The sequence below is a fragment of the Vigna angularis genome, chromosome 7, assembly GCF_016808095.1.
Source record: "Vigna angularis cultivar LongXiaoDou No.4 chromosome 7, ASM1680809v1, whole genome shotgun sequence".
NCBI lineage: Eukaryota > Viridiplantae > Streptophyta > Magnoliopsida > Fabales > Fabaceae > Vigna > Vigna angularis.
The window spans coordinates 1,633,399-1,697,787 of record NC_068976.1 but is presented as its reverse complement, the minus strand read 5'-3'; the positions used below and the strand labels follow the sequence as shown (position 1 = coordinate 1,697,787).

General features: G+C 33.0%; 2 protein-coding genes across 3 annotated transcripts; one reads left to right on the top strand and one right to left on the bottom strand.

Annotated features, from left to right (window-relative positions):
- Positions 1 to 16,849: 16,849 nt before the first annotated feature.
- LOC108336305 (thylakoid lumenal 29 kDa protein, chloroplastic) lies at positions 16,850 to 21,972 on the top strand. 2 transcript variants are annotated; one of them, XM_017572712.2, is made up of 11 exons: positions 16,850 to 17,061; positions 17,296 to 17,400; positions 18,998 to 19,082; positions 19,170 to 19,204; positions 19,352 to 19,417; positions 19,509 to 19,549; positions 19,971 to 20,101; positions 20,283 to 20,389; positions 20,537 to 20,674; positions 21,498 to 21,632; positions 21,754 to 21,972. In XM_017572712.2, exons 1-11 carry the CDS (start codon positions 16,972 to 16,974, stop codon positions 21,862 to 21,864), a joined length of 1,044 nt encoding a protein of 347 aa, XP_017428201.1. In that variant the 5' UTR covers positions 16,850 to 16,971; the 3' UTR covers positions 21,865 to 21,972. The 2 variants fall into 2 exon arrangements, with proteins under 2 accessions (XP_017428201.1, XP_017428202.1); XM_017572713.2 differs by lacking the exon at positions 16,850 to 17,061 and having other exon boundaries at positions 18,981 to 19,082.
- A 3,377-nt stretch (positions 21,973 to 25,349) lies between these two features.
- LOC108338731 (cytochrome c oxidase subunit 6b-1) lies at positions 25,350 to 30,707 on the bottom strand. Its single transcript, XM_017575793.2, has 5 exons — positions 30,551 to 30,707; positions 29,152 to 29,424; positions 28,968 to 29,050; positions 28,789 to 28,870; positions 25,350 to 25,780 (listed from the first exon to the last, which is right to left on the bottom strand). Exons 1-5 carry the CDS (start codon positions 30,590 to 30,592, stop codon positions 25,727 to 25,729), a joined length of 534 nt encoding a protein of 177 aa, XP_017431282.1. The 5' UTR covers positions 30,593 to 30,707; the 3' UTR covers positions 25,350 to 25,726.
- Positions 30,708 to 64,389: the final 33,682 nt, after the last annotated feature.

Below are 64,389 nucleotides of genomic sequence, written 5' to 3'. Positions count from 1 at the left end.
CTGAACTTTTCTCCAAAGTCAAATGGTACGTCCTTTTGTAGTAAGTTGGAGAGAGGATTAAATATCTTGTTAAAGTCTTGGATAAACCTCCTTTAAAATTATGCATGCCCAAGAGGGGTAAGGTAACAGTGAAATAATATTAATTTTTGCAGGATCTACAAATATACCTTTCATATAAATAACGTAACCTAAGATTATTCCTTAATCTACCATAAAATGACACTTTTCAAATTCAAAACAAGATTAGTTTCCTCTAACTCTCCAAAACTCTCACAAGATTAGCTAAACAATTATAAAAAGACAAATAATCATGTTGAAATCATCCATAAAAATCTCAATATAATGTTCCAACAAATATGTAAAAATACTCAATATACATCGCTAAAATGTTCCAAGAGCATTGCAAAGGCCAAACGACATCTTTCGATAAGCATATGTACCAAAAGCACAAGTAAAAGTAGTCTTATGTTGATCCTCAAAGGCTATACAAATTTGAAAATACCCAAAGAATCCTTCTAAAAAGAAATAATGTGTCTTACCTGCTAAACGATCTAGCATCTGATCCATAAATGGCAAAGGAAAATGGTCATTTCGAGTAACTTGATTTAGTCTTTTATAACCAATACAAACCCTCCAACTATTCTGAATACGAGAAGGAATCAACTCTTCCTTCTCATTCTTGACCACAGTGATCCCAAATTTCTTGGGGACCACGTGTACAAAGCTCACCCAAGTGTTGTCAGAGATAGGATATATAATACTTGCTTGTAACAACTTTATGACTTCTTTGTTAACAACCTCCGTCAACTGAAGATTTAGTCTTCTTTAAGGTTGTCTCATTGGCTTAGAATCCTCTTTAAAAAGTATTTTGTGCATGTAGAAAGAAGGGCTAATACCAAGAAAATTTTCCAAAGTTCAGCCTATTATTCTCTTGGCATCTTTAATAACCTGCAACAACTGTTATTCCTACTAATAACATTGTCGTTGACGCGATCAAATTAATATTATTAAACTATAACAACTTGTTAAGATTGTAGCCAACCAAATAGAATTAATTCGTCTCCAACAACATGAAATTGATTTCTAACAAATTAGTTCTTATAAAAACTATACAAAAGGGGTTAGTCAAATAAAATAATAGAAGTAATAAAGGAATATAAAAGATTAAAGAACAAAATAACAAAAGATAGAAAGAAATAAATTTATAAAATATTTAAAAAAGATAAAAATAATGATAAAGAAAATAGGTTGATTTCACTACTTTTTCGAAATAGGATTCATCATTGGTTATCTAAAGAATATTGTTAAATTAATTATTATTATCTTAGATTTTCAAATTAATCAATGTAAATTCTCATTTAATTTGTTGGTGTTCTCAATTTTCACCAAAGTACATTCTCAATTAAAAGCAAGAACTTTGTAGATTAATCATAGTAAATTTAACCAAAGTACATTCTTTATTAAATATTATAATTCTTAATCATGTTTATTCTTTTACCTCTTATATCAAGTAAAAAGCTAATTAACCAAAGTACATTCTTGAATAATTCTTGTTAAAGTTTTTACCACTAATCAAAGTACATTCTCAATTATTGGAAAAAACTCATTCAATCACATGAAAGTTTCTAACTTTAATCAAAGAAAATTCTCAATTAAAATTAAAAACCCTTGGACTCATATGAATGATATGTTATGTAGATTTAACACCATGCATACTTGCTATAATGTAAAAATCATTACTTTTACTTGATTAAGAAGCAAAAAGCATAGATAAAAACTAATCACAACAAGAATCAAAGAACAAACAAAATTATTCATCTAACCTCAGAATCTAGTTAAGAAATTACATCAGAATCAACCTTAGAGTCTTAGCATTCCATTGTGTTGAGATTGTTGATAGGGGAGCACTGGTTTAGCTGAACCCACAATCTCAGAGCTTCTGGTTTTTGATGATGATAACATAATTAATAATACAAGTAATAATAATTGGTAAGACCAAGTATCGTTTCCCTAGAGACTCACGACCTAAACATTCATATGGTTTCTTGATTAATTAGGACTTGTAAATGAAATCATTGTGTTTATATTATGCAAAATAAATATAAATGCAAGTGTTAATCAATTGGATTGAAAGATGCAAAGGTGATTGATATAAAATATGGAATGATTATGTTGTTGGGGTTTCCGACTTATCCTATCCACTCTCGTGTATTTATGAATTCATCTTCTTCATTAATGTTAATGTCACTTTCTAATTTATCTTAAACCCGATGTCTCGGTGAAGAAAGCCTACTCCTAATTACTAGTTCACAATGTCTTGTATCCCTAGCAAATAATCATGCATTACATTCGTACAAAAGCTTAAAGGCAACCAACCCTCCTATCCCTATGTCTAGGTAATATTGCTTTTGGGAGAATTTCCCCAGTTCTAGATTTTCTCATATGTGTCCATAGTAACAAAATCAATAATCATGCAATTGAATGAGTTAAACAAAGCATGCATAGAGTATAGAGGAAAAACCCTAACAATTAATGAAGTAAAGCATTTTATAATAAGAATCAATTCAATATATGAAAGTTTCAAAGGATTACATCGTTTCCCCAACAACAATGGAGGTTTAGTTCACCATAGTCATGGTGAAACTAGAGGAAAATAATGAAAAGAATGAAAGATAAAACCCTAAAAGTTGAAGATCGGAGCTTCCGCATCCAAAATCTTCCTCCGAGGGGTGAAAGGAGTGTATTTTCGCCTCTTTTTGTCCAAAGATATTAACCCTAGAACGTCCAAAACCTTAAATAGTTCATTAAAAATACAGAAAAATAGCCCAAGCCCACGTCGTCAGCGCTCAGTGCCCCAAAAGGGCGCTCAGTGGTAGTTGCGACACTCTTTTGACCCTCAACGGTGGCGCCCAAGCGTGAAACATTGCTTGCAAAACCAAACTGGCGCTCAGCGGTGGTGCCTAAGCGTGAAATAGTGCTTTCATAACTAAGGTGGCGCTCAACGGTGGCGCCCAGGCGTGAAACAGTTGTTGCACTTACAAAAGGAGAGAAAGTGCTCCAAGAAACAAGAAGTGACCATGGTGATCATCTCCTTGTGGATTCTTGAAGAGCAAGTTAACTACACTTACAAAGGCTGATCAAATCTGCACATCGGGTGTAACTGAGAGATCAAAGGCTACAATCTTGTGAAGATTGGATTGAGGTTCCCTGTTGTGATTACAAGAAGAAGAGCGTGTTGTGTTCTTGACTTTGAGGGTGACGCAAAGGGTGTAGACTGCAGGAGAGGGGATTCTTGCTGCTAGTTTGTTTTGTATATGCCTATATTTTGATTAGAGGGTTAAAGAGGTGTTTTATATTTTTGACGTGAGGTCGCTATAAAAACCTTGTTGTAAAAACCTTGATCATTATAGTGCATTGGCTTCTTGTGGTTGGAAGGACACTGGATGTAGGCTTGGCCGAACCAGTATGTAGACTGCAGGAGAGGGGATTTTTGCTGCTAGTTTGTTTTGTATATGCCTATATTTTGATTAGAGGGTTAAAGAGGTGTTTTATATTTTTGACGTGAGGTTGCTATAAAAACCTTGTTATAAAAACCTTGATCATTATAGTGCATTGGCTTCTTGTGGTTGGAAGGACACTAGATGTAGGCTTGGCCGAACCAGTATAAAAACTCAGCGTTTGATCTTTCTATCCCTACACTCTTTTATTTAGTCGATTTCTTACTGTACTTAATCGATTATATTTCCGCTGCATAAACAAATCTTTTTCCTTGCGTTTCAAGAAAGCTTTTAAAGGCATCCACTTTGCGAAAAAGATTTAAAGAAAACATTATTTTTATACTTCACCAATTCACCCCCCTTGGTGTGAGAAATTAAGCCATTCTATTTTCAACACATTGAATGTTGAAATAACATGAAAATAGAAGAAGAGAGGGTGGAGAACATGAGAGAAGAGAAAGAGGATGAAATTTGAACCCCCAAAAGGTTCATATGCTCTCCTAATGTGTTTCCCTAAGTCTCTTTATATAGAAATTGGATTGAGCTTTGTTTCAGGCTTTTCTGTTGTTGTAATCTTCTTAATGATAATGTAATCTCCTCCAATTATCTTCTAAATAATCCAATATGTCTAAGACATATTTGATTTTTGTGGAGATCTAAAAATATTTGAGAAGATATTTTCTAGATTAAAAACGATTTGACAAATATTATCTTTTGATATTTATTGATATAGTTCAATAAGGTAATAATTTAATAATATCAAATCAAATATCTTAAGATATATTTTCCCCAAATTATAATTAATCATAAAAATTTATCAATTATCAAAGCCCTTTAGTAGAAAAAATAGAGCAAACTGCAAAATCCAATTTTTGATGGTTGTTCCCTATTTTTAGCTTAGCCAAATTTCTTCATTTTTTCATGTTATGTTTGGATTAACTTCTTGTGGTCTTTATTATTTTCTATTCTTGGATTTATCTTTAAGGTGTCATGAAACTTTAACAAATTTATTTCCATACCTCAATGAGCTCAACTTAGTTGTAGCTGCACTAACACACATCAAAATATCAAAAAAACAATTATGCAACTAAAAAGCTATTTTTAACATGTTTTTATATCTCATGCTAAATAAACCCAGTTATAAGACATATTAATTAAAATATTCTATTAAAGTAAAAGTACCAATTAAGAATCCAATATTAAAGGCTAAACGACAGCATAAATATGCTCTCATCACCTGCTCATTAGTAACCAATGCAAATTTGTATAAATTATTAAATGCTTGTTGATGGATTAGCAATTGTACAAAATCGCACAAGTAATATAAAATGGTAAGACGAAATATCGTATCCCAGAAGACTATCGGTACTAGACAGTTGTGTGATAACTCGATTAATTAAGACTTAAATAAAACGAGATCATTGGTTTAAGATGCAAAGACAGAAAATTAAATATGAATGCAGTTTGATCAAAAGCAAAAGAGCACAGTGATAAACAGATGTTATTTAATATGAGATGTGTATGTTGTTGGGGTTAGATTTCACCAAGTTCCCTCTCATGTATGTAAGAATTCTTCTTTATGCATTAATGTTAACTTCACTCACTAAATCACCTAAACCCGATCCCTCGTCGAATAAGCCTGTCCTTAGTCACCAGTTCATGCAATTCCTAACATTCCTAGTAATTAAATATGAAGATCAAGAGCATAAAGACGACCAAGACTCATACCCTCGGCGAATATGAATTCAACAAGAACCTAAATTCTAAAGAACCTCCTCACACTCATGCAATTCATAAATCATGCGATGAATGAGTTAAATAAGGCATGTAATAAGCACAGATGAATTACTCTAACAATTAATGAAAAAGCACGTGTTATTAAGAATCTATTCAAATACATGAGAGTTCACAAGGTTACATCATCCCCCAACAACAAGTAGAGTTTAGTTCATCATAGACATGATGAAACTAGATGAATAATGGAAAAGCATGAGATAGAAAAACCCTAAAAGTAGAGGATGGAAGCTTTCGCAACCAAATCCGCCTTTAGAGAGTGGAAGAGTGTGCTGTTGTGCTGCTCTAGCCAGAGATAAAAAACCTAGGACGTTTGGCTCCTTTAAATAGAGCGATAACAGAACAGAAACAAAGCCTAGGCCCGAGTCAGTGGCGCTCAAGCGCCCTACTTAGGGCGCCCGGGTGACGAGAAGTGGTTTTCCACGCTCAAGCCTTTTAGAAGATGCCCAAGCTTCGAGCTTTCGACGCTCAAGTGCCCCAAAAGGGGCGCCCGGGCAGTGAACGGTGGCCTTCTGCGCCCAAGCCTCAGACATAACGGCCCAACTTCGTGCATCCGACGCTCAAGCGCCCAAAAAGGGGCGCCCGAGCGGTGAGCGACACTCTTCTGCGCTCAAGCCTCCAAAAAGGGCGCCCAAGCTTCGAGCACTCCTCCCTTCTAGTGCTTTTCCAAGCCTTTCTGGGCTCCATCTCCATGGCACTTCATCCCTACTTTCCATATTATCTCATTTTCTATCAAAACAAGGGGAATTAGTCATAAAATCATTAAATTCAACCTCAAATCTCTTATTCACACAACTTAACATAAAAACATGATTCCGAGCATGTTTCTAAGCAGAAAAGGGTGTATTTAGTATCAAAATTACATCACAGATAACGGTATTTTCAACCGTTATCACAACCCCAAACTTAGAACTTTGAGGACAAGCAAAACATATTGTAACTCAGCTTTTCAGAATAATCACTACAATGACTCAACCTTTTTCAAAAACTTTTTCTTTCAGACAAGCAATCACTTTTATCAACTCAACATACAAAAATTAGTCAAGATGTGCAAATGCCTTAATTCAATCAAAATCAATGTGATGCTCATATACTTCAACAGATGCTATCCTTAAGAGTGATCAATCAACCAATCAAAGATGCAATCAAAAATTCCAAGAACTACTCCTCACCATGCAAAGTGTTTCACTCATGCATTCAAAAGTGTGTAACTCATGCAATCAAAAGTATATCACTCAACTCACAAGTGTATAGTGAGGTGTTGGTGTTCTTTTCACTCTGCTATCACAATGTTACATAAATTAATTTTGCTTTTCATTTAACCGCAATCAAACATATTCACAAGCAAGTTGTCATCATAAGGGTTTTTCATGGCTTGTAACTTGGCTCGACTAAGAAGGGAATTGGTTTTTCTGGTCAGCAAAATCCTTGAGTTAAGAGAGACATTTATGATATCATCATTCAAGCCCAAACTCTCTTTCTTTTTCCCAACTTTCTATTGCATTGAGCTTTTCTTTTCTTTTGCTTTTCTTTTCATGTATTCACTGCTTAGCTCAATGCTTTTTCTTTTCCTTTTTTCAATCTTTCCAGCAACCCCAAACTTGAATCTTTGTCAATACCTCACAAATGTTCTCAACATAACTCAAGGTAGAGATTTTCACAAAGGGTTTTCAAAACATGCAAAAGGCTCAAGGTTCAAAGGTTAAAACAAATTGTTTTCTTTTCAGTGTACAAAAATCATGTGGAGGCTAAGAAAATAAGGGATAACAAAAGATGGCCTTGACATATGAAAACTATAAGCAAGTAGTTCAATCACAGAAAATTTAAGCAAAATCATTCATGCTTCCAAAGCAATAGCAATTATTCACAAAAACTCTGAAGCCCAAAACTCACACAGGTAGACTCTCAAGTCCCAGAATTCAGAAAAACACCCTGCTCAGTATCTCAATCACATTTTACCTCAAGCACTTGTTTCATACACTATGAGTCATCACCTGTATATTAGCAAATCATGCATCATCTCAACATCAATCAACACACCAGAGCATCACAAAGTAGTACTTATCATAAAACATAATAGTTAAACCAAAGCAGTGTAATTTATCCAAGCAGAGTACAATAACAAAACAAATAATTAAAAGGAAAAAAAATAATAAAAACAGAAACAAAATAAAGTCTAACAATTAACGAAATAAAAACAGAAAAATAAAAGAAATCCTGGTCTATAAAAGAGGTGGCATCCATCAGTAGATGCTCAGTACAACTCCACATTCATCATCAGAGTCCTCATCCTCCTTAACATCATCATCCTCATCCTCAGCATCCTCATCCATGGCTGAAGCTTCAGCTGCTTCAGCTCTACCACCCTCTTGTGTTGGTTCAGCGGGTCATGCCACTTAGGCTGCAAAGTCATCCTAAGACATGAATTGTCTCTTAGGGAATGTGGACGTCAGTGTCCTCAACAACGCCTGCTCGCCCTGTATACGGCAGCCAGTCTAGAATCAAGCAAAGAATAATACATGTCCCGCATCTGAAAAGGAGCGGCATCATGGACTGACTCCTCGGCTGGTGGTGGTGCTCTCATGTGTGTCCTGGGCTGCTGTAGTGGTGGTGCTGGCTGGCCTGGCTCATCCACTGCACAATAGTGAGTAAAGTAAGCTGCGTCCAACTCCTTTCTTGGACGCTCTGGTGGTGGGCTAGAAACATCAATACCAGCAGCCTCACAAAGATGGGTGACTAAGGAGGGATGTCCCAGGCACAACTTTGAATCTCATTGGCTATAACCTGCCCAATATTAATGTTGAGGCCCCTAAGAACACAGTAGAGGAAGATGGACCTCTAGACAATGATGTCCGATACATGGGAGCATGGCTGAATGTTGGCATGAGAAAATGTCATCCAATACTTTGCTAGAGGCATCAGATGGGGTCTAGTGATGTGAATGGGTGCCCTAGACCTATTCCTCTGAAAGTGCCCTCTAGGCACACATAAGGTCCGCTCCACGTCCTCATAGTCAACTCCTTCCAGCATGGACGTGGCAAATTGACATTGCTCCCCTTCCCACTCTACACCAAGAAAAGAGTCAATAGTGTCCGCATCAAAGGCAACCTTCTTACCTCTTACGTAGCTAAAGTACGTCTCATCCTCTCCTCCCAATGCTTTTGCATTTGTGTAGAACTCTTTGACAAAGTCTACATTGGCGGGAGAGGGGTAGGTTGCAAGGTGGCCCTAGTCTCTGTTGTTCAGCTCCCTTTCAAACTGAGGAGCCAAAGAAGGTATGTTGGTCACCTTCCTTTCCATTACCAATCTCCTTCCCTCTACAGCTGGGAAGTACCTCTCATGAAAAGGAGTTCTGAACTTGTTTTAGTAGAATTGTTTCTTCTCCTTCCTCTTTGTTCCCTTTTCTTTGGTACCAAGGGTCTTAATCCTTTTGCCTGAAGAAGATATCATTCCTGCACATAAAGATTCACAAAAACAATCCTAGAAATCATCAAGCATTAGTACCCAAAAATCACAAACTCTTATTATTCAGAAAGAGGGCAAAATAGAGAGCCCTCAACATCACCTTCACAGAACCGATCAGCCAGAAACAGAACAACCAGAAAATACACAAAATCTATCACTGTCGCTTGCCGCTTGGGTGCCCCTCAAAGGGCGCTTAAGCGGCGCGCGGTGCAGCCAAGCGTAACCTTGCTGTTTCTTTCCTTTTGCAAATCAATTTCAACCCAGTTCAGACCAAAATTTGCACAATTTAATCGGTCCATACAGTGGGAAATCAAGCATAGACAGTATAAAGCATAAAAAAATCAAACTTTCTCATCAACATTCTTCAAGAATTAACCTTTAAAATGCTCAATTCATAACATAACAAGAACTTACTTGGTTGAGGACACAGATACAGAGATTGAAGCTCAAATAGAGTGCACAAATATGAACCCTAGCAGCCACACAATAAAAAACCCCAAACTTTGATGATTGGAAAGTGCAAAGCAAGTGAGAAGTAGGGTTTTTAGTGGAAAAGTGAAGGGGAAAGTGAAGAGAGGACTTGGGAGAGGTTTTTAGGGAGGCTAAAGTGAGGAAAATTTGATAGAAGAGGCTTGGGTGAAACCTAGGGCGTGAAAAGAAGAAGTGGGTTGAAATCCGGCTTAAGCCCCAAAGTTAAAAGCTCATTCTGCACTCGCGCCGCCCGGGCGCCCCTTAGAGGGCGCTTAAGCGTCGGGCGGCACTTTTCCGCCTTTACTTTTTGGTTTATTTTGGGTATTCCTGGCCCTGGGTTCTTAGATTCAACTTAGAATTTTCCAGTTTCTTTTCCCTAGCCCTCACAATATCACTCAGATGAAACAATTAATCTCTCTTCACCCCTCAAACATTCAGTTATTATAGACTAAGCACACTGGAATCAAACAAACAGAAATAAAATTCAAAAATCCAAACAAAAGAACAGTAAACAAAATAAAAGTTTTTAAAACACTGGATTACCTCCCAGTAAGCGCTTCTTTAACGTCACTAGCTTGACCCAATAGGCTCATGTCACATCTTTGATCTTGGTGTTGTCTTTTCCTTCTCTACACTTCAGTAACTTCATGTTCACCTTTTTGATTCTCCTGGAAATTGGAGATTCAATCTCTATTAGTCCATCAGTCTTGAGTTCTTTCATAATCCACAGTTTTTTGTTGAATCTCACTAGAATGCCTGGTCTAAGTTCTTCATAATTCTCCAATGAGTCTTGATGAGCACTTTTTGCTTTGTTGTCTTTTTCTTCTTCCTTTACCTGTGACAAAAAATACTTTTTACCTTTCTTGCCTGACTTGGCAACTTTAGTACTGGTTTCTGGTGTATCTCCACAAGCAGCTTTGAGACTATTCTTCTTCACTTGGATTTGTTGCTCAACATTGAAGACATTGAAAATCACCTCCTCTTCTTGGTCTTTAAGTGCAATAGTTCCATCATCAACATTGATGATCACCTTGGTTGTTTTCATAAATGGCCTTCCAAGAATTATAGGGATCTCCAAATCTTCCTCCATCTCCATTACTACAAAGTCCACCAGGAATCTGAGATTGTCAGTTTGTACCATCACATCCTCCACCATACCATAGGGCTTTTTGGTGGATCCATCCGCCATAAACAGAGTCATCTTTGCAGGCTGGACTTCAAGACCACCAATCTTTTCAAAAATAGATAAGGGCATCAAATTGATACTGGACCCTAAATCAATTAGGGCTTTCCCTATTTTATGGCTCCTGATAGTGCATGGAATGATGAAACTTCCTGGGTCTTTAACTTTAGGAGGAGGTGCCTTCTACAAGATCACACTGCACTCTCCTTGTACCTCAATTGTTTCCTCCTCTAAATATTTCTTTCTTTTGAGGAGATTCTTCAAAAACTTAGTATATTCAGGAATCTGCTACAATGCCTCAGTCATAGGAATTTTAATCCTTAATTTTCTGAAAATTTCTTCAAAACACCCTAATTGCATCTCTTTTTCTTTTCTTGAACATTCTTTAGGGTGATGAAGATTTTTCTCTTTTCTCTCACTCTTTATTTTTTCTTTTCTCTCTTCTAACTCAACTTTCTCTTTTCTCTCAACTTTTTCTTTTCTCTCTTCTTTTTCTTCCCTCTCTTTTAACTCAACTCTCTCTTTTTTTCTCTTTCTCTTTCTCTTTTTCTTTTTTTCTCTCATTTTCTACACTCACAATAACCTTGCATTCTTCCATGGGGTTAACTTCAGTATTAGCCCAAAACTGTTGATAGGTATCTCTTCCAACTTCTTGGCTATTTGGCTAACCTGCATCTCCAGATTTCTGATAGCAACTTCAGTGCTCTTTTGGGTGGAAAGGGTTGCCTACATGAATTGTTGGAGAATCTCCTCAAGCTTTGTAGTTCTGTCAACTAGAGATGGTTGTTGTTGCCACTGTTTTTGTTACTGCTGTGATGGTCTATTGAATTGTCCACCAGTTTGCCCAAACTGACTTTGTCCCATGCTAGGATGAGATTTCCACCCTTGATTGTAATTGTTGGGACGAAACTGGTTGCCCATGTAATTAACTTCTTCATTGAGATTCTAAGGCACAACACATTGACCATTGATATGATCACCACCACATAGTTCACAAAGTTGTTGTTGAACTTGTAAGAACTTCTGGCACTCTTTTGGTGGCTGAGAAAGCTTCTTTGTCAAAACCTCTAATTGTTGAGTTATAATTTTATTTTGAGCAAGCACGACATAATAGGATTGTGACTGTAGATCTCCCTTAGGTTGTGATGGATCTCCTCTTTCATTGTGCATCTCATTGTCATTGGTAGCCATGTTTTCAATTAATTCATATGCTTCCTCTGTGGTCTTGCACTTGATATTGCCTCCAACTAAGGCATCCAGCATCAATTTGGTTTGTGAACCAAGACCTCCAAGGAAAAGAATGACTATTGTTGCTTCATCAAAACCATGAGTAGGTGTCTTTCTCAGCAAGCTCTTGTATCTATCCCATGCTTGCCCAAGGTTTCCTCCATGCCTTTCCTGAAAGAAGAGATTTCCTGCTTTCCTTTGTTGATCTTTGACTGTGGGAAGTATTTGTTTAAGAACTTTGCGACCACATCCTCCCACTCAGTCAGGCTATTTTCAGGAAAAGAGTTCAACCACAGTTTAGCATTGCCTCCTAGTGAGAAAGGAAACAAGCTCAATCTAATAACATCATCTGGCACTCCATTCAGCTTCACAGTATTACATATCTCATTAAAAGTTGTCATATGCTCATATGGACTTTCACTTGACAGTCCATTGAATTGGTTGCTTTTCACTAAATGGATCAACGCAGGCTTCATCTCCATACTTGCGGCATTGACCATCGGCTTTGCAATGCTGTTAAAATGGTGAGGGCCAACAACTGTTGCATAATCTGCCAAAGTACGCCTACCATCATTGTTGTCCATGCTTTCCTGATCGGATTGTAAGGCCTGTGAAATTATCTCTAGAGGAGGTTCTCTAGATAATCTGTTTCTTCTTGGCCTACTACTAGTTTCAAGTCCTCCAAGAAGAGGTTCATCACTTTTATTGCTCCTTGTCCTAACTGTATCCTGCATAAACTAGACACAAAACCCTAGAAAATATTGTTAGCACAAAAACAAAAATAGACGACACTAGACACAAATTAAAAATTAGACAAAAATTAAAATTAAAAATAAAAACAAAAATAAAGTCAAAGTTAATAAAGAATCACACGAATAGAATAGTTTAAACCGTGAGTCCCCGACAACGACGCCAAAAACTTGTTGATGGATTGGAAAGTGTACCAAATCGCACAAGTAATATAAAATGGTAAGACCAAGTATCGTATCCCAGAAGACTCTCGACAGTAGACAGTTGTGTGATAACTTGATTAATTAAGACTTAAATAAAACGAGATCATTGGTTTAAGATGCAAAAACAGAAAATTAAATATGAATGCAGTTTAATCAATAGCAAAAGAGCACAGTGATAAACGAATGTTGTTTAATATGAGATGAGTATGTTGTTGGGGTTAGATTTCACCAAGTTCCCTCTCATGTATGTAAGAATTCTTCTTTATGCATTAATGTTAACGTCACTCACTAAATCACCTAAACCCGATCCCTCGACGAATAAGTCTGTCTTAGTCACCAGTTCATGCAATTCCTAGTATTCCTAGTAATTAAATGTGAAGATCAAGAGCTTAAAGACGACCAAGACTCATACCCTCATCCCTGAGCAATATTACTCTTGGGAGAATTCAACAAGAACCTGAATTGTAAGGAACCTCCCGGCACTCATGCAATTCATAAATCATGCGATGAATGAGTTAAACAAAGCATGTAATAAACATAGATGAATTACTGTAACAATTAATGAAAAAGCATGTGTTATTAAGAATCAATTCAAATACATGAGAGTTCACAAGGTTACATCTTCCCCCAACAACAAATAGAGTTTAGTTCACCATAGACATGATGAAACTAGTTGAATAATGGAAAAGCATGAGATAGAAAAACCCTAAAAGTAGAGGATGGAAGCTTTCGCATCCAAATCCGCCTTTAGAGAGTGGAAGAGTGTACTGTTGTGCTGCTTCAGCCAGAGATACAGAACCTAGGACGTATGGGTCCTTTAAATACAGCGACAACAGAACAGAAACAAAGCCTAGGTCCAAGTCAGTGGCACTCAAGCGGCAAACTTAGGGCGCCCGGGCGGCGAGCGGTGGTCTTCCACGCTCAAGCCTTACAGAAGACGCCCAAGCTTCGAGCTTTCGGCGCTCAAGTGCCCTAAAAGGGGCGCCCAAGCGGTGAGCGGTGAGCGGTAAGCAGTGGTCTTCTACGCCCAAGCCTTAGAAATGAAGCCCAACCTTTGTGCATCCGGCGCTTAAGCACCAAAAAGGGGCGCCCGGGCGGTGAGCGTCACTCTTTTGCGCTCAAGCCTCTGAAAAGGGCGCCCAAGCTTCGAGCACTCCTCGCTTCTAGTGCTTTTCCAGGCCTTTCTGAGCTCCATCTCCATGGCACTTCATCCCTACTTTCCATATTATCTCATTTTCTATCAAAACAAGGGGAATTGGTCATAAAATCATTAAATTCAACCTCAACTCTCTTATTCACACAACTTAACAAAAAAACATGATTCCAAGCAAGTTCTAAGCAGAAAAAGGTGTATTTAGTATCAAAATTACATCACAGATAATGATATTTTCAACCGTTATCAATGCTCGACTTGAAAATTTTGTTACAACGTTTTTATAAAGTTAGATCTTGATAAAAAGACATTTGGTGACAAGAGCTTTTGTAGGGTTAAAGTAATGCACAAATGCAAGATTTGTAAAAGAAACATTTAGTAAGAATAAAGCAATAAACATAGTTATTTTTATACTGGTTCGCTCCATTGTGCTTCGTCCAGTCTCCTCTAGGACCTCTTAGAGGATTCAACTATAATCTTCAACAAGATTACAACTTAGTATTCTCACCACTCCTAATATTACCTATTCACTCTAAGTAACCCTTGTTACTCTAACTAGAACTAAGTTTCACTCGCTCTTGGTTGTGAAGTATTTTTTTTCCCACTCTTGGTATCCTTAGATACTCTTGGAATCTTCTTGATACATTGTTTAGTTGAGTTTTAGCCATTCCTAGTTTCCACTAGACAAACTTGTCTAGCTATCGTTTAACTCCACTAAATTAAGCGTTAAGTGTTTGAATTCTCTTCCGAATTTACAATCAACATATTGATTACAAGTCCTTAGACAATAACTCTCGCAAAGAGTTGTGTATACAATACAATTCAATCTAAAAGACTCACAAAGTTTTCTCTCTTCTTATAATAGTAAGCTTATGATTTTTTTAAGCTTAAGAGTATTTCTTTTATAGTTTCTATTTTTCTTTGCAAATATTTTCTTTTGTGTTTGTGTGCTTATTCTCTTGCTATTTTCTTCGATGTTCTTCAATATATAGACTCCAAGAAAATGTCTGTTGGATAACACTTTGCTTTTGATTTTCGGACCTTCTTAGGCAAGTTGTAGTAGCAACCGTTGCTTAAAGTCAACTTGTCAAAGTAAGTGTGCTTTTTCAATTCTTTAACAAAAATAGTTTGTACGTACTCTTTGGCGTGACTTTTGATAGAGAGAACATTCCGTGAATGTCTTCTTTGTCTCTAACGTCCACTTTTGATTTGTATTTCATAGAGCAGGTGGATGCTTGACATAGGTAATCTACACAAAGTAGAGTAGATATGCATGCAAACAAATATGTCCTTTTTCTTATCACTTTTGTTATTTTAAACGTTGAGTATTTAATGACCTTTAATGCTTGTTCAGAACAACAAAGTGTTTTTCATATTTTCTACCGTTCAGGAAGGATTTGATTGTTTAAGTATTTGATCAAGATATCATGTACTTTATGAAGTTTTCATCGTTGGAGGAAAAATATCATTTGGCACAATGTATTGTCTAGCCTATTTAAGGCTTTTACTGAAAATGCTTCTTCAAGTTATCTATGTTTTGTTTGACAACGCGTTTAGTAGGGTGTCTTTCAACATAAAATTTTGAATCACCATTTACAATTTGTAGTGTACCTTCCAAAAGAATCTTTTGTCATTTTATCCATCAAGATATATTGAGAGCTTGTTTTAGCATTGGTTAGCAATGTATAACATAAGTGTATTCAGTAAGATTCTTGTTGACGCATTAAATAGGAAAACCATTTAATAATGCGTCTGCTCAAGTATTGATGTGTTTACCAAAGGTTTTCTCAAGGTTTCTAGGTTTCGCAAAACTTTTTCATAAACCACTTTTATTTTAGCTATATTGCTTTTCCAAAGATGACACTTTGTCAAATGCTCATTTCTTTTAATGTTGTTTCTTAAACTTCAAAACATATGAGGATGTTTAAACAGTTTAGTCTTATAGACGATCTTGTCTTAATAATCTCTGTATTTTTTATGTTTAACAAATACACATCTAAACGATATGGTTCTCAATCAGTCAGTATAAAAGTGTATTTATATTTCAAAAACTTTTTTGAAAACTTTTTAATGTGAATTCAAATTGACCATTTTACTAGTTTATTTTCATTTTAAGATTTTTTTTCATATGCATACTTTCATAAGAACATATATCAAATAATCAAAACATATATAAACAAGAAATAAACAGGTATCCAAACACATGAAACATATTAACTTCATTACTATGAATGTGTATATGAAGACTTATAACAAATATATAAATTATTTAAAACTACTTTTGTAACAAATATACAAATTATTTAGAAGTACTCTTACTTATAAGAAATATACAAATTATTTAGCAATTACTCTTACTTATAATAAATATACAAATTATTTAACAATCATATCACAATTGGTTGTGGTTTGTTAAAATTGTAAAAAAGAATATTTTATTAATTTAGAGTTGTTCAGGATTTGATATCACTCGATCATTTATCAAAAGGTTACTTAAACTAAAGGAAAAAAAATCAAATTGATTTGATTTTGGTTTAATATAAATTTAAACCAAATTAAAACTAACATTTTACCATTTGATTTCAATTGATTTTTTGTTTTTGTTTTTATAAATGATTTTTGCAATTTTTAATAAATTATTAAATATTTTGTAATAAAAAATTATAACACACACATTATATTTTTTTAATAATATCATATTTTAATAAATTTAAATATATTGTAAATATACATAGTTAATTTAGTTATAATTAATCAATGATTTTAAATATATGATATAATGTTTAAATACAAAATATGGCTTAATTCCTTTAATAATTTTCAATCCAAAATCTAAATTAAATTTTCAGCTGAGTAAAGGAAAAAGTTGATTACAATCAGTTCATGAATTTTTTGAGATTGATTATCCTCTACTTTTTTATTGATTATATTTTAAGTTAATCTCTATTATTATTTTTTCTAGAAATAAAATGAAAACGGAGAAATACAAGTGTGAATCTAATGTACTTTTCGTATGATTTTACTACATTGTTGGTTTGGTTTGGAGGGATTTGAGGATTGGGTCACATACCAGATAGTCCAATGACTGCAGATTTCTCTGGATAACGCATATCACGTGTCGCCTTCTTCTTCACTCCACATAACTTCAAAGCTTCCATTTTTCTGGTTTTGCATCTCTCTCTCTCTCTTTCTCTAGAGACACCATACAAGATAGTTGTGGTGGCAGCAATGGGTGTCTCCTTCCTCTCAACTTGCCCTTCTCTGCTTTCACTCGTTGCTAATGATACACCACCCTCCACCAGATACCACCCGCGTTCAGTAAGTTTGCTCTTTGCTCTACCAGTGTTTCACAACACACAATGCAGTTGCAGTTATTGGTTTCCCAAGTTCATGGGTGCTTTTAAGTAGCATTGTTCATGAATTATGAGAAATGGGTTTGAAATTTTGCATTGAAATGACAAAGAAAACCTCAATTATTTTTAACTTCAACTCTTTCCTACTTATTGTATGTCAGTTATAACCGTTTTTTGCTTATGTTCAATGTGTTCTTAGGTTTCCATTTGTTGTAATAAAACCATAAGCGATGTTGTTGGTGAAGATCCGTTCCATTGGAGAAGGAGAGAGGTTCTTAAATGCGTTGGGGCAACCGTTGGCTTGGTAAGAATCATTTTACTGCAAGCTTTTGAGAAATTCAGTTGATCCATGTTTATTTTTTCAGTTTTATTTATTTTCTCTTAAGAGATCTAAGCATTTTTAATTTGATGAATATGCTTTACTCAGAAACAGAATCATTATTTGACAATGACGCAAGAGGGAAACTATTTAGTGCACGTTCTTAAAAAATGTAATGTATTTTACTTCAATGCACAAGGATTTTTTGAACAAACAATAATTGAATTCATTTGAAATTTAGTTATGCTTGCAAGTGTTATTAACTCAGTCAGGTATAAGCTATGATATCTGCATTTTGTTCTCTGTTTTTTTCTTTTTCCATATTCAAAGGTTTGCCAAATTTTCTTTGGTTGATGATGATGGGCTTTAAGATTACAGCAACAAAATTACCTAAAGTGACTCGGGGACTGGACAAACTTTCTTTATTTAATTTGCCACCCCCCCCCCCCCCCCCCAACATCTATTAATTTCTAATGGCTTAAAGATAAGTAAACATTTTATCCATTCAAAAAATTCATACCCATTGTATTGATGGATGACCTGAGAAGAAAGGACGGGGGTTGAATTGCGACATTTGCTTATGTGGAGAACGAGTCACTTAATGACAACTTAATAAAATTCAGATGTCATTTAGGTAGCTCATACATGCACTTGAGATGTTTAACAGAGAGAAAAACACCATTGATTAAGACTGATGTATTGCAAGTATCTCATCTTTGCAACGAGATACCTGATGTCAGAAAACAAGAATTAAATTTTGACAAACAACAAACAAAAACAACCAATCTAACCAAAAATGAGAGAGAAATGGAAGAAGGTGCATGCACAGGGACTTTTATACAAGTTAAATCTCTAAATACAAGTTCATCAGACAGGGCCTTTTCAACTGTCGTATGTAAAGTGGTTTTTGTGCAAAAAAATGCAGCAACTTATCAACACAAAATCATTAACTCTTGAGCAGATTTACATCTTAGTCATTCTCCTTTGCATTTTTTTTGTAATGTAATCTTCTATAGATAGGTCCAGCTACTGTCTTTGAAAAGATCCATGTTTCATTACATTTATTATTAAACAAAAGCTTATATAGCTTGAATTCTCTTTAAGGATTGTTGCTCAGGATTGCACTAGCTCATGTTGAACAAATGAACATCTCTTCTTCCCATAGTTTCCAGCATTTCATCTTCTATTATTTATAGATAATTTTCCATGATCTTGGACAACTAAGTCTCAGGACAAACCAAGAGATATTATCTAAAGTCATCAAGTGCTATGTGCGTGTTTTTGGGTTCCAAGTTTTATGCTTGTAATCTTCATAAATAGTTCAAATAGGAAGGCTAACATGTTGCACCGTTAGATTTGCCTCATGATTAACCCAAATTTTCTATGGTCAACATTCTGTGGTGCTTCATATTTATTGCCTCATTTTGGCTTTGTTTTCATATAGCATCATTCTTTTGAGTACCTAATGCAAATGTAACACTAGTTATTTACAGATATAGATGTTTACTGGAATACACTATAATGTCTTAGTGTATAAGATTGATGTGATGATGAGTTTCGGTCAGTTGTATCTGTTTTTTAGGAAATAATTGGAAGCTCTGGATCACTAGTTGCAATGGCTAATGCAGCTGACTTGATAGAGCGAAGACAGCGTTCTGAATTTCAGTGTATGATCCTTTAAGGACGTTCATATGAATATTCGACATGTCAAATTCAACTGATCTCTCTTATCTGAATTCTTTCTATTTTTACAGCTCAAGTCAAGGGAACACTTTATAATGCCATAAAGGTATAGTATGCTGACTAACATTTAATTGTAAAAATCTGCATGTTTGTAGACTGTACATTTATCAAACTCCGCTTTATTTTTGTCCAGATAATAGAACTCCTTATGTGATATGGGTATAGTCTAATTTGACCTAGGACTGCTTTTCAGGGAAATCCTGATATTATTCCATCCTTACTGAAACTGGCTCTAAATGATGCTTTGACTTATGAGAAGGTGAGAAAAACACACAAGTCTATATGTATGCACCATAGTTGCTTTCTATAATTTAAAATGAGTATTGATTGGCGTATGCTTAAGTTTGTAGGCAACAAAATCGGGTGGTCCAAATGGCTCTATACGGTTCAGGTACTTCTTTTTGGGTTTAACATTTATGAAAACTGTACCCTGTAACTAATAGAACCTAAATGTCTGTCTTGTTTGAGAAAATATTTTCTGTTCTCATTATAGGCTTTTACTTTGAATCCTGTGTACTGGGGTTCAACGAAAAAGTGAAAACAGAAAAAGAAAAGTTATTTTCACTGTTTTGTATACAATTTTCTGAAAAGTGAATAGAAATTTCTCAAAACAAATAACCGTAGGTGGATTCCTTAATTATTTTTGTAGAATGGTTTCTCTACCAAGTAAGGGGCACTGAGCTGGTTGTTATTGTCGTAGTACTGCATCTATTACTCCTACCTTTTTTGTATGCATCAGAAATTTTCACTTAATTCTACTTACTACTAATAATAATTTTTTCTCCTCTTTATTTTTCTAATTCTGCCTGAAGCTCAGAAATAAGTAGACCAGAAAATACAGGGCTTTCTCCTGCCTTAAATTTGTTAGAGGAAGCAAAAAAGGAAATAGACTCATATTCCAAAGGTGGACCCATTTCCTATGCAGATCTGATCAACTATGCAGGTTATACTTTTTATCATAACCTAGTTGACGCTTAATAGTCATTAACAATACTTGTTTTAGATGTATATTCTGTGTCTGTTAAATTTTTGACCATTTCATTTGAAGTTATATGTGATTCTGGTGGAAGAAGTTGTGGAGATTTTTCTACTTCCGCTGACTTTATTGACTTAATTGTTTACAGCACAAAGTGCTGTCAAGGCCACATTTTTAGCTGCTGCCATTCGCAAATGTGGTGGAAATGAGGAGAAAGGAAATATCCTGTACAATGCATACGGATCAAATGGGCAGGTTTGCATATTCTTTACTTGTAAACCAATTATAGTGTACTTAACAGTATCTTTAAGGTGGCAATCCACAAGTGTAGATTTATTCAATTGTATGCTTTATACTGTCATTACTTATTCGCTAATGCGTGCAACTTTTATTGTGGAGCAGTGGGGTTTGTTTGATAGGCAATTTGGTAGGCTTGATGCTCAAGACCCGGATCCAGAGGGTAGAGTTCCAATATGGGAGAAGGCAAGTGTGCAGGAAATGAAAGACAAGTTTTCTGCTGTCGGATTTGGTCCTCGCCAGGTAATTCACATATTTCATTGTTCTTTTTGCTAACTGAAAAGTAGAAAGACATACAATCAGAGAGCATGTGCACAGAGGAGAGATTGTGATCTTTGTTTCTATGCTGCTAGTGCAAAAGATTGTACACTAACCAACAAATTTTCCAGTTTCCTCTAGACATTGTGAAAGGCCTTCTGCTTGCACTAGCTATAGTCTTTTTCATATTTTGTCTAGTTATCCTTGCAAGTTGGAACTTCTTTCTTGTTCCCACTTTTTGTTTAACACTTCATAGATCCATTATGTTTTTACTTCAACTTAAAATTAAAAACCGAGAGAAAATATATTTTGGAGTCCTTAAAGGACCCTCTTATAGTCTTCTATTTATAATGATATAGAGCTGATACAATAGGAGATAAAAGATCAAAGGACTGTTCCTAGACTGATAGACACAGAACTAGGTACACTTGGAAGAGATTTCCCAGTTATACCCTTTTGTTGTGGTTATGGTGTTGTTGTTCTAGCTGTGCAAGCGATTACCATGATGAATCATCGGCTACGATATCATTTATGGTTTTTTTTTCTGTGAGGGAGTTATTAGAGATATTATATATATGTGACATTGAGTCTTATCCCATATAAGAAATTTGATGTTATTTTTAACTCAAAATCTTAAGACAATGAGTTCATGAGTATTTCATCTTATATGATGTATAACTTTGTCATCTTTACCTGACGTAGAATTTAGACTTACATTTAAATTATTCCCATCAAAATCCTATAATGCTTCTCATACCATAAAGCTGAAGTTGATAGTATTTATTAACTTCCTTCTGTGTTTGACCAGCTGGCTGTTTTGTCTGCGTTCTTGGGGCCTGAACAGAGTGCAACAGAAACTTTATTGGCTAGCGATCCTGATGTTGCTCCTTGGGTTCAGAAATACCAGAGGAGCCGTGAAACGGTCTCTCAGACAGATTATGAGGTGAGTTCATCTATGAATAGCTCTATCCATGAACAGCAATGAAGTTTCTGAAGCTCTTTTGTTTAGTTCGAAAAACTCTTGTTGTTTCCTTTGGTTTCTTTACTTTTTCATTTCTGTCCAGGTTGATTTGATAACTACTTTCACAAAACTTAGTACCTTGGGCCAGCAAATCAACTATGAGGCATATACATATCCTCGCGCAAAGATTGACATTACCAAACTCAAATTGTGAAAAGTATAATTGTACCATGTAATCTCTTTCCCCAGGACAAACCTTGAACTTCAAGTTTTGACTTGCTTCTGTTCTCTTGTTACTGGAAACTTTGAGCTTCCATCTAAATTATTCATGCGCATGTAGTGAGAGAAGTGTTCAAGAATCGATCAAATCGTTCCAAACCACTAAATTATCTAGAAAAACCAAAGATTGAAAGGAGAAGAATAAAACTACTAAAGAAAAATGGTATTAAAAAATTGATTTGGTATGCTCTTGGGTTTTTTTTGTTAAAACTTGTATTAAACTGCTAATATAAATGTTAACCTTATCATGAACAAATATTTGTGCTTTTTATATCTTTTCTCCAATCTCTTGGACAATCTTAGGAAATCCATAATTGGCGTGTGTTTTCTTAAAGGTCTAATCTCAAATGAAACTACGAATACTGTGTTAAATTTGCTTTTATTTTTATTTATAATTAGAAAGTACATTGTTATTTTTTATGTTTTAGAGTTATGTAAAGAAACTTATCAAAATATACCGCAAATATAAAACGATTATCTTTGTAGAAAAAAAAATTACCCATCAAGAAGCTCTAACAGTATCGATTAACAAAGATATTTAATGGCTCCGAAGTTGGTTTTAATCACAGCCTATTAATAATCATAATAATTTTTATATTAAAATAGAATTTTAAATTTATAACACTTAATAATAATAGGGTTAAATATGTTTTTAGTCTCTTAAATATAAAGAGGTTTTGGGTTTAGTCTCTCTTCTAAATTTTGGTTCATTTTGATCATTGTTCTAAAAAAAACGGTAATTTTTCATCCTCCATAATCAACACGTTAATTTTTTTTCTGACATGGTTAACAATGTGTCAAGTGGAAGGCCAATTCAAATTTTGTTTGACTATAGTTAAAATTAAAAGAAAAAACATTAAGTTGTAAGGTCAAAATTGGAATCTCATTTTTTTATTCGTTCAAGGGTTTTGCCTACAGTCTTTTCTTCTCTATCTTCAACCAACCATAGTTAACACTAGGTCGATATCCAACTATTACACTTACTTTCTTCTGTCAACACTCTTTTCCTTTCGTCTATCTTCAACTCAAATTGTAATATTTATCATATATTTTTCACTATCTCTCACTTTTTTTTTCCTTCCCCCCTCCCCAAACCTATTCCCCCAAAATTTGGGGTGGATTTCCTGAATATAAAAGAAACAAGGGTGAAAGAGTATAAGAGAATGTCAAACGTTTCAAAAACCGTGGAGGCCATGACTCCCAACTTTGATTGGATCACCTGCAACGCAAGCACATGCATCCACCCAATCAACCAAATCCATAATTCCTCGCCCCAAAAAAATAAACTTTTTAATATTGATATTACAAAATCCAACTTCAATCATTGCAATATATATATATATATATATATATATATATATATATATATATATATATATATATATTGAATGGAACTGTAGACAAGGAAAAAAGAACATGGCATAAACAGTTCAAATAATGAGTAGTGAGACTCAGCCTAGAGGTGGATAGATAGAGAAAGAATTTAATAGATATGGGTGAAAGATCCATATTAAACCAAAAGAAGGAAATTTGTGCTATACGGTCACCAAGTAATTAATAAATTCCAATCCTTTCATGGATGACAGTATAGTTAAACCAATATCTTTCTTTCAAAGACATTTGTGTCCAGTCAGGAATGGTGGGACTTTGTAATTACCTCAAAGCTTGAATTTGGATGGAGATGATAATATCTGCATCGGATCCTGAAAGAATAACTCTGGATATATATTGAAGATTCTAGCGCTAAAATGATCGCATAAATAAAATAAAAAGACTTAGACTTTTGGTATCTTTATTAAATAAAATATACCATTCATTAAAATAACTAAATACTCTGAATTCTCCTTGTTGTATAAGAACTGGAGATAACTTTTACTTTGATTAACACAAAGGTAACTCACTAAAATCAAATCAAAAAGTCACTGCTACGAATCCCACACTAAGAATAGAAACTCAATGTGATACAAATGGGCTTGCATTGAGACTTGGTCTATGAGAAGGACTTCAATAATTTAAATTGAAATGTATCAAATAAGGGGCTTTTTTTTGTTTAAAAACGCACCAGCAGAAAAAAAAAACAAAAAAAACTGCATTTTTTATGGAGGCGATATTTTTTTCTTTCTTATTCTATTTTTTTTTTCAAACACTTTTTTTAAGCATAAACTCTAAAGAGGTGACAATTTTATGAATCTTGCATCGAGTAGAATAGAAAGCTTAACATGACGTTTAAGTTTTGAGACACTTTTACTTAACGACAATGAAAATGATAAAGAGGCAGCCATTAAAGATGAAAAGGAAACTAACAATGAAAGGATTCTTGTATAAACTGGAAAGGAGAGGGAAAGAGTATTACTGAGTGTTGGCCATGACTGGTTGAAGATGGAGAAGAAAAGAGTGTTCCCAGAAGATGAACTCATGAGCAAAGAAGAAAAGGAATTCCAATTTTGACCCTATAATTTATGTTTTTTTTTAATTTTAATTATAATAAAAAATAAAATTAGAATTGACTTTACACGTGTCACACTATTAGTCACGTCAGAAAAAAAAAATTAACATAGTTAGTTATAAAAGACTAAAAATTACAGTTTACTTAAGAACAAGAATCAAAGTGAACCAAAGTTTGGAAGAAAGGCTAAACCAAAAACACTTGATAGTTGAGAGACTAAAAACATATTTAATCCATAATAATACTATTTTATAATGATAAGTGGAGTCAATAAATATTTCGTAACAACTTTCAAAAGTTAAATTTAAATCGAATGGTATAATATACGCCAACATTTCACTAATGTAAACTCACATTTGTAAAATAAAATATTTAGTTCACTACAGTGAATATAAATACAATTTACTTTTAATATGATAAGAAAAAGAAAAAAGAATGATCTAAAAAAATTAAGTTAATTTTATCTGAATTGTTAATGAATCAAGTAATTAAGTAAACCTTTCACATTTAGTATTTGTCATTTGTTTACATGTGTTTATTAAAATCAAACCCAAACTTAATTACTTATATCAATACTAATTGCAATAAATTGATTACTCAAAAATTAATTAATAAATGTTTGCGTTTTCTTTACAAATGACACTTTCACTCTACCTTTAACTGAGAAATATGAAAATGGCATTGTCATGTTCACTGACGTACAAATTTCCTTTTATCAATGTACAAGTTTAATGACTTTAAATCAATTTCCCCGTTTTACAACTTTGTAAATGACTTGAATTAAATACTACACTACCGTGTCAATTTATTAGTTAAATAGACAAAACTAGATTAATATTCAAAATGCAATTGTAAGAAAAGATAGGAAGAAGAAAGTTTAGTGGAGAGAGTAAAAATATATAATTATCTTACCTAAAGGGTAAAGAGTAAAGAGAAATTAACAAATAAAATATGAAAGCAATGCTCTCTCTAACTTTGCAAAACCTCATTTTTCCTGTTTTATTGGCCAAATTATACATCACTCCGTTTCCCTATCTATTCTCTCAACTAAATCTATTTTTCTCAAATAATTGTTATAACTAAGTGAGAAAATTGTCAAAATAAACGTTTTTTGTTCAATAGAAGGGGATGAAATTTATAGAAGACTACAGTACTGATAATCCAATTAAAAATGTAAAATTTATCTCTGGACATTTCTCCAGCCCTTCCTGAAAATAGTATAACTCGAGCTTAGTTCAAACATGGATCCAAAATTTCTTATTAATTCCCCAAATGTATGGGAGTTTATGTCTAACGATTTCAAATATAACACTGCACAACGAATTGAGCAGCCATTTCAAATATGCACCACCTACAGCGGGCCTGGGAATGTTCCGTTCTCCCTTTGTTCATTCCATCTGTCAATCTGATGCATAGACAAAGTTATGAAAACAGGTTGTTAGCACACCTCCACAATTTCAAGATTAGCAGTAGCAGGAATAAAGAAACTAATGAACAGTTTTTGGAATGTCTAAGCAAGCCATTAGCAAAAAACAAGAAATGAAACAAAAAATCAAACATTTATGTGTAAACTGCTATTGAAAATGAAAATACTAAGTATTACCCATGATAACTTTGAACTGAGGCCAAGTTCTAAATGTGAAATTTGGAATATGTTGTTTAACTGATAAGAAATATATTCATTAGAATGTGACATTTCCATGTTTGTTAAATCATTTAAAAAGTATTCCTGGGTATTATGATCCATTGGGAAGTTGTAACTTCCACTTTTATCATGTTCTACATTTCAATTCCCATGAGCAGGTTGGAAAATAACGAATATCAGAAGTTGTCTTCTACACATGTAGCTTCCATTTTTATTTAAATTATTTTAGATTTTGACAAGAGAATAGTCAAACGTAACCAAATGTTCCTGACATTGTCAAACTCGAGAGGATATAAGAGGATCAGAAAAGGGATGCCAAATCGTAACTTGAATACACAAGATTATAATCATAAACTTGTGCACGCATTAAAACTAATATAAATGATAAAAATAACTCAAGTCTAATGTAGTAAGATCTAAATCACAACTAAAATTTGGTCATATGTTCTTTATCGAATTTGAAGGAAAGACACGGCGAGCAAAATGGCAGAAGAACCAAAAAGAGCAGAAGAGCAAAACATAGAGAGAGCATAATAGTAGAATGATTGGAACAAAGGGCAAGCGCTACAAAAGCAGCTCCAGCGATGACAGTAGTGTGAGTTGCAATGCCAACAACGATGAAGCTAGCGGCATCAGGGAGTTGCGTGAGTTCTCTGATGGTTGTCTATGATGGCAGTGATTTTTTTTATCGGCAAACATTAGCTGTTAATATTTTATTAGTGGGAAAATTGAATCCACAACCTTTCCCACCTTCCTTTCCAAATCCATCAAATCAATCTTATAAATCATACACGGATAGTAAATTCTAACACAGATAGTAAGATCCTACAAATTTTATGAAATTGATATTCACACAGAAAATCATTATATTTCATTAAAATACAAAGAGAGAAAAATAGATTGAATTGGAATGAGACTAAATGGGGTAGGGATTTTTGTGTTTTAAAGAAGGAAGAGCGGCAGTCTAGATACATTTTAATCAAGGAAGAGCGGCAGTGGCAGTTTTTAGTGTGCATTGTCAATTTTCCTCACTTAAAGAAGAGAGAGTAATTGCTTTTTAATTTTTGAGCGTGCAGTTGTAGTTTTCTTCACTTACGATAAAGAGAGGGAATTACTGTTTTTTTTACTTTTTCAGTGCAGTAAAGGTTTTCAAAGATTTCAAAGAGTCAGTTTAATTTTTTGGGGCAGTTTACAGAGTCATTTACTAATTGGGCTAAAAGTATTTTAAACAAAATGGGCTAATGTTTTAAAATGGGTCCAATTCCAACCCACTAAAAAACCCTAGAGTTGTATACCACAACTCATGAAAGAGGTCAGCTTCAAGGTTGCGCCACCACCAGTACTGCTATAGTCGCCACTGAGGCAGCTCAGCCGCAAGGTCTATCGGCTTCTCAATCGCAATTTCTGCCGGCTTCTCCCTCACTATTGGGAGAGACCACATTGTGAGACTCGCTGTTTCCACATGTTGAAGAGCGATTTTGACTACCATGCTTATATAATAGTATTTATTTAAACATAGAGCAAGTTTGAGTTTTCTCACAATTTAGACAACATTAAATATAATAGTATTTATTTAAACAAACACTCCCTCGAGGTTAGCCCTCATCAATTTTGCTTATGTGGAATGGTTACAGGTCTGCAGGCCAATCATTATGTGAAAAGGGTCAACAAAACTAGCTCGTGATTGTTATGTTAACGGGTTCACCCTGAGCTGTCTTTTGCAAGCCACATGGGGGACAAGCCAGTCCATATTGCCATCCCTAATACTAAGTGAGGTCAACTACATGGACAAAATCATGACGTGATTTTTTTCTCATCATCTTTAGCTATAGGGTTATCTATCATGTGATTAGTCCCCTGATTAGAGCCAGAATAGGTCTTCACAAATGTTTGAACCACCTAAGTAAAGATTCTAATGTATTTCCTACAATACACTTTTCAAGACATTCATTCTCTCTCCTATCTTGTCAAGGATTTCCACTCATCCAACGGACACTCATCTACAATACGTTGAATTTATTCTCCTGTCATTGCTTTACATCAATTGTGGCTTTTCTATTCAAGGAGACGCTAATCATGGTAAACAACAAAATTGATTCTAATCATTTTAAAAAAATGAAGATCTTCATATGAAGAACATTATCAGGTGACTAAAGCATGGTTTATTGAGAAGGAATATAGTACATCTCCCAAGTTCTCAGTATGAATTCAAATGGTTAAGAAGCCATAATAATTAAAGGGATGAAGGAATAATAACGTATTAAAGATGGCATAGAGATGACATGAGTAGACAGAAATTAATTTACATCTAGAAGCTAAAACTGAAGGGCAAAGTATCATGCATCTATCAATATACAGGAACATTAACAACATCTTAAGAGCTTCCTCTAATCTCTTTATACACAAAAACAAGGAAGTCTTCCTCTCCATAAAGCATCCTTACATATTTAATAAGTTATTATTTTAGTCATTTTTTATAGATATCAACGTCTGTCCATCTTTCAATACCTTTTCAATTTAGCATTTAGTCAAATATCTTGAGAATAGCATAGAAAACAAAAGCAATGCTAAATTGTAGAATACCAGACAAAATTTATAAAAAATTATATTACTTGTAAAAATGTAACTATATTTCTATGCAAAGGAATATTAAAAGACCATAAACAGATAGAAATTTTATTCTATCAAAAGGAAGTGTAAATCTCGTTGGATAAAAAGACCCTAGCACTTAGTAGATAATAAACAATGTTCAATGGTAAAATACATACCCATTCACCAGGGCAAAGAGAACGATAATACTTAGCAAACTTGTCACATTCTGATGCACTTTCACCCTTTGCAGCTACACATCTGCACAAGAATTTGGTATATTAAAATAAAGTAACAGTGTTTGAGAAATGTGAACAATGAGCTAACTAGAAATAAAAGTCAACCATATATAACTCACCGATGATATTCAATGTATCGGGTAAAGCAATGCCTGGTTTGATTTGTAGTTGGAAAACGGAAATCTGCTGGAGCAGTTTCAAGCTGGAAAATAATAGCACAAATATTAAAACATTGAAGGAGTGCCAACCTTGCTTATCAGGAACTTGTGTACCAATTCTATAAAGTGATTCAGTAAATATCACCTTGATTTCAGGGGTCTCTTCAGCTGCGTCTTCATTGCCAGATTTATCCTCAACATTTCCACTACTTTGCTCTTCAGTGCTTTCTTCAGCAGCAGGAGGGCTTACTTCACTGCTCTCCTGAGCAACTGCAGGGGCAACAGGAGTTGTTTCTTCCACAATTTTCTCAACAACAGCTTCTACAGAACCAGCCTCCTGTGGGTTTTCAACTTCTTTGACTTCAACGGGTTTTTCAACTACAGCTGTTTTCTCCTGCTTGTCACTTACATGATATTCCTGCAAGCCAATAAAGCATGTCACTTCCTTATCTAACACTATGAAACAAAAAACCAACCATCAGAGTGTAAAAGAATGCTGATTGGAGGCATAAAATTTGTAAATTGAGCTGAGGAAATTGAGGGAAAAGATCATCAATACCAAACGGGAAAGTTAGAAGCTGGAAACGCATCTTACCTTAGCAATTCTACGGAGGTTTTAATGTTCATGACATGGAATTTACATAACCGATCTATCCAACAACATTTAATGCTGGTAATTTCATTATTTAGGCATATGCTATAGGAGTAAGCATACATACATACATACATATAAGTTGCAAAAGCCCCAATGTCATAATGTTGCTCATGTCAAATACTTTTGTCTTTATAGTTATACAAGCCATACAAAATAAAAGAAAAATTGAAGTAAAATGGAATGAAATGCCAACTTGGTTGATTCAAAATCCCAATTGCCACAAAGAAAACTCATTCCAACAGCACTTCTGTTTGGGCTTCTTTTTTATTCAAAATCATTCTGCGTAGAATTAATTTTGATAGAATTAAGATCTGCTCTTTCTCCGTTGGGAAGACTAATTCAGTATGTAGACACCCACTGAGCATATCTATAATAACAGTTCAAAAGTGATTTTACATTATCATACAAACAAAAAACGAATCCTTCTAAACTCATTTTAAAAATTCCCAAACATAAATAAATATTTTAAACCTCAATTGTTCCAATACAACACCAATTCTACCAAAATAAAAAACAATAGACCCAGGAATAACGTTATTCCGCCAACATAGAGACTTAATTCGGTGCCCATGATATAGATCAGGCTTACAATTATCAGTAGATATAAAAGCTGGAAAATGTAAGGGATTGTGTCAAGCTCAATTTTATATTTTTAATCCATACACTAGAAAGCACTTTAAAAAACACTACCACCAAAGGAAAAAAAAAAACGCAGCTGAAACCTAATCTAGATTTAGTTCGAGGAACTACAGATTGTGAGACAACAAAATCAAGGTCTGATTTGTAAATTCGATGGTTAATGAGATTAGCTGAACTCCATTGAAAAGGAAGATTCTGGAAGCGGAACTGAAAAGGGGAGAGAGATTAAAGAGAGATGAAGGAAGGATACCTCGGCGAGAGATTGAGATTTGTCGGCAGCAGTTTCCGCCATTGATGGTCACGAGGCGGCTACAACACAAGAGAGGATTCGAGTGTTGTAGGTCAAAACTCGAAAAGCTTAAACAGATTGAGATCGTGTTCGTGTTCGTGTTCGTGTTTGTATAAGGTTTTATGGTTAAAATATTCGGAAAAGTCAGGAAAAAAAAAATTAGTTAAAAAAACAATTACGATTAACAGTTATGCTGTAATGATAAATATACAAAAATAACTTTGTATGAATTCTTACATGTCTATTATATTCTTTGTTTTGAAATTGTATACAGCTATGCTTAATATACATGTACTTCTTTTTTTAATTTCTTATATTTCATGCTATTTTTTGTTTAAATTATTATAAGAAAAAAAAATAATAAAGAAGTGTGATAGGGAGAAAGTAAGGAAAAAAAAAAGAAGAAAAAAATGGTCAAAAGAGATTTCTCATCGGAGCATTAAAAGTTATAAAATAAGAAATGAAAAAATCATATGTGGAATCGAAAATTATTCTAATAATAACACATATCCATTTAATAGCAAAACTAACATAAGTTGTAATTGAGATTATGTAGGCAAAATTTAAGCAATGTAATTCATCTTAATGTATTTAGTTATTTCATAAAAGATCTAATTACAAGCAATTTGTACTGTATATTGATAATCACAATATAACAAAGTTGGATGAATAAATGAAGCACGAAAATCTTTTACTAGAATTGTTGGTCATTGAAGCTTACCTATAGTAGATTCTGGGATAATAAATAAATTAGAGAGTACATCACTCGAAATAGAATGAAGAAAAGAGTTGTAATCAATAAGAGGGTTGAAACAAGGTTGTAAGTAAGCATCCTTTATCTAAAAATAAATCCAAAGTATACTTTCTCTTACATAAATGGATGCCAAATTTAGTGCGAGCAACTTGGATAGTTTTTAAATTTTCAAGACCTTTGATATTAAATGTAGAATCAAGAGAAGAGGTAAAGTGATATCTTTCAAAAAGGTCATCAACAACTAAGATTATGTAATTGATATAAATAAGAAACGATTGTTAGAAGTGGACAACGGAATGATCACATGTGGACAAAAATCAAGATTGAAGTTAATTGGTTTACTTAATAAAATCGTGTCTTTTAAAAAGTTTTTCTTTTTATAAACTAATTTTATAACAAAAATCAATTAACAAAAATCAATTTTTTATAAATAATAATAATAAAGATAAAAAGTGTAGGAAAAGAGAGAATTGTACAAGTAATTTTATACTGATTCGGATCAAAAGACTCTGCGTCAAGTTGTTAATCTCTCTAAAGAGGGATTAACTGATCAATAATAAACAACCACAACTTACAATCACGGAGAATAAAGTTTCGGTTAGAAAGCTCCTTTCTTAAAGACACAAGAAATTAAAAACACCTCCTTTGACACATAAAGGATGAACAACACTTTCTTTGACACACAAAGAATGAACAATTATCATATCAACAACAACAACACTCAATCACTTAAGACACACTCAATGAAAGTTCTCGCTCTACCCACACTAGGTTTTTCAAAGTCTTTTTTTCACAAACATGGAGTGTTTCTCTAGCAGTCAGAACTTTAAATCTTTGAGTGAAAAGTTGTTATAGAAACTATGTTTAGCCAAAATATATAGACTCTTACTTTTGAAAATCAGGTCAAGAAACTTAAGAGTTAGGTCGCAACTATCGTTGATAATCGATTATCATAAGTGGTAATCAATTATTCCAGAAGTTATTATAAAAAACTTATTTTTAATTGGATAATTGATTATTAATAGTGATAATCAACGATCACAGAGGTTTTTATAAAAAATAAAACTTTTTTTGAATGTTCTGTTGCTTGGGTTTTGCCTATTGACTCTTGATATACTAATTTAAATAATGTACACGTATAAGGGCTACTTTTCTAACCGTACTATTTGGATGCAACAACCCGTGGCTAAGACTAAGTATTATTTAGATTGTAATCACTACTAACTACACAAAGTATTATTTTGAACGCAATTACTCATGGCTAAGACTGAGTATTGTTTGAAAAGAAATCATTCATAGCTAAACACTAAGGTTTACAAAGAATTTGGTCTAAAATATCATAAGCTCGCTAACTAGAAAAATGGGTACTATTTTACATTATCACTTTTATATTACTAATGAACAAGAATAATGTTCTTTCTTAAAACTGCAAGACTTGGAAGGTTAATATCTTATGGTCACTCTTGTAGCAAGACTTTCGTCGCCATCAACATTTCTTCTTCAAAGAGATCTTTTATACATAGAGCTTGAAAAGAGTAGTTACATATGTGGTTCTCTTCTTGAAGTAATATCTCAATAGCCAATAGGGGTAAACATGCCCTAGTTAGAAAGCTTTTTGCAAATTGGACAAATGCATGTGATTGTACAAGGCACATAATCTTTCCATAGTTCACTTTAGCTCGTGCAAGAGGGTTAATGGTGTGGAGTAGCTTTAGTGCTTCTTCTAAGAGATCTTTGATGTAGATGTGTGTACTTAAGGTCTTTCTTATTTAACATAAGGCAAATATAATTTATGCAAAAACAAAATAAGCATGCAAAATATTTCGTTAAAAATGTTAGCTTAAAGATATTGTTAGAAAAGTGATGCCTTATATCTTAGGCCAAGAGGAGGGTGAATTGGTTTTTGCTTTAAAAAATGTTCTTTTCAAAAACTTTGCAAAATCTTTGGTTTTCTTGAAATCAATAAAGCAAGTATAATGAATCAACAATAAAAGAGAAAGGAGAGAAAGATCAACACAAGAATATATATTGGTTCGGCCAAGCCTACATCCAGTCTTCCTTAAGCAATTTTCAAATCAATTTCTATTCCAAACATATCAATGCACTCTTTAAACACATGTTGTCATACCAACGTGTTTTAATTGATTATTCAACTAATGCAATCAATTATGACACAACTATTTTGCCTCTGTTAAACATATATTGAAATTTGGAGAAACCTAACATATTATATACAATATCTAATCAATTATTTCTACCAGAAATGTAATATGCAATATGTTTAAACTTATGATTCATTTTCAACCAATGAATACATGTATCAGGCATTTCAAGCACAAACACAATAATGATAAAACAATTGTTATGCCATTTGTTGTGCAAGAAACCATAAAAAAATTCTTTTGTTCATCATAAAAAACATAGATATATAGGTTGATAAAGCTCCCCCTATCAACATGTTTAACTCCAACTGTCTTAGACACTTTAGGCATAATAGCGTTTAGTTGTGCGTTTAGGTGTTTTGACCTAGAGATTTTTATTTCCTAAGAACCTAAGTGTTTTTCTAAGTTTTTCTATGTTGAAAATTCAGGCTCTAACTTTTGTGTATGTTTTTCTATGTTGGGGATTCAGGTTCTAAGTCTTATGTTTTCACCCTAAGTTGTTTTCCAATTATTTTCCCGTTTTAATGTTATTTGATTAAACTTCAAAACATGAGAGTGTTTAGAAACATAAACGATTTTTTCTTAATAACAAAGTCTCACTAAACCCAATTTAAGTGGTGGTTGTCACCACTTGAACCAAGATGAGACTAAGAGTAAAACACTCTCACAAGAGAAAATCTCACAAATGTACATAAAGGTGTCTCTCAATTTAACATTAATCAACCCTTTAGATGTGGTCTACGGGCTCCCTTAAATAGGCATGGTTAGGGACCTCTTAGAAAAAACAAAAAATGTTATGTTATAGAAACAAGGCAACCTAGGAAACCCATGCTCTCTTCCTTTCACTTGTGTAACAAAATTAACTATGTTAAGACGTGTTTCAACCTTTGACATCATAAGGACAATCCAAGTATAATGTGTTTGATCATCTACATTGGTTAAGAAAAATTTATGACCATGTATGGAAGTGGTAAAACAAGGGTCTCGTACATTCGTATGAGAATTACTTAAATGAAAAGACAACTTTCTTTATTTAGCATGATAACATGTATTATAAGCAAATGTATTATCACTCACTCTAGAAGAATAAGTTTGTTTCATGATTTGTAAACATTGATGGGCATGACCCAGTGAAAAAGCCATAATTCTATGGGTATCTTCTTACCAAGTTTAAGTAATGATCTGGTTTGGTTGGATTTGGGCCCACTCTAACCAATGTAGCACATCCCAAATTTAGCCGATACCACTAACACAAAAAAATGCTTATAACATATGTTATTTTAGGCTTTTGACGCTCATTAAAGATCCAACGTCAGAGTGGGAGACATTAAATTGACATATGTTGTCTCTAAACATACTGTTAGAATTAATGAACTTTGTTTCTCAACACCAAGAAGGGGGTGAATTGATGTTTTATAAAAACGTGCACTTTTTAAATCTTTTTCACAAATATAAATGATCTTGAAATATTTCTTGTGCAGTAAGCAAATATGTATGCAATGAAATTGGAAATGTAAAGAGATAAGGAGAGAAAATCAAACACACTTTTTATCCTGGTTCGGCCTCAATGCCTACATCCAGTCACCCTCTCAATCAACCTTAGATTGGAGAGTATTTCACTATAATGATCAAAGTATTACAGCCAAGGCTTTACAGAGCACACTCAAATGTAAACACCTTACAAAATCCCAATCAAATATAAAACATAATACACCTACAAACACAGAACCCCTTGTCCCTGTTGCAAAAATCCTTTGACAATCCTCTCTCAAAGTCAAGAACTCCCCACTCTTCTTGCTGACGCGTACGTCCAAGGAAACAACAAATCAAAGATTGCAAAATCTTTTCCTGATCAAAACAGATGCACTTTTAGTCGTGCTAATATGATCAGCCAATATAGTCCAATCAATTGTCTCTCAAGAATTCCTCAAGATTCTTCAAATTCTTTGCATTCTTGATTCTTGAAGCGTTTGTTCAACCGACAACACTTTTCTCACAAAGAATATCAGATATGAAAATTTGCAATTGATCAACAGTTGTTACAGAAAATCAAGCAATGAGTCAATATATAGTTTTCATCAGTTTTGATACACAATAATCGATTACTAGACTTATGTAATCGGTTACATTAAACAGATGTAACAGGATTACATGTTGAGATTGTTGATAGGGAGAGTACAAATTTAGTTGAACCCACAATCTCTATGATGTCTGTTTTTGATGATGACAACACATAGTTAATAAAAACACATGTATATGTACTGTGTTATATGTGTAATATGCTTAGATGTTTACTGTGAGATTTAAAACAAGCATAACTACGAAAATATTGTCTTGTTTATTGCATACTACTGTGTTGGAAATGTGATTATATATGAGTATTCATAATATGTGTTTTGAAATGGAAAAACCACATGCACCAAACATATCTGCATGACTTAACTGATTCGAATGATGGGTTAATCAATTAAGGTCATCAGACAGCTTAAGCTTTAAATTGTGGCAAAACAACAGGTTTTAAATCGATTACGTTAGTGGTTAAATCGATTAAAACTCGTGGGTTTGCACAAATCTTTTTAGAGTGTGCTATGATGGATTTTGAGAAGAAAAGTTTTCAAAAATATACTAAGTGTTAAAACTTAATCAATTACATGCATCTTGTATTCAATTAAGCTTGTTAAAGATTTGAAAACTATTTCATTACTTGACATAATGGTGACAATAGTCATATTTTTAAATATGTTGACAAAGCATTAATTGCAAATCGATTACATTAATTGTGCATTCAATTAATGACTTTGACTTCTGTTAATCTTTTATAATTGTGAGATGAAATTGATTAGATTAATAGCATAATCGATTTAAATGCGTCTGATTTGACTTATGCTATATATAGACGCATGATTTAAAATTCTACAAGAAGAAAAAGAAGAATTGATTTTAACACTTTCATATTTGTTTCAGATAAATGCTTTGAAATTTTACAAAAGAAAAAACGCTCCAAGAAACAAGAACTGCCATGGTGAACAAGACTTGATGTTTTCTTGAGAAGCTGGATTGATTTATTCAAACTGTCTGATCATTCTGCACAATAAAGGTGCATACTGCTAGATCAGGAAGCTCTTGCAAACGCTTTAGTGTTGTTGTTTCCCTGTGGTGTATATAGGAAGAAGAACGTGTGGTTCTTGACTTTGAGGGGGATCTCAAAGGGGTTGACTACAAGAGGGTATTGTTCTTGCTACTAGTCTATTGTAATTGGCTATTTTATATTAGTGAGTTAGAGTGGTTGTTTACATTTTGACGAGTGAGGTCGATGTAAAAACCTTGTTGTAAAAACTCAGATCTTATAGTGCAATTGGCTTTCGGTCTAAGGTTGATCGGAAGGACACCTAATGTAGGCTTGGTCGAACTAGTATAAAAACTCAGAGTTTGAATCTTCTTCTCCCTAACTCTATGCATTTAATCGATTGCATATTACTTGTATTCGAATACACATACTGTCACATTGCATACATTTTTACTTGCGATTCAAGAAAAGTTTAAAGACTTGTAGTTTTGCGAAAAAGATTTCAAATGCAATCATTTTTATACAACACCAATTCACCCCACCTCTTGGTGTGAGAAACGAAGCACATCTCATTTAACAATTGGTATCGGAGTTGGTTTTCAAAAGATATTTGAAAAACAAATCGATTAACTTTTTGTCTAATCGATTATTCGATCCTGTGATGGCTTTTATTTCTCAAACATTTAGTGAAGGTGCATCAACAAATAGACCACCTCTATTTGCTGGTGAAAATTATGCTTTCTTGAATTAGTAGATAAAGGTGTATGGGATGCAACACTCAATGGTCCATTTGAATCCACTCACATTATAAATGGAAAAATTGTTTTGAAAAGTTTTTCTGAGTGGACTTAAGAGGAAAACCGGAGAGCATAGTATGATGTTAAAGCTCGTAATATAATTGTTTCTACTCTCATAATGGATGAGTTTTTCAGGGTCTATCAATGTAAGACAGCAAAGGAAATGTGGGAGGTTCTTGAAGTGACACACGAGGGAACTGATGAAGTAAAGCGTGTCAGAAAGTATTCATTCGTACAAGAGTACGAAATGTTCATGATGAAGGTCGGAGAAACCATCTATGATGTGTTGAAAAGGTTCACACACATTGTCAACCATTTGATGGCTTTCGGCAAGGCATTTGAGAAAGAAGAGATCAATATCAAAATCTTGAAAAGCCTGAACAGAAGCTGGCAGCCTAAGGTAACTGTTATATCTGAATCTAAAGATTTGACGAACATGAATATGGCAACCTTGTTTGGTAAGCTTAGGGAACATGATCTAGAGCTTGATAGATTGAGGAACGAAGACGAGATTGAGCAAAAGCAATCGATTTCCCTCAAGGCTACAAGCAAAAGATTCTCCAAAAAGCAGAATTTGAGACTGAGTCTGATGTAGAAATACCAGAAAAAGAGATCATGAACATGATGGTAAAGAAGTTTTCTAAATTCATGAGAAATAGAATTACTGCAACTGACAATGTAGGTTATTCAAAAGGAGGAAAGAAGAACTCAAAGAACAACACTGTGACATGTTATGAATGCGGCAAGGATGGTCATATAAAGCCGGAATGTCCAAAGTTTAAAAACAAGCAGAAGGCTGACACCAACACTAGTGCAAAAACAACGTATAACTTCACGCGTTCAACCACTAAATAGCCAACGTTAAAAATGACCGGTGGCATTTTTGTAAATCAATACAATTATTAGACGTCGTTTAAAATTGTAATTCGACGTCAAATTAGTTTTATTGGCTAAATTTTTCGAAAATGTTTGGCACGAAGGTAAAAATGTATTTACGTATGATGTCGAATTTCGTAGAATTAGACGTCAAAAGGATATAAAACGTCGAATGCCCTAGCGTTAGACGTTAAAAGGTTAGCGAATTCAATAAAAATTTGAGCGAGAGATTGAAAATTCTTTCACTTTATCTTAGCGCGCGATATCCTCTTCTCCGCTCAAGCTTTTCAGGAACGAAGTTTAACAACCATCACATGTAATCTTTCTTTCATTTGTTACAAATGCATGTTAATTTACTACTTTAGGTATAATTTTCATTTGTTTTGATTGATTATTTTCGTGTTCTTGTCCTTCATAGGCGCATTCTGCTTTCTCTCTCACTGGTGGCAACACTTTATTCAGATGAACCCACCTTTTGAAGGTTAGTTTTCATTTTCGTTTTGAATAACTTATTTGTTGAACTTGTTTGTTATTTTTTTTTTGTTGAACTTGTTTGTTGTTTTTTTTGTTGAACTTGTTTGTCATTATTGATTGATTGAACTTGTTTGTTGTTGATATTACACTACACTACACGTTCATAGTTCATGCTTTATAAAATACAAAAAATTGAAATTTGTTCTTTTTCTACTTTTCAAGTCTCGGAGAGTTATACAAAAAGATAACAATTAATTAATAAAACAAAAAAAATTGATTAATGTCGAATATTGACAAAATTCGACGTTAATTTGCTTTACACCGATCTGTTTTATGTTCGACGTCAATTTAACATCTCTTGATATGACATCGACCTCAAATTCTACGTGAAAGGCCGAAAAACACCAACGTTATACAATGTTTTTGTACTAGTGCAAGTATCCACAGGACATGAGAAGGAGTAAGCAGAGAAAAGCTTATATAGCTTGGGAAAACAGTGATGACGATACATGTAGTGATGATGATAGTGTGGAAGAAGAGTCCAATCTGTGTTTCATGGTCGGATTTGTGCACTCAAAAGACTGCGACAGTGACTTTGAAAGCGAGCCTATAGAAGTGAAATAGAGTATGTCATTTAACGTTTGTTAGATTTATAACAAATGTTAAATTACGTCTGTTGTAAGGACAATAGACGCCAATTTTCTTTCTTTTTTTTAATTTTTCACCAATATTTTCCTCCACTAAAACCATTAAAAATTAATATACAATATAGGAATACACCACAAAATTTTTTAGAATTTTCTAAGTATTATGGATATCTCAAAGAAAGTTTTAAAGGGTCGAAAATGGGTGAAAAATACTAGGAAAATAAAAATATACCTTAAATGATGAAATTCCATAACCTTCCCCTTTGGGAATTGGCGAGCATTTTCGTACCTCTTTTCCAACAACTTTCATTTTTGGAGTGTCTTCATTCGAGGTCTATAGAAAAAGCTAGGACCATTTAAAAATTTTCACCACCAAATCTTGACAACTTTGAAACTAGGAGAAATAAATCAATTATGAACACTCTACAAAGCCCTAAAACATGGGAGAAATGAGAAAACACCAAACTTAAGGTTGCCATCATTGGGTGACCTTGGAGCCTTGAGAACACACTTCATCAAAACACACTTAGGAATGCTACATGTAACCCAAATAGTGAAAATAAGAAAAAAAATGTTATAAAGGATGGTGAAATAATATTAATGTGAGTCAAAATGAAACGAAAACCACGTTGGACCTCCTCCTCATTGTCGTAGTTGTTGGGTGACCTTGGTGGAAACTCGTACGAAAAGAAGAGTGAAGAGAAAATGAGACTCAAGTTATTTCTTCTACTTTTTTGAAACAACTTAATGTCAAACTCAACAAATGACAAACATTAAACAACAATTTGATGTTTGAGTTAGGGTGGGCTGACGTCAATTTTGAAATTGATGTTGAAGATAGGGTGGACTGACGTCAAATATGACAAATTATTTATAAAAATGTCACCACGCATTGAACGTCAAATATCATTATGTCTGATGTCGAAATGGTGATGTTAAAAACCCTTTTAGCACTAGTGTACAAATAATAAAGGTTATATTAAATATGGGTAGGTTATTCAGAATTGATTTTAATTGGATCAGTCTTTAAAAAAAACACTTTTATTTTAATTTTAAATAAAGGAACTAACTTAAGATAATCATTAAATTGTAAAGTGGTAAAAAACCTGGACCCCATCACTTGAAGTCAAACCATACTTCCAAATTCACTGATTTTTCCCTTGTAACAAAGTCTAGGTTGTGTATGCATTCAAGTTTGTTACCTTACTCCCATTATAGGGCAATCTTTAGCATGAAATGTTATTGACTATCCTAAGGAAGAAGACAAGAATTCTTGAAGATGTTTGTTCTAAGGGTTGGTTGGACATCATGAAATTATCCTCACCTCTAACTAGGAAGATAAAAAGGATGTTAGTTGTACGATAATCTTGTACCATGAATTTTTAACAAAAACGCAAAGAAATTAAGGTTATGCTTGTAAAGAATGTAAGTGTGGTGGTAGAAATAGTTGTAAAAAAGTATTCTTTTTATACTTAGAAACTATAATATTAAAATTGGGAAGGGTCAAGTACTAACAAAATTTTAATTCAATCTCCATATCTGACTATTGATATCCATTTTACCTAACTTCACTTTTGCATTATTACCTAAATTAAAAAAACCTTTAATTATGCATCCACTTTTTTTTTAATTTCTCAAATTCGATCAATTATGGCTTTTTTGCTCACTCCTACTTATTACAAAGACGTTAGGCAATAGTTGAAAGTACAAAATGATTTGTACCATAAGGAAGAACAAATGTGTAAAGACTAGTATTTACATCAATTGTACAATCATATACTTGACATTTATGTCTTCAATGAGGTAATAATGAAGACAAAATATGAGATCATAATGAAAGGATGAAATAAGCTTAGAAATTGAAATAAGATTGAACAAGAAATTAATAACATGAAGTACATTTTGGAGGTAGAAAGAATAATAGAGATGAACATTTCCAATATAAGTAGCAAAAATGAGTTGATCAGTGAGTAGTTTAATATACTTGAAGGAAGAAAAAATGTTTAAAGAAGAAGAAACATAACTAATTGAGAGAACAACTAGGCTCTAAAAGAGAGAGGTTGAATAGAGTTTGTAGACTTTTCTTTGCACATAGTTAGACTATATGTCTAATGATAAGAATAAGAACAAAGAATTTATACCATTTAACCCAAATTCACGAGCTACATTTAGTTCTCTTAAGCTTTCATCTTAAGAGGTCTCATTAATCAAATACAATTATTATAACAAGTATATAAACCTCTCTAGATTACAATTAGTATATAGATCTCTCTAGGTTACAATGAGTACATAAATCTCCCTAGGTTACAATGAGCACAAACTCTCCTGTTACAACTCCTCAATATCCCCTTGAGATCAATAAAATAGAGAAATGAAGACTCTTATAAAGAGTACAAATTTTAGCTCACACATGAAAAAGCTTCACAAAGTTAAGCATTAGAAGTTTTACACTCAATCTCAAAATATGCTAAGATAGGAAACAATATGACTGATTGTCGTTATAGTTGTGTGTGTATTTATATCTTTAATCTTCAAATTGGTCATCATTTTTATAGATACTTAAGAAAATGATGATTGAAGCTTTTAATATTGAATCCCTTTTTGAAACTTTAATAAAGAAATTTTTTATTTGATCTTCAATATAATCTTCAAAGCATTCCTTCTTGAAATATTCTTTGATCATGTAGTATCTTCTCATGAAGCTTTTGATTTTTTCTTTCAGAATAAAACAATTTGATGCTTTTCTCAACATTCTTAAATTTATTTGCTAAAGGAAACTTTTCAAACAAATTATGTAAATTCAACATTAACATAAATTAAACAAGATTGTTTGTTTCTCAAATTATTATAAAAGAGACTTTGGAAGAATTAATACAATGATAAACTAGCCATTGAGTTTGATTTAATTATATTATTGTATTAGATATTAACTTTATGTAAAGTAGAAAGTATTTAAGACATAAATAACACTATCAAACGATATACTATAAACAACAAACAATGGACAAGGTTCTATAGTTGTTGTTGTATAAAAGTGCTGACAGAATCACGAACAAAATTTTCTGAGGCGTGTAGAGTCACTGTCCTTAAGGACTTATCCGCGGTGTGTTACACAAGTCCCCCAGGATACAACAGGAACTTCTCAGAATTTCTGAGGATCTCAGAACTAGCAAGGAACTCTAAACAGAGTATAAGAATAACCTAGAATAATTTTAGAAGAGCAAAAGAAGAAAGGAGAAGGAGAGAACACTGCTTTTGGTGTATTTTTGGAATGGGGGAAAAGCTCTCTATTTATAGAGTTAGAAAAGAATAAAATCAATAAAAGACAATAAAAGCCATTAAATATTTTACCGTTGGAGCACTTAATAAAATGAATATGAACGTTATTGGCAATTAAAGTTTTGACCGTTGCAATCCAACGTTTTCTTTTGCAATAATCTAACATTATTACAACAATCCCCCACTTATTGCAAAAGAAAAAGATAAGAAACTTTTATTCTGGGTCACATACGATGTAATGCATCAGACCTGGTATAGCAAGCTATATGAACCAGTCTTAGATTGAAATACTTAACACACAGTGTAGTTGGTATAGCAAGCTATATGAACCAAAGACACTTGGCGTGTGTTAGAGGTTTATCAATCACAATACACCCTCACAATCCTTGTTGTTACCGTTGTGTTGCGCTTAATAGGCCATGAGTGTGCCCGGTATTCATGAGCGCTCTAGAGATCATGCCAAGATATCATGCAAGCGGCCCCACTCGACACTCATATAGGTGATTTCATCAAGTGTATGCTGCAAATCATACACCACCCGTAAGGGATATGAAAAATCATTAAAAACTTTGTTTAAGCTAAAATTCTTTCACCACATAGAATTTTAACGACAAAGTTTAACCTCTCAATATTGCAGTCTCTAGCACTTTCACACACACCATAGGAAGGGACATAATTGATTAAAATCAATTTAGTGCTATCAGAACTAACAAGTGACTTGTTTTTACCCATATGAACCTTATTCATGGGATCTCCAATCACAAAGGTTGGGTTACCATCACTTGTTTGTTTGCAAGTGGCTTAAGTCCCATTCCCCTCAATGTTTCTAATATCATTTGTCTTCCTAGGGTTTTGTCAGAGGATCTGCTAGATTACGTTCTGACTTCACATAGTCAATGGAAATAGTTCCACTCTTTAGCAGCTGCTTCACCAAATTGTGTCTCAATTGAATATGTCTATTCTTTACATTGTAATCCTTGTTTTTAGCTATAGATATTGCCGACTGGAAATCACAGTGTATTGATACCGATGGTGTTGGTTTCATTCCTAGTGGAATGTTTGCTAAGAAGTTTTTCAACCACTCAGCCTCACTATCAGCCATCTCAAGAGCAAAAAACTCATATTTCATTCTTGATCTTGCAATAATTGTTTGTCTGGTTGATCTCCATGTAATCGCACCACCCCAAGTGTGAATACATAACCACTAGTGGATTTTGTCTCATCTGAATCAGATATCCAGTTAGCATCATTGTACCCTTCTAGTACAGTGGGAAATTCACTATATTCAATGGCATAATCCATTGAACCTCTTAAGTATCTCATAAGCCAGGAAAGTGCATCCCAATGTTCCTGATTTGGACATTGAGTGTACCTACTCAGTCTACCTACTGCATAACAAAAGTTCATCAAGTGCAGTAAGCTCCCAATTATCTGGGCATACTGAGGCTGAGATAATAATTCTCCTCTATTTTTCATTAATTTAGAATTAACATCATAAGGGGTACTCACTGGTGAGGTCATAAAACCTAAACTTATTAAGAAGTTTCTCAATATATTGTTCTTGGGATAGTAATATACTATCTCCCTTCCTTATGATTCTAATACCTAAAAACACATTGGCTTCACTCATGTCTTTCATGTCAAAGTTTGATCCTAGAAACAATTTAGTTTTAGCGACAATCTCATTGCGTGTACCAAAATTTAGCATGTCATCCACGTACAAACATATAATGACACAATCACCATTTTCAAATTTAGAATACTATCAATATCATTAGGTGAAAAGCCAAAATTTATTTTTTCAAGTAATTAAGTAAAATTACCTACACCCCCACAATTTTAAAATATTTAAGATTAGTAAACGAGAAAATATATGGTTGTGATTTTCTCTTTGTAGGTAAAATATACGAAAATTTACTCAAGTACCTCAGCTTCTTCGTTCTCATACATAGTCCTTACAAATGCGATGAGAAGTCATCGTTGCTACGAGCACCTTGGCAGCCTCTGGAAGTTATGGGTTTCGCAAATACCGTCTGAGTTCTGAAAACAAAGTTTTGATTCTCCAGGATTGAATTGTTGTTGTTGTCAGCCATAAGTCCTTAAGATTGTTGTATAAAAGTGCTGAGAGAATCATGAACAAAATTTCCTGAGGCGTGTAGAGTCACTGTCCTTAAGGACTTATCCGCGGTGTGTTGCGCAAGTCCCCCAGGATACAACAGGAACTTCTCAGAATTTCTGAGGATCTCAGAACTAGCAAGGAACTCTAAACAGAGTATAAGAATAACCCAAAATAATTTTAGAAGAGCAAAAGAAGAAAGGAGAAGGAGAGAACACTACTTTTGGTGTATTTTTGGAATGGGGGAAAAACTCTCTATTTATAGAGTTAGAAAAGAATAAAATCAATAAAAGACAATAAAAGCCATTAAATATTTTACCGTTGGAGCACTTAATAAAATGAATATGAACGTTGTTGGCAATTAAAGTTTAAACCGTTGCAATCTAACGTTTTCTTTTGCAATAATCTAACATTATTACAACAGTTGTTTGGTCCTTTGATATCACTTGAGAACATATGCTTATAGTCTTTAGATACTTTTATTCTTCAAAACTAAACATGTAGGAAAATAATATCATTTACTTTCATTACTTAATATTTTTTGTCATCGAAATCACTTAGAGCTTTCATCTAGTGGGTGTATTGTATCGTCTAGTTTTAACATTATTAGCACTTAAATCTAAGATCCAAGGAGCTATGGATTGAATTTGAATTTTATCTGAGGAAGAACGAATGTAACACAATTTATTAACATGAGAAGGAGAAACTGAAGAATCATTGTATGGTTGTTGAGGATTAAGGTAAGCAATGTTTGAAACTGTTGAGGTCTAGCTCTCATTAGAATGTTGTTGATTATTCCTTATTACTTCATCATTATTAGTCATAATGTAGTTATAATGATTTGCTTAGGAGTGGAACACTATTGTCTTGGAGAAAATATGTGCTTACGAAAACAAACACCTATAATGTGTCTTGTTCAATTGGAATGAGTACAAAGTTTTCCACTATATGTTAACAAGTTTACCATGTTTAGCATCACCATTAGAAGGAAATCCTACTTTGTGATAACAAACATTTTCTCCATGACATGAACGACCATAGTAGGTGCAAGATGTTTTAGTAGCTTCTTTCATTAAAGAGGCGTTTAACAATAAATTAAAATCATTCCATATATTTAATCTACTTTATCCATCTAAATAATGCCACAATGAATGGAAGTGACAACGTAACTACAACCTAAGAAGGCACAATGTTGTTATACCAACACCAAACATTGTACATTGGATATGAAGTTGATGGCTATCATGCAATTCCCTTAACTATTTGACTTTGTTTTTCACACTTAGAGTTATTAACATGGAATGACTACATGGACAATAATTGTTTGAATCAGTAAAAGGTGAAACAAGAACAATGGTTAGATTCTCACTCAAATAAAGATAAAATAATTGTGTATATTAATTATTTGATTTGATTCCCTTATAATAGAAAACCTAGAACTCTTTAGATGAAAAACTCGTATAACTATAACAAAGAAGTGCAATAGGAAGAAACTAGGGAAAAACAAGAACCAATTCAAAACATCTTTCAATTTTATTTCTATCAAAAGGTGAAGATATATATAGGAAAAAGAAAAGTTCCATATACAAACAAAAACAAAATATGATTGAAATATGTTTTACATTTGTCACAATCAAAATCACGATGAGACGATGAACAAAAAAGGAACAAGTTTAAAAAAGAGGTTTTGGAGTCGCCCCAAAGTTTATTCTAGAAAAACTATGGAAAACCATAAAGTAAGACATGGTCTATAAAAACTAGACTTTAGGTTCGGGAGTCGGTTACATGTAGGGAAGGTATTAGCACCCTACTATGTCTGCCTGAAGGCAATACCCTTAATTAAATGTATGAAGTTGATGTGGTTTTCAAATATTTTATTTTTCCCGAAAATAACACTCTAAAGAAACAAAAGTATTATTTGGTTTTTTGAGCTCGACAAAGATTAACTTTGCTCCTACGTATTCTCATTCAAAATCAGATATCAAAGTTAGGTAGTTCTTTATAAAACTATTTGAAAATGATTTGATTGTTCAGAAGTAAACTTGACAAGGATTGACATTGTTCATATGTATCTTCATTCACAATGGAAAATCAAGGATCATGTGGTTCTCAAAGGAAAGATTATTCATTGAAAATGTTGATGTTTTTAGCTTTTGAAGATTTTGTATTCTTTTGGTAATTTTGGAATGGCTGAGAAAGATAAAGATATTAAGTATTGGATGACACAGATAGTCACACGAGTACTCACACCTTTATAAACATGTTTTAATCCATTGGAAAAAGAAGGGTATTAAGTAATAGATGTTGCAGGCAGTCACACAAGTACTATCCCTTTAGTTATTTAGGAAAAGAAAGATATTAAGGATTTAGATGATGTAAAAATCTCACAAGTACTCATACCTTTTAAAAACGTAAAAAATTCATTTTTCAATTTTAATTTTATAATTTTTATATTATAAAAAAGGTTGAGTATGTGAGATAGTGAAAGGCATAAAAAGTTTAAGATAAATGTTTAAAAATGAAATAAATAAAATTTCAATAGCCTAAATAGAAAACAAAACTAACAAGGGGTGCATAATAGTAAAACGAGTGATGTTGTAAGCAATTAGTAAGAAGTGTGTGCAATGAATACTGAGGTGCAACAAGTGAAATAAAACAAGCCCAAAAACAACAACAAAGCACATAAGGGATGTGGGTTGATCGAATGTGGAGGTGCACAAAGTAAACATAAAACAAGGAACCCAAGAAACAAACCAAAAACAGGGGTGAAGAAATCTAAAATCAAGGGTGTACGAGTAAAAAGGTTTGTCAACCCAAATCAACACAACCTTTTTAAAAAGGAGGAACATGGTTTCTTCTATGGAGGTTATACGCTGGATTTTTTTGGAAAAGAATGAAGCAAATAAAGGTATAGTGGTAAGGCCTAGTCTATGGTGATGAAGATGGTGATATCTTTGATGGTGTTATGGGTATTAGCAGTTGCCATGAGTGTGAATGAAGTGAAAGGATGGAGATATGATGTTGTGTGGAGATAATGGGAGGAGTTGATGAAGATGATTATGGTGAGAATGATGGTGTTTTAGAGGATGAAGGATTAGTTGAAAAACTATGCTAGGATCGTGTTTTAGAGGATGAAGATGGTGTTTTAATCTTTTAAAATTAAATTTAGTAGTTTCTTTAATCTCTATATAATTTAAAAAAAAATGCTTTTAAAATAAAATCAATAATCAACTGTATCGATGGATGAAAATGAAATAATGGAAAAGTTGTAGATTATTTAGGATAATAATTATCTTATTAAAAAATCTACCACAAATCATTCATAGTTAATTATTCGTGTACTTCTAATATCATAAACTTATAATATAACGTTGTTTGTGGTGTTTACACTTTGATTTATAATAAAACACCCAATTACATCCTTAGAAAGGAAACATATTAATACTCCAACACTTTAATGTTACAAACTAACGTGGATATATTAAAGTTATAATTTAGTTTGGTTTACTTTAGTTTTTCTTAACATTATTATTAAACTGAGTCTAGATAATAACCGAAGATAAAGCCAAACCACCATAAAACTGTACTTTTAGTATTGGCTGAATTCTTTTTTGATGGGTTTGACAAATTGAAATGCTTATTGTGTTTTTGTCCCTCAATGCTTTTAAAGAGGAATTTCACATAAAAATAAATTATTTTCAGTTATTGAAAATATTATTATCGATAATAATAATATTTTTCATATAATTAAATTAGATAAGCTTTTCATAAAATAAAAGTGAATTTAACATTCATAAATAATTATATAACTGATTTAATGTTTTATCTTTATATATTTATTTGGATTTTTTTTATAATAAGAATAGTTTATTTATATCTTATAAATATAAATTTTATCATTTGATGTGATTATTCATATTTTATATCATTTTATTTTTTTAATAAAATTTTATATAATGAAAATAATTGATAAATTTTGGGTGTCAACATAATTTAAATGTCAAAATTTATCGTGATTTTTTATATAACCTTAGTTGAAACATGATGAATTTAAATAAAAAAATATATTATATGAATTAAAAATTTTGAAATTAAATACCTGGAAGTGTTTACTTTTCTAAAATTATTTAAAACAATAAATTTTATAATGTATTGATTCACATTAGTATTTTATGACAAATGTTATGCGCAAAAAAGAGTTTTTTTTTATTATTATGTTTAAATACTCAATTACTTTAAATTAAAAAAAATTGGAAGTTACAAAAATAAAAACATTCTTATTGTCATAATAATTAGAGATGTTAAAAAGTTTTTTTGACGTATGAATTTGAGATTCTATAAAATAAGTTACCTAAGGTTAAAAAATTATAACTTAAATTAAATTATGTTATATCTAATCTATTTGGCCGAGATCTAAATGGGTATAGGTAAGGCTCATTCGTTGTAGATTTATGAGAGTTTCATTTTTTTTAAAATATATCTGCTATGATTTATATTATATATCAAATCATTACACTCAAAACTTAAATTTATATTTAATAATATGAATTAAATTGTTAAAATATGTTTTTCGTTTTTTTTTTCTTTTTAAAAGTAAAACAGATAAAAATTATCTACTAACTCAACATAAAGTTAGACTAAACAAAACAAAACCCTCTGCAAATCTTTTAAGTGATCCTTTAAAGCTTCTCAAATTGAATGGATCACGACCGTTTTACGGCTCTAATGAGTTCGGCAATTCCATCAATTTCTTTCTTTAATCTTTTAAATTCTTAAATTCTTGTATTTTAGAATATAAATTTTATATTCTAGAATGTTTTTATTTTAGAATATACAATTTGAAGTATAATTTTTTTGAAAAATACAATTTATAATATAAAAATTATATTTTAAATTAAACACTCTGAAAAATATATTAATATTACAGATTCTACTATCCATTATGAAATTTTTATTTTATATTTTCAAATTACTATCCGAAATACAAAAAACTGTATTTTTCAATGCAAAAATTTATAAAATTTCAACTAGAAATTACAGGTATGTAGAAAGAAATAACCTTCTAATGATAGGATACAATGTTCTTGAGCGTCCACAAATATGTGGGCTTTAAAATTCTGCCTGGGCTTATCTATATTCCACACACTATTGAGTTTGGAACTTTGTTTTGTAATCTCATTTTCTTTGTGTAGTTTCACAAATACAAAAAAGAAAAAAAAAACAAAAACTCACTTTATTTTTAAAAATGATTTTGAAATTTTGTAATTTAAAAAATAAAGTTACTTTCAAATTGTATTATTTAGAAATTTTATTGACTTTTATATTTAATTTTTTTTAATTTATAAATTGTAAAATTCAAAAGTTATATTATATAATTCAATTTTACTTTTTTTACTTTCAGATTATACGAGAAAAATAATTTTTCAATTATACAATCCTAAACACTTTTTTATTTGCAAGGAGGTATGGGCTGACATAAACGGAGACGGTAGTTAGATCTTTTAACCAACCCCATCAGATGCATATAGAAAATATGGAAAGTGTGGAGTGCAGAAAGAAATGACCCAGAGTTTATCTATGTGTTGTTAGGTGGTATGTTTCCAATGTAACAAAATTGTGTCTAAACTCTTAGTCGAAACTTCTCTCTCCACCTCCAAGATTTTTTTTCTTCATCTCCAAGTTCATAATTTTATCCTTCAATAAAAAATTATACAAAATAAAACATATTAGTAAGTAATAATTACTGCTTAACAAAACACATTTAGTGTGTATTATATATTTATTAAATCATGCATCCTAAGTCTTCATACATTTTCTTTTTCTTTAATTTCTCTTTTCACGAATAAAATTTCAAAATTCAATTTAAAAAAATTATTGGATTTTAAAATTCGATTTAGAATTTAATTGAATTTGAAAATCTAATTTAGGAACTTACTAATTTTGAAATCAAATTTAGAAATTTAATAAATTTCAAAATCCGAACAAAAAACTCATTGAAATTTAAAATTCAGTTAAAGAATTCACTAAATAAACTGTATCATTTAAATAATTATTGTAGAATATGAACAAAGATGAATAAGGTAGGGAAGGGAGGTGTGCCTAGGTTTAGGTTAAGAAAAAGTGAGAGTAAAAGTTGGTGGTAGATGGGTGGGGTAATTATAGGAGAGAAAAATTTTGTTTACCCTTGTCATAAGGATGGTTTTGACATTAAGAGAAAGTTTGAAGGTGTAGACAAACCTTAGAGGTGCAAGGCGAAGTCTCATCTCTCAATAAAGGTATTGTTGTAAGTGTAAGATCCGAAAAAAATAGGAGAAATAATTTTGATGAATTTAGATATTTAAAAGAGATAGTATTATTATTAGATATTATAGATATTTTAAATGATATATTGAGATATTATTGTATATAATTAGATATTATGGCTAGATAATAATAATATATATTATTGATAGACTCATTATAATAAATTAGAATTAAAACTATTTTTATAAGAGAGAAAATATTAGATATAGAGTTGGGTGGATTCATAAATATTGAGATATAGAGAAAGGCGTGGTTTTGTGTTTAGAAACCATAGAAACTCTAAATCAAAGAGAGAAAAAAAGAGGAAGAAAGGAGATTGACATTTTGGGAGAGAAGAGAGAGAGTGATGTGAAACTCTTAGTGTAAAGAAAGATTGATAGTGTTTTAGGGTTGTGGATAAAGCCTTATGATTGGTCAATGTATGGGGAAGCTTACCTTTGTTTGTTTATTGTTGTATGTTATATGTGTTCTTGGTTATTTTGGATTGATAATCCTTGTTGATACATGTTTATATGATTATGATTATGATTATACATTGTTATTGTTGGGCAAGGGTTTGTGTATGCATGAGCATAGGGTTTATGTAATATTTGTGTTGGGTTTTCCCTGTGAATGTATGTATGGTTTGTTGGGTTATCCCAATAGAGGGTTTGAAGTTAAGAGAGAACAAAATTATGATGTTTTGGGGTTTCCATGCAAATATATGTTGTAAGTGTTGGGTTATTGGGATCCCTTCCTACGTGGAGAATAGGAAAAATAATGTGGACCATTATGTCTCACTTTGTTTTAGTCGAGATGGGTTAGATTAGTAAGGCACATTAGAGTCATTTGAAGAGAGAAAAAAACCAAGTAAGAGAGAAAGGAAGAGAAGAAACAATTTCCGCATAACATATAACCTACACAGGTGTTTTCGTCGTTATGAAGTCGTTCATCATTGGATCGGGCTGAATTTTGGACAATGGGTTCCAAACATATGGTTCTTAATTTTGACTGTTCAAATCATCAATCGGGGGTCTAGTTTCAGAGAAAATCGTCTCGTATCACCAGCTCTGTTTTGGAGAATTTCATAAAATATGCACTGGTGTTTTCGTCGTTGTGAAGTCATTCACTGTTGGGTAGGGCTGAGTTTTGGATAGTGGGTTCCAGACATATGGTTCTTCATTTCGACAACTTGGATAATCAATCGGAGGTCTAGTTTGGGAGAAAATATCCTCACATCAGCAACTCTGTTTTTGGAGAATTTTCATCTTCTTGGTTCTCATTTATAAGCATTATGCTTAATTAGTTTGCCTGATCAAAAGCCCTATTTTGGTGTTTTTATCGGAGACTCTACACCTTATAATTGGGGGTATAATATGTCAATGATTGAATCTGGATGATTCAAGTGATGTATTATGTGTTTTAGTATGTTTACATGGGTATGTGATGCTTGAATGCATGTATGATGTGTTAACTATGTTTCCATGTGATCTAGGATTGATGTATGTATTTTTTTAATGCTTGTATCATGTCCAGGATGTTTTTTAATTTGGCAATAATCGATTATCATTAGTTATGATCAATTATCTAGCCGTTGGTTTTGAGTGCGGTTTCGGGAATAATAGATTATCTGGGATGATAATCGATTATCCCTTCTTGCATGATGTTAACAATAGGAAGTGATCTAGTATGGTGGCGGTGATACCCTTAAAGTTAGGATCTCTCTTTCACCTGTGTGGGGTAGGGGAAGAGGATGATGTTAGCATAAAGCTAAAGAGTAGAAATTTTGATGATGTCTCAAAGTCAAGTCTCAAGTGCTCTTATTGCAGGAAGATCTTCATGAAGACTTGTTTTTATATTAAAGTTTTTATAATCTAGTATATTTATGTATACGATGTGGTTTATATTCGATTCTATGTATTGTTTGCCTTAGGTTGGATTAAAATTTATTTTGAATCAGAAAACCTCATTTTATACTCAATATAATTGATTATCAATTTATAATAATCGATTATCAGTAATCAATTATGACTTGCCATAATTGATTATAATGAGCAATTATGAGAATTTTTAAGCAAGTTTTTTTACCGTTGTGCATTCATTAAATGCATAATTAATTATCATAATTGGATAATTGATTATCACACGTTAATTAGTTGACAACGGATTTTTAGAGGTATCCTTGAGTGAGATCTCTATAAATTAGATTGAGACTCTCATTCTAAAATACGAAATACAAAATACAAAATAAGTGTATTTTGAAAATTCTTATCTACAGTGTGCGGTGATAAGTGTTCAAGGGTTTTTTGAACCCTTGTGTTGTGGCTTTGAGAACTTGGTGTGTTGAGATAGAGCGAGAACTTTCACATGGAGTGTGATTGAGTGTTGTTGTTGTTGCTGAGTTAAAAGCCTATCATCCTTCGTGAAGCATTCGGAGGAGGTGTTCATCCTTTGTGAAGATTCAAAGGAGGTGTTTATCCGTTGTGGGTTATAGGGGAAGTGACTTTCATCTCTTAGGGTAATAAAAGAGGTGGTTTCTAAACTTTTACAAATTGTTTCTTTTTTATTGTAATTTGTAATTATTTTGTGAGTATGAATTGTTTATCTTGATTTGAGATAAGCAACTGGATGTAGGATTGGTAAGATCCGAACCAGGATAAAATCATCTGTTCAAATTTCTCTTAATCTTACTCTTTTTATTTGTTATTTTTATTTGCTTGGTAAGTTTAATTGAGTAGAAATTAAAAGGAACACGCTCGTATTAAAAAACCTCTTGGTTTGTTATTCCTCTTTCACCTGTGTGGGGTAGGGGAAGAGGATGAGTTACGAGAAGAAGGGTAATGGTTTTCCTTTATCATTGGTTAGCTTAGTGAGAGAGTCACGGTGTTGAACCAACTATGTGGTATGATGGTGAGTATGTTTTAAGTATGGTTTTCTGGCTATACTTAGTTAATCCGGGGTTGTATCTTTCCTCTTTCGAGTGGGTAGAAAGGTAGTCACCTTTCCTATTGTGAGGGGTAGAAAGGTAGTGACTTTTCCTCTTTCGAGATGGTAGAAAGGTGAATCTCTTCGTCTTTAAAAGGCGATGGAAGAGATGGATCTCTTCGTCTTTAAAAGGCAGTGGAAGAGATGGGTCTCTTCATCCATGAGAGTGGTGGAAGAGATGGGTCTCTTTGTCCATGATGGGCGGTGGAGGGGACTGATATTCAAGTGTTGCTCTTTCCTCTTTCGAGGGGGTAGAAAGGTAGTCACTTTTCCTCTTGCGAGAGGGTAGAAAGGTGAATCTCTTCATCTTTAAGTGACGGTGGAAGAGATGAGTATCTTCGTCCTGGAGGGGCGGTGGAAGGGACTGGGATTCGAGTATGGAAGTTGACATACATTTATAATGATGGTTGGATAGACACGAGTTGTCGTAAATTGACAGATGGTGCATAAGTAATAAGTTGAACATGATTTCATTTAAGGGAATGTAGGTGTGGTTATCGCATTGGCTGTTATAGTCTTATTATGATTTGATGTTCCTTGGTGTGATGGAATTGTAGTAAGGACTTAACTACTATGATATAAATGTTATATTGGTGATTTGGTGTTTATTTTGGTATTATTCTAAATGCATTGATCAATTTATGATAATGTTATAAGGTGTGCTAAATCTCTATGGTTGTGATTGTAGAGGTTGTGTATTTCCTAGATCACGTTATTTGGTTTAGACGGTGAGATTTTTGGTGGTGTAACTTATGCATGAGGGGTAAAGTTCTCTATCGGTGTAGGTGTGGTTCTTGGGTGTGTTGCTTTGATTTTACTCATTAGTGGTTTGGGTAGTAGCGAATCGATTATCTTAAGTGATGATTGATCATCACAGTGCATTTTGGTAAAAATTGACGAATTTGATGAAGAATGGATGTGAACCAAGCCTGAGGAGCTGTGAAACATGATGATAAACAAAGATTAAGGTTAGTGGTTATGTTTAGGGTCAGTTTGACTTGTGGTTGAGAATGAAATGAGTGAGTGTTGGGATGTTTCTGAGTATGTCATTGATGAGCATGAGAGTGGAGTATAAGTCTACTTGTTGTACCTCGTAAATCCTGGTTCTATATGCAAATAGGTGCTTCCTTTTGTCTTGTGTGCATTGGAAGGAGATGATCTGTAGAGGAGGCTACAAATGTCTTGTAGGGGAGGCTACATGTGGGCTATAGAAGTGGCTACAATCGGTGAGAGAGGGTACAAGAGTGAGATGGACTCTTTCCACTATGATATTATAGTACGGTGATGATCATGATGTTGTTCTTGACTGTGATAATCATGAGTATGGTGCATCTATGATGATGATCATGGTACTTGAGATGCTCCAGGTTATGTCATGTTGATAGTTTTGTTACTATAATGGTTATAGTAAGTAGTTAACATCAGTGCTAATGAATGGATAAACCAAGGGTCTATGTGAGAGATGTTAATGATGACATCAAGGGTTAAAGATCAAGGATCAATGATCGAAGTTCAAGGATCAGGGATCGAGGATTGAGTAATTCAATATGATTGAATTGTTTATGTAGAAGATTAGGAATCCTATTGTTATTACTACTATGTATGGGGGTGTTGAATTATGGTTGATATAATCAGAAGGTATGTATCTTGTTGTGTCTTTGGTTATGGTTGGTATAATCAGAAGATATATATCTTGTGTGTTTGATTATGGTTGATATAATCAATATGTATGTATCTTGTTGTTATGATTGTTTTATCAATAGCTTACCCTATACATGTTTGTGTTTGTGAATGTAATTATCAACGATGATCAACAGATAATGATACAGATGTTCTAGAGGTGTGATTAACTCGAGAGACAATTTAAGACAATATAATTGGAGTATTTCCTTCGTTATTTTATTACTCGAAATAATGTAATGGGATAAGGTTATCTTTAAGTACATTTTCGCGCTATGATAATTTTTGAATTTTACCAATTTTTAATAACCCGCGACATCTCAGAAATCGGGGTGTTACAATAAGACCCGGAGAAAATAGGAGTTTTAGGAATAAAGTTTTGTTAAGACTTAAATATGTTTTATTTTAAGAGTTCATAAGCCTAATAAGGTGTTATGTGTGAATATCTTTGTTAAAACATAATTATATTATTTCTTTAATGTTATTTTAATCAAGTGTAAAACATGTTTTGGTATGATGGTTGAATTGTAATATATGTGTTTAATAGTACCAATGTGATGGGTTGACTTGATGATCGAAGGGTGCTCTAGGATTGAATGATGGTATGTTCATTCTAAGTAAGAAAAGAGTTAAGGGAAACCTTTAGTTTATTTGTATTTTTACTTAGGGGAAAAATGGTCTCTTACATTTATTAATTGTTGTATGCTATGCATTCTTAATATTCTTGCATGGAAATCCTTGTTTTGATACATGTTTATATGATTATGATTATGATTATCTCTTGTTATTGTTGGGAAAGGGTTTCTGTATGCTTGATGATAGGGTTTATATCATATTTATGTAGGATTTTCCCTATGAAAATATGTATGTTTTGTTGGGTTATCCCATGATAATATGTATTGATGCTAAAGGAGGAAAAATGTATGTTGTTTGGGGGTTTTACCATATAAATATATGTTATAAAGAGTGATATGATGATCATATGCAATATATTGGGTTTATTTGGGTTGTAATCTCCATAATGATGGGTTTTAGATTATTCAAGTGATGCAATGTATGTATTAGGGTCTATTCATAAGGGTATGTGAGACTTCAATATATACATGATGTGGGTATGTTCCCTTATGATTTAGGGTTGATGTATGTGTTTTGAACACTTGAATTTGTCAATGAAGTATTTCGATTCGATAATAATCGATTATCACTACTTATAATCAATTATTTTCATATTTGTTTGAGTCTTGTTTCTAGAATAATTGATTATCTCGGATGATAATCAATTATTTTCACATTTGTTTGAGTCTTAAGTGATAATTGATTATCACAGTATAATTTGTGTAATTGTAAACTTCTTGGGAATAATCGATTATCACTTATGATAATTTATTATCCTAGTGTGCTTTTACTGGAAATGTGTGTATTGATGAAGAATGGACGTGGACCAAGCTTGAGGAGCTGTAGAACGTGATGATAATCAGAGAATGAGATTAGTGGTTGAGGTTTGACTTATGGTTGAGGTTGGAGCATAAGTGAGTGTTGGAGTGTACCTGAGTATGTGGTTGATGAGCATGAGAATGGAGGATAAGTCTACTTGTTGTACCTAGTAAATCCAAAGTTTATTTGCGAATAAGTGCTTCCTTTTTCCTTGTGTGCAAAGGAAGGGTTGTTTAGGTATTGAACCTTCCTTGTGTGGAGGTGATGGTGTATCCTTATCCTTGTATGACAGGAATACATGTTCTTTAGCTAGATTGCGGGGCTACTCGAGCAAATTTGTAGGAGAGGCTATAGATGATCTGTAGGGGAGGCTATAGATGACCCGTGGGGAGGCTAAAAGTGGCCTTTAGGGGATGCTAAAAGTGGCCTTTAATGGAGACTACAGGTGGGTGAGGTAGGGTACAAGAGTGAGACTGATTCTTTCCATTATAATGTTTATGGTTTTGTCGAGGCTCTTGGTAGTGGTCATGATGAGGTTATTCATGATGGTGGTACACGTGTTGATGATCGTAATGACGATAATGCTTCAGAGGAATGTTATGATGATAGTGAGGGTATCATGTGGTGTAGTTAGCATAGGTGTTGTTAAGAGGATAAACAATTAGTCTATGTTTATGATGTTCGTGATAACATTGAAGATCGAGGATCAAGGATTGAGTAATTTAAGATGATTGAATTGTTTGTGTTATAGGATTAGGAATTCTATGATTAATACTTCTATGTACGGGGTGTTTGATTATTGTTGTGTGTTTTTGAATGAAATTATCAGTGATAATCATATAATGTGATATATGTGAGTAGATGATGTTGCAGATATTGTTGAAACATGATAAATTCGAGAGATGACCGATGACAAAAAAAAAAAAAAAGACCTTATTCAAAGGTGTACATGGATAGCTATGCTACCATACACGGCTTCCATTACAATATATGGTTCTAAAAGAAAGAAGATGGACTATATAGAGAGAAATAAATACCAAAAGTTTGGTACCTATGGGATACTATTTTTTTTCCTAATTAAGAACCATTTTAACATCTTTTAAATTCTTTAAAATAATAAACATTAAATAAAAATTAATATTTCAGGTAAAAACGTTTAATGTTTTTGGAACATCAATATTTTTACATTTCCTTTGATAAATGAAAAAAAAGTGAGCTGAAAATAATAGAATTTAGTTTTTTTTTTCTATCTTAGGTTTTTTTTCTTATTTTTCTTCTATCTTCCATCAAATACTCATTCAAAATAAAAATAAAATTTAAATACGATTCAGGAACGTTTTGTTTGAATTTAAATATTTCTATTTCTATCATATAAAATTATTAAATATGTTATAATAAAAGTTATCAAATAAGAAAATGTACATATTATTGTTATATTTATAATTTCAAATTTTCCTTATATTTATAAGTAAATGACATATCTTATACTTAAAAGTATAATAGAAACTTATTATCTTGATTTAATAATAAAATTATATAATAAATGAAATACACAATTTTGTTTTCATTCTCAAATCTAAACTAGGAAAAAAATAAACTTAACAAATTAAAAAGAAAAAATTAGTTACAGTTTTCGATTTCATTTCAATAATTTTGGATTATTATTTAAATTGATTTGATTTTAAAGAGGCTGTTTAGGTGTCTGTGTCCGGCTATATCATTGACCACGAACTTTGAAGGTTGAATTGAATTAAAATATTGTTATTGATGATGTGGGGGTGGCCACTTCATGAGGTTGATAACAGATCAACCTAACTAATTTTGACTAACCACACCTTCTGTCGGTCACTCAAATTTACACTCCCTCCCATCTATGCTAAATCTTTTAAATACTTACTAAGGAAATTATGTTATAAATTTTATTTAAAAAGTTCATATTTATTTATTTTCAATTCTCATTATTATTCATGTTTTTACGTGAAAAGAATGTTATTCCGATACGGAAGAAATATAATTTGAGAATTGAATTGGTAATTCTAAGAATTGATCACTAAGTTGCTCATAAAGATTGAGAGACATGTATTTACAAAATATTTTGGACATAAAACAAGAAAAGATTAGAGAGCTTAGTAATAAAATATGAGAATATTGTAATGATCAAGAGAATTATAGGGTGAATAATCCGTGCATAGTTAATATGTATTTATAGGTTTTTTGGATTTTTAAATAAAAGTTGTAAAATAAAATTGGTTACTGAATCATTGGCCTAATGGGTTTTGTAGGTATAATTTCTATCTCTAATTTAGTGATATAATATCATTAATTAAGTGAATAATCGTATTTGAGATATTTTTTATTTTGAAACTCAAAATGTTATCATGATTTCTCGTATTGTTTTAGAACGATAAGAAAAAAAATATAAATTGTTTTTAACATCGACTTTCAAATTATGAAAATTATTAAACATATCAAAACAATTATATATTATTATAGATATAATTTTGATTTTTTTTCATTTTATCTTATAATGATATTTTTATTTATTTTATTTTAAAAGAGTGAAATGAGAAAAAGAAAATCAAGAAGAATGAACCAATCAGACACCTGGAAAATGCGGATAGAAAAGGACATACACTCACGAAAAAAAGTTTGACTAATAGATTCTTTCAGATAATGAGATTAAATGCTGAGGATATTCTGGCTTGCACGTCACAATTGAAACCTAATGGTTAACTATTAGCACCATAATAGTTATAACATGAAAGTATTAACTTTTTTTAATACAATTCAAGTGAAAAAAGAGAGTTTAAAATTACATCTTATTTAGTATTATAATTATTATTTATGTTATTATTTATGATGAAGTATTATAGTTATTATTTATGAGGAAGTATTATTATGTTATTATTAGTTATTATGGTATTATATACTTGAAATAAATATTATTTTAATGATAGCATATATACATGTAAATCTTAAATATACAATTAGTAATATTTTATGAGAAAGACTTACTTAATACTCATTTAATATCTTATACTTATATTCATAAATTCTAAACTCTCTTATTGATTTGAGTGTTATATAGTCTTTTGTAGGTGAATTTTTCCCTTTTGAATAATAAGGAATCTTATTTCGACCATAAGGAGCATTCAAGTCACCAATAAGATCTTGTCACATGCCCGCAAATCTATGCTCAAGATCGCAGTAAGATCGTTTGACGCCTACCATGTGGCCTCAGTAAAGATCTTCCCTGGCCTCACATTCCATCATCACCACTCGAAGTCAACCACAATTTTCCAAGAGATGAAATCCAACCCAATGACGACTATGTAACATCAAATGTAGATGTTAATCCAATAGAAAAACGAACAACACAAACATTACGATGCCGAGCTGAAAGCCTCACGCCCCATTCTTAGCCCAACTCTTGGGAAGAAGACCCCCACAACTCTCAAACGAAGCACAACTAGCCGGCTCAACGAGGTTCGAGTAGAGGTCGAGATTGATCTCCTCACCACCAGAGTAGGTCAACTTGGCACAAAATAGGAGAGACTCGTGGACGCTCCTGCCACTCCAATTGAGACCGATCTCCTCAATGTTGAGCTCAAAGAGACTGAAACACGTAAGCCCGACACAAAATGAGAGAAAGTCGCAGATGATCCAACTACTTTGAATGAGAGCTTCATCGACACAAATATCATAGCCCTAAAATACATAGAGTAGAAGGAAAATGAAACGCTAAGACATTTCATGGAAAGGTTCACCACCACAACAATAGTGATCCCAAACCTTACTCCATTGGGATTATGCACTCAATAATCAATGGTCTATAGTCTGAACGCTTCTCAAACACTCATTTTACAGAGAAATCGGACAACATGAACAATCTCAAAGAACGAGTAACCAAGTACATGGCCATGAGGAAAACATAAAAAAGGCAAAGAAGCCTGACGTTCCAACAAGAGGAAAGAATAGGAACAATAACACCGCTGACCGAGCTACAACCCGATATACTCAAAGAAGCTTGCAGCTTAGAGCTCATTCAACTCCTGAGCCTCAACAACCTTTCATCGAGGACAACAATACAAAAATGTGTTTCTACCACCAGAGAACAAAACACACCACCGACGAATGTTGTCAACTAAAGGATGTCATTGAAGATCTTATCTGCTCTGAAGCTCTAGTTCGTTCTATCCAAGCGAGAAACGATGATCGGGGTAGAGGACCTAGCGGCTTCCCGAGTAAGGGTTGAGGCTAAGGACAAAGTGATTTTGCAGGACGGGGCCGAGGACAACTAAAGCAGCACAAAATGGTCCTCCAAATCCTAAGGCCCTAAGCTTGTCCAAGATTGGCAACCTGCCGCTACAAAGCCATTCATTCAAAGCTAGATCGTCCAACCCAACCCTGCCCAAGGAAGGGGCAACATCCACACTATTGTTGGAGGTTTCGAGGGGGAGGAAGCTCTTGTTCTATGCAAAAAAGGTATCAAAGAAGCATAAACCTGGTAAGCTAGTTCCTACCACCATGGCTACTACCCATAATCTTCTCTAACAAGCTAATTGAGGTCACCTCAAAAGTAAATAAGAATGAGGACAAACGTCCACTGATAAAATTCCTAAGATGACACACAGACAAATGTCTAAGAGATAAGAAAACATTTTGTTCCTAAAACCTTTACATGTTATCTATGATTTATTTAGTTATTCGTTTTTGCTCCTTTATGCTAAGATGACTATTGACTAGCTATACCACAACTACGATCACACACAATATAACTATGCAAAAATAACCATAAAGAAAGAACGGAAAACAAATAAATTTGAATGATGAAAAGACTTACAAGAGCAAGAAAGACAGCCAACGCAAGGGGTTTCCTTCCCTAGGCTCCTCTTGTAGACGCACAAGAACAAACATTCACTACTAGAAAGCTTACTCCGACAACACATAAAGCCACGAACATGGCACCGTAAACCCTAAAATAAGACACCTGAGTTACTAGACGACAACGAGAAAAGCGCATGGAAGTGGCAACGATAAAAAGCCACGAAGGTGACAATGATAGGTGGCAACGATAGAAGACCACAGAGGTGACAATGATAAAAGTCGATGGAGGTGACAATCATAAAAACCCATGGAGGTGGCAACAATAAAATTCCACAAAGGTGGCAAAGATAGAAGACTACAAAGGTGGAAACGATAAAAGTCCACGAAGGTGTCAACAATAAAAGAGCACGAAGGTGACAACGCCAAAAGTCCACACAGGTGGCAACAATGAAAGACCACAAAGGTGACAAGAATAAAAATCCACGGAAGTGGAAACAAGAAAAGACCTTGGTGATGGCAACGAGAAAAGTCCATCGAGGTGGCAACGAGAGAAAAATCACGGAGGAGATGATAACAAAAGACTACAAAGGTGACTGATGAATCGTTATTTTGTCCTATTCTCTTAGGTTTTCGCACCGAAATTAATTAGTATATTATGCTTAATTGTACATTATTCTCTCAATTTTTCTATTTGGGCTTAATCTGACAAATAATTCATATTTTAATTAATTTGAATTATCTAAGCTTAATTATTCCCATTATTATTTTCAGGGTAAATTTTGGAATTATAATTGGGACTTCAAGAGGGTTGCTACGTTATTTTCTATTGTTCACATCAGCATTGTATTTCAATTTCATTTTTGTTAAAAAAGAATGAATCAATTTCTCACACCAAAAGGGGGGGGGGTGTGAATTGGTGAAGTAAAAAATTTAAACTTTCAAAATCTTTTTCACCAAAAATGATGGCTTTATGACTTTCTTGAAACGCAAGATAAAAGACTTGTTTATGAAGCGGAAATTAAATCGGTTGAGTACAGTAAGAAGTCGACTAAATAAAAGAGTGTAGGGATAGAAAGATCAAACACTGAGTTTTATACTAGTTCGGCCAAGCCTACATCCAATGTCCTTCCAACAATAGGAAGCCAATGCACTATAATGATCATGGTTTTTACAAGACTTTTATAGCAACCTCATGTCAAAAATATAAAACACCTCTCTAACCCTCTAATCAAAATATAGACAGTATACAAACAGACTAGCAGCAAGAATCCCCTTTCCAGCAGTCCAAACCCTTTGAGCCACCCTCAAAGTCAAGAACGCAACACGCTCTTCTTCCTGTAATCACAACAGGGAACCTCAATCCAATCTTCACAAGATTGTAGCCTCTGATCTTTGAGTTACACCTAAGGTGCAAATATGATCATCCTTTGTACGTGTAGTTAACTTGCTTTTCAAGAATCCACAAGTAGATGATCACCACGGTCACTTCTTGTTTCTTGTAGCTCTTTCTCTCTTTCTGTAAGAATGCACTTTCTGCAAAAGATATCACAAACTGTTAGATTCACAAAAGTTCTTATAGAAATCAAATTCGCGTCAATTTATAGATAAACACAACTCTGACGCATTTTAATCGACTAAGCTACTAATGCGTCGAATATAGCAATTATGTTATTACAGTTAGCAACAATCAATGCAGTTAATTGAATTTGCAATTAATGCAGTCGAATTTCATTTAATGCTTGGTCAACATATTTAAAAATATAGCCGTTGTGACAGTTATATCAAGCATTAACAGTTATTCAAAACATAAAAAACTCAGTCGAATGCAATACACATGTAATCGACTTTGTAACAGAGTAAAACAGTTTTGAAAACTTTTCTCTTTGAAAAACTCTCACAGCACACTTGAAAAAGTTTGTGCAAATACACGAGTTTTAATTGAATTAAAACTGTTGTTTTGCCACACAATTTTTTCCAAAAACATGTGTCATGCATTCATGTATAAAATCACATATAGAACACATTGAAATGCAATGAACAACACAAACAACACAATCATGTTCTCAAAAATGCATATAACATGTAAGCATAGAACATGTAACACCAAATACATGTGTGTTATTAATTATGTATTGTCATCATAAAAAACTCAGATATCATTGAGATTGTGGGTTCAGCTAAACTAGTGTTCCCCTATGAACAATCTCAACAGTTTTGTAATTTCGTTTTAATGTATTTTGGGTTAGATTTTATGACTGAGTCCATTTTTTGGTTAGATTGAGAGAGGCCCATTTGTAGGGCAGATTGGCCTGGCTTAGGTTTTAGTACCCAAAGAGCAAAAATGTTTGATTCCATTCTCTATTGTGTTAGGACGTGAACAATAGTAGGGGCTCTCCCTTAGGTTTCATTTTTGTTTTCTA

Bases quoted from the DNA above. Each gene is read 5' to 3' on its own strand.
- LOC108338731 (XM_017575793.2), bottom strand. From the start codon at position 30,592: ATGGCGGAAACTGCTGCCGACAAATCTCAATCTCTCGCCGAG. The intron at 29,425-30,550 runs GTATCCTTCCTT...ATTGGCTTGCAG, and splicing joins AATCTCAATCTCTCGCCGAG to GAATATCATGTAAGTGACAA. The intron at 28,871-28,967 runs GTGAGTTATATA...ATTCTTGTGCAG, and splicing joins CGATACATTGAATATCATCG to ATGTGTAGCTGCAAAGGGTG.
- LOC108336305 (XM_017572712.2), top strand. From the start codon at position 16,972: ATGGGTGTCTCCTTCCTCTCAACTTGCCCTTCTCTGCTTTCACTCGTT. The intron at 19,550-19,970 runs GTACTTCTTTTT...TTCTGCCTGAAG, and splicing joins AATGGCTCTATACGGTTCAG to CTCAGAAATAAGTAGACCAG. The intron at 20,102-20,282 runs GTTATACTTTTT...AATTGTTTACAG, and splicing joins AGATCTGATCAACTATGCAG to CACAAAGTGCTGTCAAGGCC.